This window comes from Lissotriton helveticus, chromosome 3_1 (assembly GCF_964261635.1).
Source record: "Lissotriton helveticus chromosome 3_1, aLisHel1.1, whole genome shotgun sequence".
Classification (NCBI taxonomy): domain Eukaryota; kingdom Metazoa; phylum Chordata; class Amphibia; order Caudata; family Salamandridae; genus Lissotriton; species Lissotriton helveticus.
Genome location: NC_136061.1, coordinates 1,228,747,616 through 1,228,819,704, shown reverse-complemented (window position 1 = coordinate 1,228,819,704; position 72,089 = coordinate 1,228,747,616).

Below are 72,089 nucleotides of genomic sequence, written 5' to 3'. Positions count from 1 at the left end.
GAGACAGAGGGAGGGAGACAGACGAGAGGGATACAGACGAGAGGGAGGGAGACGAGAGGGAGGGAGACGAGAGGGAGACAGACAAGAGGGAGGGAGACAAGAGGGAGGGAGACGAGAGGGAGGTAGACAGAGAGAGGGAGATGGAGAGAGAGGGAGACAGAGAGAGAGAGGGAGTGACAGAGAGGGAGGGAGACAGAGAGAGTGAGTGAGACAGAGAGAGGGAGGGAGAGAGAGGGAGGGAGATAGAGAGAGAGGGAGATAGAGAGAGACTGAGATAGAGAGGGAGGGAGGCAGCGAGAGAGGGAGGGAGACAGCAAGAGAGGAAGGGAGACAGAGACAGACAGAGAGAGACAGACAGGGACAGACAGAAAGAGACAGGGACAGGCAGAGAGAGACAGACAGAGACAGGACAGATCAAGACAAATAGAGGCAGAGACAGGGACAGGGGCCGACAGAGACAGACAGAGACGGAGAAGGAGACAGGGGGAGAAAGACAGAGACAGACAGTGAGAGACAGAGACAAATAGAGGCAGAGACAGGGACAGGGGCAGACAGGCAGAGGCAAAGACAGATAGAGACGGAGAAGGAGACAGAGGGAGGGAGACAGGAACAGACAGAGACAGGGACAGACAGACAGAGGCAGAGACAGAGACAGGCAGAGACTGAGATGACAAAGAGGGAGAGGGAGACAGAGGGAGAGAGAGAGAGAGAGAGAGACAGACAGGGTAACAGAGGGAGGGAGAGGGAGGGAGACAGAGGGAGGGAGGCAGAGGGAGACAGGCAGAGGGAGACAGTCAGGGAGAGACGGTCAGGGGGAGACAGAAGGAAGGAGAGGGAGACAGACAGGGAGAGGGAGACAGACAGGGAGAGGGAGACAGACAGGGGGAGGGAGACAGAGGGAGGGAGACAGAGGGAGGGAGGGAGAGGGAGGGAGACAGACAGAGGAACAGAGACAGAGGGAGGGAGACAGAGGGACGTAAACAGAGAGCGGGAGACAGAGAGCGGGAGACAGAGGGAGGGAGACAGAGGGAGGGAGACAGACTGAGGGAGACAGGCAGAGGGAGGAGGGCGACAGAGGGAGGTAGACAGAGGGAGGGAGACAGAGGAAGGGAGACAGAGGGAGGGAGACAGAGGGAGGTAGACAGACAGGGAGAAAGAGGGAGACAGACGGAGGGAGACAGTTAGAGAGAGAGAAAGGGAGACAAACAGAATGATTGAGAACCCCCCGAACTCCTCTTAGGTGTTTCGGGCTCGCTACGCTACACTCACTCACTACACTGCCTTACTGTGTCCCAAAATTATGCATCTCCAAAAAGTGTGTCCCCAACATGAAAAGTTTGAAAAGTTTGGAAAGCTGTGGTATAGTGGGTTTGAGAATTTCACAGACAAAGATATGGGACATTTTGTGTATCAATTTGCATATGGATTGAAACCTGAGATTAGTGCAATGATACAGCAGCATATGCTCTGTTGGCAGAGCAACACAATAGGTGAAATCTTGAGGTATGCAAAATATTGTAGTGATGACATTGTTTTAAGGGCCTAAAAAGTTAAAGGAGAAAATAATGTGGGCTCAAGTAAAGATGGCAGAACAGCAACAAGAAAACAGTAGTGTGCAACAAGGTCAGATTTGGTTGGGTCAGGTAAACAATGTTATGTTAATTTCGATTTATATAGCGCCAAATCACCGACAGGTCTCTTAGTGCTTGCTTTGGGAACCCGTCCTGGCTTTCCCTGCGAGATTACCCCTACTGGGCATCCCCAAGGTGAAGACCAGGCATCCCGCCGCGGGGGGGGCCGTAGTAGAGATTAAGCAAGCTATTGCCCAGAGCTGCAGAGTGTGAACCCATGATTCGAGTAGGCACCGAGGCGAGAATTATCGAGTCCGTGGACATTTGGGCTCAAGACCCTGCCGCGTCGGGAAATGAACCCTGGTCCCGGGTCTGACCTCTGCATCAGGGTCAGCCTCCTCTAACCAGTGAGCCACACTTCTCCACAATGGAGGAAAGGGATAATTTAAATTGAGTAAGGAAGAGGCTAAAAAAAAGTTTCCTTGTCATGTGTGCGGAAAGTTTGGACATTGGGAGAATGAATGTAGATCTGGTAAATGAAAATTTAAATCCACAGATGCAGAATGAGAAGGTGGGAAATCAACAATAGCAGCAGCAGGTAATTACTCCACAGTTACAGGTGCCACAGCCTCCTATACCTTGTACTTTGAATGCTCATATGCAGATGTACAGTGCAAGTTCTGGATTCCACAAAGCAGAGCAGTTTTGTAAGAATCCACTAGTTTCCCAATATTTGGTGCTGTGCAGTGAGAATGATTCGGATTCATCTCAATGACGGTGCCTGAGGGGGAGGAAGAGTGCATACTTGGTGCATCTTTAGAGGTAGGTCAGTCAGGTCCATTTATTGATGGAAAGGTAGACGGTAAAGATGTCACCTTCTTGTTGGACACTGGTGCCACCCGTTCTCCCGTGGGAGCAGCAGTAATCCCAAACCTACCCCTCTCAGGAGAAACCATCCAAATTGTAGGTGTAGCTAATAAACATATTAGAACTCCTGTCACAGCCCTGATAGAAGTTCATATTGGGAATTTCAAAGATATGTATCAGTTTGTAGTATGTGATTCCAGTCCTGTAAATCTCATGAGCAGAGATTTGCTGTGCAAAATGAATTGCACTATTTATTGTACACCAGATGGTGTTGCATTTATAACTCCTGATGAGGATGTTGAGTACAAAATGATAATGACCCAACGAGAGAGCGAAGTGAGTGAATTATATTCACTAGGGACTGAGGAGGATTTGCCTGAAGAACTAAAAGGTACAGTGAGATCGGAAGTGTGAGATTTCTCAGGAAAAGAAAGTGGATTTATGCAAAATGTAGCGCCTATTCAGATTACAGTTAAAGATGGTGCTGTCTATCCAAACACCCCACAGAACAAAATGAGTCCAGATGTGGTTGATGGAGTCACACAAGTGATCGACCAAATGATTGAACAAGGAATTCTAAAAGACATAATGGGCAGTCCCTGTAACTTACCCATTATTGGAATTAGAAAGCCCAACGGAAAGTACAGGGTAGTGCAGGAGTTGAGAAAGATGAATAAAATTGTAGTGCCATGTTATCCAGTAGTGCCAAATCCAGCAGTAATCCTTTACCAAATTTATTGTTATGCAGAATGGTACAGTTATTGATTTGTGTCAGGCATTTTTCTCTATTCCTTTGCACCCAGAAAGTCAATATTTGTTTGCTTTCCGGTTCGGAAACCGAGTTTTGGCTTGGCGCCGAGGTCCTCAAGGGTACACTAAGAGTCCTTTGATCTTTAATCAGATCTTGGAAAAATGTTTGGAAACTTTGTTTATGCCTAAAAATTCAGTTTTGGGTCAGTACATTGATGACCTACTGGTGGCATCAAAGACCAGAGAAGCAAGTATGGCAGACACAATTGCCATTTGGGAGAGGGAAGACCATCTAAATTGCAGTACTGTAGACAGGAAGTTCAGTACTTTGGTCACAGAATTGAGAAAGGGGTCAGAAAGGTGACTCCTGAAAGAATCAGAATCATCAAGAGAATGAATCCACCTAGAAATCCAAAAGAGGTGCAAATGGTTTTGGGTATGGTTGGATACTGTAGACAGTGGATTTGTGATTTTTTATTGATTGCAAAACCTCTACATAGGTTGACTCGAAAGGATGCGAAGGATCCTATTGTTCTGAATGAACAGAGTATGGAATGTTTTTCAGAATTGTGGAACAATCTTTGTCAAGCATCTGTTTAAGGAATACAAGATTATTCTAAAGATTTTGCATTGCACTGTTATGAGAGAGACGGATGTGCACTTGCAGTTTTAACTCAGAAACATGGAATGGCACGACGTTCAATGGCATACTTTTCTGGTACTTTGGACTCAGTGGCTGCAGCATTGCCAGGCTGCTTAAAAGCAGTAGCCTCCACTTGGTAAACAGCAATGACTACGCAGTCAAAGCCATGCAGGGCCATTACCACGAATCATTTACAACGAACGTTCCTTTACTACGCATGTCCATTGGAACGAATCCTTTACCACAAATATACCTTTACTACGCATGCCTTTACAACGAAATTGGCATACTTAGTAAAGGCATGTTTGTGGTAAAGGATTTGTGGTAATGGCCATGGCGGATTCGTGATTGAGATGGCGGAATGAATACCTGGGGTTTTTGGTGTTCCTCTCTTCTGGTACTGGAGTGGGAGAGGTGCACGAGCACTATATACTCAGCATCAGTCTGGCGAACACGGCGAGCTGACCGCATTCCTAGTTTCAGCGGCCCCTGTCAGTGCTCAGCGAGGCGGCAGGGACGTGACGTGTCGCTGCCCGGGAAGACTACTCGCTGAGACGCTGGTTCCTGGAACCGGATCTACCAGTCTAGCTTTGGTGGTGAGTGCGCAGCACTACACTTGGGGAAACTGCGGTCCATTGACAAGGAGGTATGAGTTTGGGTACATTATTCTCCTCCTTGCGCAGCTGCTAGAATCCCCCCTCGAGGACTGGCTCACGCTTAAGGAGGGCGCAGAATCGGACTGTTTGACCCGTACAGCCCAAGGGAGTGTATAGTTTAAAAGTGACTGAAAGTCCCTGTCAGAATCGGCAACAGTGGCATGGGTGGCGCAAGTGTTGAGCCCGCCGCACCTGATCTGGAGGTGGGGAGGGGGTTGGGGTACCCATGTCCATGTCTCGCATGTCTTGTGTCTTTACAGCCACATTTTCGCTGTAAAAGCTTACATGGAAAAGCCATTTGCGGAAACCGTTAACACGCATATAGATTTATCCAGCATGCTTTTACAACGAATTTAAGTTTAAAGGCATGCATGGTAAACGTACATATGTTATAAAAATATGCGTGGTAAAGGTTTGCGCTGTCATGGCATTAGCGTTGTAACGCATGCGTTGTAAAGGCATGCGTTACAATGAAATGTGATCTAACGTCATACATCCCTGCCACTTGTGTAAGTTTGGAACAAAGTGAATCAATTGTGATGGGATATCCAGTAAAGGTGTACGTGCCACATTCTGTTGAGATTCTTTTAACTCACACTCGGATTCAACATATGACTTCTAGTCGGCTGACTAAATATGAAAGAGTGATTCTTGATGCTGAAAATGTGACCATACTGAGGTGTACTACTGTAAACCCTGCTACTTTATTGCCAAATTCATATAATGAGGAAGTGAGAGAGGAAGCAGAACATGATTATTTGGATGTGACAGAACTTTGTACTCAGCCTCGACCTGATATTGAGGATGAGTCTTTGGATGAACCAGACTGTGAATTGTTCGTGGATAGATCATGCTTGAGGAATGACAAGGGTGAATTGTGTGCTGTTTATGCTGTCTTTACCCTATCTGGAGCATTAGAAGCATCCTGCTTGAAAGGAGTAAACTCCGCTCAGGTTGCAGAATTAATTGCTCTGTCAAGAGAATGCAAATTGGCAAAAGGTCTCAAAGTAACAATTTATACTGATAGTACGGTTTCGGTGTCGTACATGACTTCAGTCCGTTATGGATGCAGAGAGGATTTTTTACTTCCTCTTGGTTCACCAATTCAGAATGCAAAAACTGTAAAGGAGTTATTGGAAGCTTTACAGTTACCCGAAAGAATTGCAGTTGCAAAATGTGCTGTACATCAATCAGGAGACGACAATGTGACAAAAGGCAAAAGGTACGCGGATCAATTATTGCGTTACTGTGCACAGAATACATTGGCTATAAAAAGATAAATCAAAAAATTAAATACCGAATCCCACCTTATGTTCACAATCTCATTTGAGACTTGGGATGAGGTAAGACAGATGCAGGAAGAGGTCAGTGATAAAGAAAAAGGAGAGTGGAGGAGAATGGGTTGTTTGAAGAATGCCGGGGAAGAAGTATAGGTTTACCTTGCTTTAAGACCTGTATTACCAGATTCTTTACTTTCCCACATGGCCAGGATGTACCATGGAATGACCCATATTGGAAGGGATACTATGATTAGACTTCCGTCAAACATGGTATAATCCGAAATTTAGGGTCATCGCAGAGAGTTTATGTCAAAGATGTGCCATATGCCAAACACAGAATCCAGGAAGAAAGACAGTTGTAAGTTGGGTGTAATTGGGAAAGTAGGTGGTCCTTTCACCTGTCTTCAAGTTGATTTCATCGAACTTCCGCCATGTAATGGGATGAAATATGTTCTTGCTATTGTTTGTTTGTTTTCTTACTGGGTAGATGCCTATCCAATGAGAAGGTACGACGGTCTCACTGTGGCAAAACTGTTGTTGCGAGAATTGATCCCTAGATTTGGTTTTCCAGTCACTTTGGAATCAGATAGAGGACTTAATTTTACCAACGAAATAAGTCAAATGATTTGTGCAGCCTTACAAATTGAGCAGAAGCTGCATTGTGCCTACCGACCAGAAGCATCTGGTATTTTTGAGCAGATAAACAGCACAATAAAATCAAGACTAGGGAAGGTATGTGCATCCACAACACTGAAATAGTCTGATGCTTTACCCCTTGAGATGAGTTTCAGAAGTATTCCTGACAAAAAAGACTGGATTAAGTCCCCATGAGGTGATAATGGGAAAAGCCATGAGACAAGCATACATACCTGTGAACAAACTGATGAATATGTCTGATGATTGTGTGCTAGACTATTGTAAAGAACTGGCTGACCTGGTGCGTTCTTTGTCCCACCAGGTTGGTGGAGATGCCACAACGACACAGCGGGATCAAGCACATGATCTGAATCCTGGTGAGTAGGTCCTGTTCAAGAAGCACGTAAGAAAAATGTGTCTGGAACCACGTTGGAGCGACCCATACCGGATTATATTGGTGATGACCACAGCAGTGAAGTATTTTGGCTTGCCGAACTGGATACATGCCAGCCATACATGCAGAGTCCCAAGTCCAATTGAAAGACATGAAGAACAGACACTGGTAAATCAATCAAATCATCAATCAAAGTGAGCTTTATTCGATTTTGAAAAGTTAAATCATAAAAGCATACACACATTCCGATAATACATTCTCATTCAATGGATACAAATACACAGGTATAAGCAACAATCATGTTAAAAAAGTCAAACTTAAAAGTCAAAGTTATTTCATTTTTCCATGTGGGTTATAAATCTGAGCATATATCCCATCATTCAGTAATTGATAGCTTTTCTGGTCCACATAACATTCTTTAGGAATCCCACCATAGACCCAATGCAGTAATAGAGTCACCTTCTAGTTGGACACTGGTGCCACCGTTCTCCCGTGGGAGCAGCAGTAATCCCAAACCTACCCCTCTCAGGAGAAACCATCCAAATTGTAGGTGTAGCTAATAAACATATTAGAACTCCTGTCACAGCCCTGATAGAAGTTCATATTGGGAATTTCAAAGATATGTATCAGTTTGTAGTATGTGATTCCAGTCCTGTAAATCTCATGAGCAGAGATTTGCTGTGCAAAATGAATTGCACTATTTATTGTACACCAGATGGTGTTGCATTTATAACTCCTGATGAGGATGTTGAGTACAAAATGATAATGACCCAACGAGAGAGCGAAGTGAGTGAATTATATTCACTAGGGACTGAGGAGGATTTGCCTGAAGAACTAAAAGGTACAGTGAGATCGGAAGTGTGAGATTTCTCAGGAAAAGAAAGTGGATTTATGCAAAATGTAGCGCCTATTCAGATTATAGTTAAAGATGGTGCTGTCTATCCAAACACCCCACAGAACAAAATGAGTCCAGATGTGGTTGATGGAGTCACACAAGTGATCGACCAAATGATTGAACAAGGAATTCTAAAAGAAATAATGGGCAGTCCCTGTAACTTACCCATTATTGGAATTAGAAAGCCCAACGGAAAGTACAGGGTAGTGCAGGAGTTGAGAAAGATGAATAAAATTGTAGTGCCATGTTATCCAGTAGTGCCAAATCCAGCAGTAATCCTTTACCAAATTTATTGTTATGCAGAATGGTACACTGTTATTGATTTGTGTCAGGCATTTTTCTCTATTCCTTTGCACCCAGAAAGTCAATATTTGTTTGCTTTCCGGTTCGGAAACCGAGTTTTGGCTTGGCGCCGAGGTCCTCAAGGGTACACTAAGAGTCCTTTGATCTTTAATCGGATCTTGGAAAAATGTTTGAAAACTTTGTTTATGCCTGAAAATTCAGTTTTGGGTCAGTACATTGATGACCTACTGGTGGCATCAAAGACCAGAGAAGCAAGTGTGGCAGACACAATTGCCATTTGGGAGAGGGAAGACCATCTAAATTGCAGTACTGTAGACAGGAAGTTCAGTACTTTGGTCACAGAATTGAGAAAGGGGTCAGAAAGGTGACTCCTGAAAGAATCAGAATCATCAAGAGAATGAATCCACCTAGAAATCCAAAAGAGGTGCAAATGGTTTTGGGTATGGTTGGATACTGTAGACAGTGGATTTGTGATTTTTTTATTGATTGCAAAACCTCTACATAGGTTGACTCGAAAGGATGTGAAGGATCCTATTGTTCTGAATGAACAGAGTATGGAATGTTTTTCAGAATTGTGGAACAATCTTTGTCAAGCATCTGTTTTAGGAATACAAGATTATTCTAAAGATTTTGCATTGCACTGTTGTGAGAGAGACGGATGTGCAGTTTTAACTCAGAAACATGGAATGGCACGACGTACAATGGCATACTTTTCTGGTACTTTGGACTCAGTGGCTGCAGCATTGCCAGGCTGCTTAAAAGCAGTAGCCGCCACTTGGTAAACAGCAATGACTACGCAGTCAAAGCCATGCAGGGCCATTACCACGAATCATTTATAACGAACGCTCCTTTACTACGCATGTCCATTGGAACGAATCCTTTACCACAAATATACCTTTACTACGCATGCCTTTACAACGAAATTGGCATACTTAGTAAAGGCATGTTTGTGGTAAAGGATTTGTGGTAATGGCCATGGCGGATTCGTGATTGAGATGGCGGAATGAATACCTGGGGTTTTTGGTGTTCCTCTCTTCTGGTACTGGAGTGGGAGAGGTGCACGAGCACTATATACTCAGCTTCAGTCTGGCGGACACGGCGAGCTGACCGCATTCCTAGTTTCAGCGGCCCCTGTCGGTGCTCAGCGAGGCGGCAGGGACGTGACATGTGGCTGCCCGGGAAGACTACTCGCTGAGACGCTGGTTCCTGGAACCGGATCTACCAGTCTAGCTTTGGTGGTGAGTGCGCAGCACTACACTTGGGGAAACTGCGGTCCATTGACAAGGAGGTATGAGTTTGGGTACATTATTCTCCTCCTTGCGCAGCTGCTAGAATCCCCCCTCGAGGACTGGCTCACGCTTAAGGAGGGCGCAGAATCGGACTGTTTGACCCGTACAGCCCAAGGGAGTGTATAGTTTAAAGGTTACTGAAAGTCCCTGTCAGAATCGGCAACAGTGGCATGGGTGGCGCAAGTGTTGAGCCTGCCGCACCTGATCTGGAGGTGGGGAGGGGGTTGGGGTACCCATGTCCATGTCTCGCATGTCTTGTGTCTTTACAGCCAAATTTTCGCTGTAAAAGCTTACATGGAAAAGCCATTTGCGGAAACCGTTAACACGCATATAGATTTATCCAGCATGCTTTTACAACGAATTTAAGTTTAAAGGCATGCATGGTAAACGTACATATGTTATAAAAATATGCGTGGTAAAGGTTTGCGCTGTCATGGCATTAGCGTTGTAACGCATGCGTTGTAAAGGCATGCGTTACAATGAAATGTGATCTAACGTCATACATCCCTGCCACTTGTGTAAGTTTGGAACAAAGTGAATCAATTGTGATGGGATATCCAGTAAAGGTGTACGTGCCACATTCTGTTGAGATTCTTTTAACTCACACTCGGATTCAACATATGACTTCTAGTCGGCTGACTAAATATGAAAGAGTGATTCTTGATGCTGAAAATGTGACCATACTGAGGTGTACTACTGTAAACCCTGCTACTTTATTGCCGAATTCATGTAATGAGGAAGTGAGAGAGGAAGCAGAACATGATTATTTGGATGTGACAGAACTTTGTACTCAGCCTCGACCTGATATTGAGGATGAGCCTTTGGATGAACCAGACTGTGAATTGTTCGTGGATAGATCATGCTTGAGGAATGACAAGGGTGAATTGTGTGCTGTTTATGCTGTCTTTACCCTATCTGGAGCATTAGAAGCATCCTGCTTGAAAGGAGTAAACTCCGCTCAGGTTGCAGAATTAATTGCTCTGTCAAGAGAATGCAAATTGGCAAAAGGTCTAAAAGTAACAATTTATACTGATAGTACGGTTTCGGTGTCGTACATGACTTCAGTCCGTTATGGATGCAGAGAGGATTTTTGACTTCCTCTTGGTTCACCAATTCAGAATGCAAAAACTGTAAAGGAGTTATTAGAAGCTTTACAGTTACCCAAAAGAATTGCAGTTGCCAAATGTGCTGTACATCAATCAGGAGACGACAATGTGACAAAAGGCAAAAGGTACGCGGATCAATTATTGCGTTACTGTGCACAGAATACATTGGCTATAAAAAGATAAATCAAAACATTAAATACCGAATCCCACCTTATGTTCACAATCTCATTTGAGACTTGGGATTGGGTAAGACAGATGCAGGAAGAGGTCAGTGATAAAGAAAAAGGAGAGTGGAGGAGAATGGGTTGTTTGAAGAATGCCGGGGAAGAAGTATAGGTTTACCTTGCTTGAAGACCTGTATTACCAGATTCTTTACTTTCCCAAATGGCCAGGATGTACCATGGAATGACCCATATTGGAAGGGATACTATGATTAGACTTCCGTCAGACATGGTATAATCCGAAATTTAGGGTCATCGCAGAGAGTTTATGTCAAAGATGTGCCATATGCCAAACACAGAATCCAGGAAGAAAGACAGTTGTAAGTTGGGTATAATTGGGAAAGTAGGTGGTCCTTTCACCTGTCTTCAAGTTGATTTCATCGAACTTCCGCCATGTAATGGGATGAAATATGTTCTTGCCATTGTTTGTTTGTTTTCTTACTGGGTAGAGGCCTATCCAATGAGAAGGTACGACGGTCTCACTGTGGCAAAACTGTTGTTGCAAGAATTGATCCCTAGATTTGGTTTTCCAGTCACTTTGGAATCAGATAGAGGACTTCATTTTACCAACGAAATAAGTCAAATGATTTGTGCAGCCTTACAAATTGAGCAGAAGCTGCATTGTGCCTACCGACCAGAAGCATCTGGTATTTTTGAGCAGATAAACAGCACAATAAAATCAAGACTAGGGAAGGTATGTGCATCCACAACACTGAAATAGCCTGATGCTTTACCCCTTGAGATGAGTTTCAGAAGTATTCCTGACAAAAAAGACTGGATTAAGTCCACGGGGCATATTACCAAGCAATAGCGATAATTATCGCTATTGCTTGGTTAGAGAGAAAATTTTACCGCAGAGCTGCGGCGATTTTTATCGCAGATAAACCTTGGTATTACCAAGGTTTATCGCAAATGCGATAAAAAACGGCCGCAATGCATGAATATCGCTGAAAAGTCAGCGATATTCATGCATTACCAAGCTAATGCTCTTAGCCATGTTATCCACCTCCCATTGGATAACATGGCTAAGAACTGCTCAGGGCAGGTGTTAGCTTTTGGAGATATCTCCAAAAGTTGGTAATAGGAGATAGCGATGTTAGCGACTGTTTCCAGTCGCTAACATCTTGGCACGCCCACTTTGCATGTCATTAGTGATAAATATCACTGACATGCAAAGTGGGGCCCAAGATGGTCGCTATCTCCTACTAGCTGTCGCTAACTGGTGTTAGCGACAGCTAGGTAATAGGGAGATAATTTTATCTCCGCTTTCTTGGCTTTTAAAGCCAAAAAAGCGGAGATAAACCCCCTTGATAATATGCCCCCCCATGAGGTGATAATGGGAAAAGCCATGAGACAAGCATACATACCTGTGAACAAACTGATGAATATGTCTGATGATTGTGTGCTAGACTATTGTAAAGAACTGGCTGACCTGGTGCGTTCTTTGTCCCACCAGATTGGTGGAGATGCCACAACGACACAGCGGGATCAAGCACATGATCTGAATCCTGGTGAGTGGGTCCTGTTCAAGAAGCACGTAAGAAAAATGTGTCTGGAACCACGTTGGAGCGACCCATACCGGATTATATTGGTGATGACCACAGCAGTGAAGTATTTTGGCTTGCCGAACTGGATACATGCCAGCCATACATGCAGAGTCCCAAGTCCAATTGAAAGACATGAAGAACAGACACTGGTAAATCAATCAAATCATCAATCAAAGTGAGCTTTATTCGATTTTGAAAAGTTAAATCATAAAAGCATACACACATTCCGATAATACATTCTCATTCAATGGATAAAAATACACAGGTATAAGCAACAATCATGTTAAAAAAGTCAAACTTAAAAGTCAAAGTTATTTCATTTTTCCATTTGGGTTATAAATCTGAGCATATATCCCATCATTCAGTAATTGATAGCTTTTCTGGTCCACATAACATTCTTTAGGAATCCCACCATAGCCCCAATGCAGTAATAGTTTTCAATCTGTAAATAAATAAAAGCAGGGCGACATTGTCTCCATCCGCCCTGCTTTAATAAGGGTATTAACCATCTTCTCCTCTCTTTGTTGTATAGTTTACAGAATAAAACTACGTGCATTGTGCTTTGACTCGATGCATTGTTGCATGGGCATTTACATAGGACTCTTGACCAATCATTTACAGTTGGTTATGAGGTTAAGTGGTGGATCAAAATCAAACACCAGCAGCTGAAGTGTGCGAAGCTGAAGAATCTGGAGTGATAGATTCTGACGAACGTTTTGATGATGAACATCCAAGCACAAGTCATGTAGAGTGGGCACCAGATACTGGGACTGAAGAGATTGCTGTAGAATCAGGAGAAGGTGATGTCACCAATAAGCAAGAGGGAAGTGAAACAGCTGTCGAGACAGAAAAAGGAGAAACAGCTAATGAGATTGAAGTAGACTCAGAAGAAAAATAAAAGAAATTGCAGATGAACCAGAAGAAGGTGAACCAACTGGTGAATCAGAAACTAGTGTTGAGTCATCAGAAACAGAAATCCAGAAGAATGATGCAGATCAAATAAGACAAAATAAGAGGAACAGTGATCAAGACACAGAGGTGAAAAGGTAGTACAGAAAAAGAGACTTAGAATGGAAGACAATTGGTAAAGTGGAGCAAGAAGACAAAAGAATAAAATTGTGCGAAGATTGAGGACAAGACCAGAGCAAAGTAGCGAAGTTTCAAGTCAAACAGAACCAGTAAAAACACGAAGAAAGGCAACAAGGAAATCAAGAAGAACAAGAATTCCATGCGGAAAGTACAAGACTCCTGAATGGACCTATGATATCTTGGAGGAATTTGAAAATCTTGATCTAAGTGAAAAAAACAACATTAGTAACTCTGATAAAGAAGATGAGCACAAACTTAGACCACCTTAAATGGAACTGTAAAGAAATTGAGGTGTTATTTGTCCATTGAAGTTGAATATTAGACTCAAGAAAGACCCAAAGATTGAAAACAAAAGAAAGGTGTTAAAGAAGAAAGCCTGGAAGTGAAGGATTACACATACTTTTTTTAGATACATTTGTAATTTTGTATAGAATAGAGTGCATACAGATTTAAACTCTTAAATTACAGACTAGATCATTTGCAGACTTTTGAATTTTGTGGTACATCTAAAATGGTAGACGCAGGAGTGACTTAACAACCAAAACCTAGTTTAGAATGTAGATGTATTAAAGCTTGCTTATGTAGTATTTTCATGTTAACTCTTATATGGATATTGTTCATTGATGTTGTACCAATCCTTAATGTAAGTAAACATGAAAATAATACTAATACTAATTGAAAGTATGAAAGATGTTTCTAAAACAAATACATATATTCACTTAGAACAGTTGGATGGAAGTATTCTCCATCATGAAAAATCTATTCGTGATTTTTCATTAAATGTATTTTCAAAGTTATTGTATGAGTACACTAACACAATGAATGTGAGTGATTGATGCAATTACCTTCGTCTGTCTCTGAAGATGTGACCTATCACCACCTTTCATTCACTTATGGTGTGTCATGTAGTGTGCTTAGCAGCCTATTTTACATGACTAGTAAGTTGGAGTATCAATACACCAACATAGATCTAGTTTTTTCAGAAGTTCCAATTGTAAGGGAACTAAATAAAGTAGTAAGTGGTAAAGATGCACGCTATATGGGAGAATTCTTCCATATTACTAATCCTTAGATGTAGAATATGCGTACAAAAATAACTTAACTTGTAGCTTACATGTTGAAGAGAAATTGTTCTTGGAAATGTTGGAAAATGGAAGAGCACATTTCCAAGAGAAAGCTGATAAACATAAATCACAGACACCACCATGGGCTTTTAGAGAAGGAAATTGTGAGAAGGGTGAGATATATGCTGCGATGTCCCTGAATTGGTCACAGAAAGGGAAATTGTTTTTATATAGATCAAAAACTAACTATAACAATTATTTAATTGGCGCTAGTATATGTGAGCATTCCTTCCAAATTACTGGACGATGGGGATTAAATGGTGGAACTGATCCTGTTTTCCCGGGTGTATATTATGTGTGTGGTAAAAAAGCCTATTATAGGTTGCCTGCACATTGGTATGGAAGCTGTTACTTTGGGGTTGTCTTTTAAACAAATGTTATTGGCATTTGTTACTCAGCAGTGCACATACATATTATTGCCTAGTCTTGTGACTCTCTCCTGGCTCTTCAGAATGTCCTGCCCTTCCGGGCATCCGGTTCCTCCTTCATGTCTCTTCTTACTCTGTGGCTGCCTGCTGCATTATGCATGCTAACTGCAAATGATTCCATCCATAATAACACTTAAACAGTCCCCCTACAACAATACAGCCTGCCACCCCCCTCCCTTGCTGCTGTCGACGAATCTGCCAAGACGCCCCACTGTATACATGTTCTGGGTCTCACTTGCTTCCGTATTACCCACCATATTCGTGGATGTTAGGATGTTATGGTCCGCTCATGCCTCAAATTCAGCCCCTCAGTGAACCAGGTCACGGGGCCGGCCGGTTGGGATCCAGCCTGTGGTGTGCCAGGTGCGGACTCCTGGTCCTCATTCTTCAGGTCGTCCACCAACACCCCCCAGGCCTGCTCCCTCTCCAGTCTTCCTATGCCTCTCTTCGCATTCCGAAGCAGTATTCTATGCTCGTAGTTTGCCCATTTCACTAGTTCCCGTTTCCAATGGTCTATCCCCGGACCTGCCGGGGCCTTCCACTTGCTGGTGAGTTCACGTTTTGCTAGTATATATGCTAGGTCTTGAAACCTGGCCGTGACCTTAGTGTTAGCGGAGTGGGGAATAGGTTGAGCAGCAAATGACTGGGGGTGCATGGGATCTCCTTCTCAGTGACGCGCACTGCCTCCCTAACCACTTCTTGCCAATACCCCTCTATCTGCGAGCAGCTCCACATCATATGAATGTAACTAGCCCATATCTCCTGGCAGCGGGGGCAGCTTGCATCCTCCCGGTGAAAATAGCGATTAATTCTGTCAGGTGTAATATAAGCCCTATGCAGAGTATAAAAACTAATTAATTGGAATCGTGCGTTGCGGGATACCTTGGTGGTTCGGAGCAGCTCATTTTCCCAATCCTTATCCGTTATAAGACTCTCAATGTCTGCTTCCCATTTATCTTTCAGGCTCTCCAGTGGCCCCATGGAGTCACGCCGAATGGCTCGATAGAGGCATGAGACTGCCTTAATGACCCCTCTTGCTAGACTTATGTATTCGCATGTAAAGTGAGTAGGTGGTTCAAGCGTCCCCTGACCCCAGTGCCTGCGCATAGCTCCGGTGACCGCCCCATATAATAGAAAGTGTACCTGTGGAATATCCCAATTGGCTTGGAAGGCCGCGAACGTGCACAGCTCCCCTTCTACGTATAAATCTCCTATCTTAGTGACTCCCGCTTGCGCCCAGTCCTCCAGCCCCCTCCAATGACCCATGTACGGAAGCGCCTCCAATAACGCCACGGACATCTCTGGGGAGTAGTGACGTTTGGTTTTGGTCTTCTGAAGACACCGTACCCAGCAATTTCTTATTACCCTATGCTCCGAAGAGTTAATGGTGCGCTGCTTAATGGTGCCCATGAGTGTACTCATGACAGCCGCTCTATTCGGGGTAAAAGGGGGCGTCTGCCTGTCCGGGTCCAGACTTTCCACCACCCACTGTGTAAAGCGTTGGAGCTGTCCCGCCAGATAGTAGTTCTCCATATCCGGCACCGCTAGGCCCCCGTCTGCTTGCGCTCTTCGCAGTGTAGCCAATGCCACTCTGTACCTGCTGGGCCCCCAAATAAAAGTGGCCAGAAACGAGTCAAGAGAACGGAACCATGCCCTAGGGATCCACACTGGGAGTGTGGTAAAAAAATATAGCAACCGGGGTAACGCCACCATTTTCAGCAGTGATATGCGCCCCGCCACTGACAGGGGCAACGTTCCCCAGAACGTCATACTACCTTTTAGTGATTTGAGACCCCCCTCCTATATTGCCCTCCTGAACGTCAGAGAGATCATGATATATTCTAACTCCTAGGTATCCGAAACACAGTGGTTCCCATTGTAGGTCCCCCAAGTCTGCAGGCGGCAGAGCCTCCTTTGTTATTGGGAAAAGTCGTGACTTCTGCCAGTTAACGTAGAGTCCAGAAAGTGTTCCGAACTCATCCATCATGCACCGGGCTCCCCCCAAGGCTGCCACTGCGTCCTTCAGGAAAAGCAGGAGATCATCCGCATATAATACAATGTGGTGTGTCTGCTCTGCCAGTCTAATACCCTCATATAGCGTCCCCTATCGTGCCACACACACCAGTAGCTGTATCGCCAACGCGAATAACAGGAGGGAGAGGGGACACCCCTTCCGTGTGCCCCTCTCCACATTGTATTGCATGGAAATGGTGTGTTCCATGCGTACCCACGCCACCGGGTCTTTATAAGAGTAACTAGCGGCCCGCCCCGACGTTGTCCGGGGCAGAAGGGGGCTGGGGGCAGCACCGCTGCAGGAGATGCGCAGCGGAGCGGCCAGCAGCAGGAGCGGCCAGCAGCGGGAGCAGCAGAGCGTACTCACCAGCACCACGTGCTCAGGGTGTTGTTTCCTTGCCCCCGTTTCCTTGCTCCTGGCCGCTTCTGCCCACGCTCGTTTCGTTGCTCCTGGCCGATTCTGCCCACGCTCCTGTCCTGACTCCGGAGGCTGTCGGCTTGGCGCTCCTGCCCGCTTCTGCCCACGCTCCTGTCCGCTTTTGGCATGTCGGACTCCGTAGTCTGTCGGTTCGGCGCTCCTGTCCTGCCCGCTTCTGGCCACGCTCCTGTCCGCTCTCCGAGCACTTTACTACTTTACTAACATGACGGACCCGTGATTGTGATGTCAGCACGCATTAAATGCACACGCCCACCTCAGACATGGCGCTACTTCCAAGGGACTACTTTCTGAAAGAACGTACTTTTCCCTTCTAAGGTATATTTTTTATGGTATATCGCCTATGTCCATCTGCTTACCCTGACGTTTCCTATGATGTATTGGGTGTTTTGATTGGCGCTCTGGTTCCCGAGTTTACCTGGCTCAAAGGTGTGTGTTCTCTCTTTATAATAGTAGTATAGAGTTAACCCATTGGATGAATCCCTGCCCCAGCCCCATCTGCGAGAGCACTGCATATAAAAATTCCCACTCAAGGCTATCGAATGCTTTCACGATATCAATAGTGAAGATCGCCCCCTCCTGCACCTCTGCCGCACAGTGCTGTAGCACTGCGAACAGTCGCCTAATGTGCAGGGTTGTGTTTCGGCTAGGGATGAATCCCGCTTGATCAGAGTGCACCCAGGAGGTCATATGCGATAGTAGCCTGGTGGCCAATATTTTACTGAATATTTTAAAATCGTGATTTAGCATCGATAGGTGTCGGTATGCTGAGCACTCTGTTGGGGTCTTGTCAGGTTTGAGCAGGGGGATCATTACCGCCTCCCTCATTGTGTGTGGTAACATCCCACTCTCCCACGCTTCCACATATAGTTCCACTAATCTGGGTGCCAGCTCCACCATGTATGTGGCATTGAATTCCTGAGGCAGTCCGTCTGTGCCTGGAGTTTTCCCTCGTGCCATATCTTTGACTGCCCCCCTAATCTCCCCTTCAGTGATTGCAGCACCTATCAATTCTGCCTCCTCCGCCTCAAGGGTATGGAGCGGGAGGGGTTCCAAGTATTCCTCAATTCTAACTATGACACGATTGCCAGTGCTTTTGTAAAGGCGGGCATAGTACTCCCGGAATCGGTTACTAATCTCCTCTTGCTTATGTAAAGGGCGCCCCCCTGGTCATGAATCGTAAGTTTGGCACTGCCCGCTTAATCCCGCTCAGCATGCGTCCTATCCATATATTTCTGGTAATCAAAGCAGCGTAGATGCTCTTCCTGCACTGCCACCTCCTCCTTGGCCTCCAGGAGCTCTTGCCTCAATTCCGGGTGTTCTGGACGTCTCCGCTCCAAATTCCTGAGTACCCCATCTGCTCTGTCTATGTCTGCTGTAAGTGTCCTACGGACCCCAATTGATGTAGCCATGCACCTCCCCCTGATTACTTATTTGAAAGCCTCCCATTCCGTAATTCTAGAATCAGTGGTGCCCGCATTATCAGCAAGATATTGTATGATGGAGTCCCTAGTCTCCTGTTGAAAGACCTGGTCTTCCAGAGCTTCCGGCCTGAGGCGCCATGTCGGGATGGGCTGCGATAATTTCCCCCCCTTGTACATAAGCATGAGTGGGTTATGGTCCGAGACCGTTCTGGTCAGGTATTCTGTCCCCCACAGCTGAGTGTGGAGGTCTGGTGTGCTTAAAAAGGTGTCTAGTCTGATGTGCAATTCGTGTGTGTGGGATAAGTGCGAGTAGTCCCTATCAGCCGGGTGTGCGCTACGCCAGGCATCTACAAGTCCCCAGCGAGCTTGCCAATCCCTGAAAGCCCGGGCCACAGCGTGTACTGGAGAGTCTCGAAGAGGCGGGTGTGATCGGTCCAGTTCGGGAATTGCAATACAATTAAAATCTCCCCCTATTAAGACCGCCCCAGTCATGTATGGTGCCAAAATTCCCGACAGCTGCTCCAGAAACCTAACGTGATCTACATTCGGGCCATATACATTGACCAGTGTGATATCCTGCCCGCCCAGTCTTCCGGAGACAACCACGTACCGCCCTTCCGGATCAATTTTGTGCTCAATGGGCTGGAAGGGGACTCCCGCCCGCACCCAGATCAGGACGCCCCGGGCAAATGCTGAGTATGACGTGTAAAACGCCTGCCCCCTCTATCACCTACGCAGCACCTCACCTTCCTTGTCTAGTGTGTGAGTCTCTTGAAGCATCGCTATCTGCACCCCTCTCCTATTTAGTAGTGAGAATATTTTATACCTTTTACTCATGGAATGCATGCCCCTAACATTCCACGACATTATGTTATAAGTGGCCTGTGTCTGCTGCATGAGCGCTCAGGTTTACTCCCTTGCTTATCCCGAGACCCAGATCTTCTTTGCGTAACACTCAAGCATCTCCTACTAAATGGCATATCTTGGCCTTCCCCCCATCGACAGCAGCACCCTCCCTGATAACCATAAAACCAGACCCTTCCTAAAACTAAAAGAACCATCCTAACTCCCCCTCCCCAGGACAAGTGAGAGCAACTCCCCCATCCAAACGAGGCACTAGCATGCTCAAACAGTCAGAGTTCAGAGGTGGTAGATAGGCCAATGTCCGCCTGGAGGACTACCGTCCTCTCCGCTCCTCCGGATCCCCGCTCCCCGGCATACATATCTCAGGTAAGCATCTGGGGACCCCCCAACTGAGGTGTAGGGCTATATTACCGACAACTCCCCTCTGCCCCCCAAAACTCAGTCCTGGGTATACTTGCTCATGCGGGCCACCTCACATCAGGTCATCCGCTGATCTGGGAGTTACATGCAGCAGGGTCTGGGTAGCATCTCTCATAGAGCTCCTGCTGGTTTCTGAGTCCAAATCCCTCTGCTCCTCCCCGGAGTGCGATAGCGGTTCCCGGGTATCAGCCGCACTCAGCAAGGCCACCGCTGCGATCGCATTGGCCTGAGCTCGGTTCGCCTCCTCCGTCGTCGGGTGGGTCTTTGAAGCTGTCCCTCCACCTGGGGAACGTGTCAAGACCTTTTCAGCAGAGCTGTTTCCTTCTCGTTGCCATCCTCGGGTATCCTGCTCCTCAATCCAGCCCCACACGTCCTGGGGGGTGGTGAAGAATAGAGTGCCTCCATTCTGCACTATGCGTAGTTTGGCTGGGAAGACCATAGAGTAAGACGCCCCAATCTGCCGCACTTTCCGTTTGACCGCAGTGAAGGATGCTCTTTGTTGCTGCACCTCCCGCGAAAAGTCTGGGAAGATCCATACCACACTATTTTCAATCTTAAGTTGCCCTTTAAGGCACGCCTGTCCCAGCACATGATCTCTATCTTTGTAGAACAGGAGGCGGGCCACCACCGGCCTCGGCGGCCTGCCAGACTCCAGGGCTCACGCTGGAACTCTGTGCGCCCGTTCCAGGGCAAAGAACGTGGACAACACCTCCTCTGCTACTTCTGTGCGCAGCCAGTGCTCAAGGTACGCCGCCATGTTGTTCCCTTCAACTTTCTCGGGAAGGCCCGTAATCCTTATGTTATTCCGGCGGGCCCTATTTTCGGCATCCTCTGCCCGTTGCTCCAATACCAACACTCTTTTTTCTATGTCCGTGATTTTGCTTGACGTCTCCGTGACTGGTGGTGGCAAACATTCTATCTCCGCTTCCGCGGCTGTGACACGATCCGCCAGCTTTCCATGGTCCGCTCGGAGGAGGCCTAAGTCTTCCTTGAGAGTGTCAATCTTAGTTTCCACCGCCATCTGCGAGCGTTCCATGGCCTGTAGAATATCATGAAGTGAGCGGTTTTTTTGGGGCATCCCCCGTCTTTCTTGGCCCCCGGACATGAGTCAGTGTCTCCACATTCTGCGCTCGGCCCCTCTTGTTGCTCGGTATCCCGCCGTTTGGTGTTCCGTCCCATGACTCTTTCGAGGCCAGTAGCTCCTACCCCCAGCCTGGGCTTTGACAGGACAGAGCCGGTGGCGGTCCCACGTGATTTCTCTGTAGGGGTAGTGAGTGTTATGTCACAGTCCTGTCGTTATGCGGTATTCAAGTTGTAGTTCCGCCTTCAGAGGACTCCAGTACTTTTGCGGTGGAAGAGGTCGTGCTCCTCCACCACCCCCGCACCCCCTGCTTATGGGCCTGTCACCTCCAAATCAGCTCTTGCTGCATCCCCGACGGACACGAAGCTCCAGCCACCTCTGCGGAGGAATCGATGGGTCAGTTGGTCTACAAACAGCGGCCCCGTGGTCCAGCTCTCCCACTCATACTGTCCCAGCCCTGACTTGAGCCTCCCTACTATTGTCAGCAATTCCGGCCGCTATACCATCTACTGCGACAGGTGGGGCTGCTGTCCATCACTGTGGGGTCATTGCCCACATCCCCGGCTCCGTGGTATAAAGGACAAGGGGTTATGCCGTCAGCACCCCCGTGCCGGCCCCTGCACCCCCCGCAGTCACCAAACAGCATTTTCAGCAGATAAGGCCGTGGTCAGGGCACCTCTTCCACTCAGCGCGCCCCACCGCTCCGCCTATCAGGCGCCACTTTGCTCCGTCCCTAAGCAACCAGGGTCTCCCCGGGTCGCCAGGCCTTCCTCGCCGTGCCCCGCTGGAAGTCGTCCTCTGGCCTCCCCAATGGCTTGCTCAAGTGTCCCACGAAGTGCTGCTCCTACGCTGTGCCCCGGCGCAGTCTGTTGAGGGGGGTCTCACAACTCAGCTCCCAGTCTGTTTCACTGCTCCTCCTATAGCGCTAGCATCCAGGAGTCGCTGCAGCCATTTCAGGCAGGGGACAGGCCGCGGCGAGCTCCAGAGACCCCTCACAGACACCAGTCACTCGTGCCTCAAGCTCCACTGTTTCCCGCTGTGGGGGCCCTACATCTCCCTCTCCGCATCTCTGTCTTCTCTTCTCCTGTGCCCCACAGCTATCAGCCTTCCTCTCCACTCCTCCACCATGGGAGAGGGGGCACTGGCCAAAACGCGTCTCAGATCGCGCCCGCCGTACCGGGGATCCAAGTCCCTGTCCCGGCCTCAGTCTTCTAGGCCCCTCTCCCACGTGTGGGTATGTTCCAGGTCCTGGGGACACCGCAGCTCCTCCCCGCACCTCCTCATTACCAGTTGGGCACCCGGCTCTCGCCTCTGCCGGTGCCACTCGTCCCACGCCTGAAGCAGCAGCGCGGGGTAATCGTCCGGCAGGTCCCTCGCTTCTCCTTCCATCCGGAGCCGTTAGTGCCGCGTGGCCGCCATTTTGCCCAGCCCACAGCCTCCAATCTCTGAGTCCCCCAAAACTCCGTCACCTGCCTCCTCCTCGCCAGCTGCGGTCTCGGTCCCCGCCTCCACCCGGGTCACCGCTCCAGCATCCAAGGCGACAGAGCAGGGCGATCCCGAATTAGGCGTCCAGCTCCTCAGTGCCCCAGAAGCCGCTAATGTCAGGCAGCCGCCATCTTGCATGGTTCTCGGCCACACCAGCTCTTCAGCCCTATGCCTCCGGGGGAGGGCTGACGACCCCCCGCAGCAAGTGCCCCTGACGCCCCTATGACCCCGACACCTCCAGGGCCGATCTCCTCGCTCGGGCTCCCCTTTAGCGGGCAGGATGGTGCCAAAGAGGAGATCACCGACGGGAGCACCGATTCAGGCTCCCGACTCCATCGGCGTCAGGCCACGCCCCCCACTTTGGGTTTTGTCTTTCCGAAGGTATATCATATATCCTGAAAGATTCATAGTATCAATGAAATAAAACAAGGACTAATACGTAGTAAAAGAGCAAGCTTTTCAGAAATAGTAGGTGATATTTTTGGTGCACTGATACCCTCATTTGGCGTTGTTTTGAATGCGCACAATATTCGAACATTATCCACAGTGGTTGACCGTTTATTAACAAATATTGCTGGTGTTTTCTTGATGATTGATACCGAAATGATGGCAATCAGAACAATGGTTTTACTAAATAGACTTGGCCTTGACATTCTTTCAGCAAAAGAGGGTGGAGTGTGTGGCATGTTGAAAATTCAACACTGCTGTACTTATATCCCGGATAAAAGTAAAGGGATAGAAGGATATATATAAGAAACATTGCAAAATTGTGTAATGATTTAACCCAACTGGAGGTTGACGGTGTATGGGAGAGACTTGGTAAGAGTTTCTCTGCGGTAGGTAAATAGTTTTCTACATTTGGAGGTAGTCTATTAGGAAGGATCATAATGCCAATAATCTCGATAGCAATATTAGTTTTAGTAATGACAGCAATGTATTAGTGTTGTAAATGCTTAAGAGCAAGAAAAGGTGAAAAGGTGTCTAAACGAATAACATGCACAAATTACATTACACGTGGGAAGCTTGCATTGCAAATATGCACAGACCAATCAGAATTAATGTGTAAATAACTGTAAATGTAAAAAACTTGTGTTTAGAATAGATTAAAGGGTTTTGCATGGCAAGGCCACATATGTAACTCGTAAAATGCATAGGTGTGTGGTGCTCAAAACGCACCAATAACTCTGTTTTCTACTTATGCTATGCAAGGCATAGTGAATTAATGCACCTTAGGTGGTAAACAGTGAAAATTGTGTTATCGTTTCACTAATAAATATTTATTTCCTGTTCTTTTTAGTGGTAAAAGAGTCCTCCATGATCTTAACATGACAGGACTAGAGGGAGGGTGGATTTGTGTGTGAGCAAAAACCATGTGACCAGGTAACTGGAATGCTGTAATGAACTGCAAGAGCCTGACCTGGTGAAGAACAAGGACGTTGACTGCCAGCCAAGCCAGTGTCCCCGTGGGAAACGGAACCAACAGTTGGTGAATTTAATAAACTGCCCCTGTCATGATTACAAGAGTCTTTGATCCTTTACTCTTAGTTCCAGGGTCTCTCACTGCTGCCAAGACCTGGGTAGTGGTTTTCCCCTATATCGATTTATTGGGTTGTTATCTATCTTTGCACAAATATTAATTGTCTCAGTATTATTTTCTTATGTGCTTTTATCTCTTCCTCAATCCTTCCGAAAATGATAGTAAATGTCAATATTTTATTTGCATTTATTGTCTCTTCATCTATCCAGTATGTTTGCGATGTTATTTCTGTTATTGCTGTGATTAGTTTGTTACTATCTCATGAGGTTTACAGTGTTTGAGTTTATAACGGTTGCTTTGAGAATTTAAAGTATTAGATAAAATTACTGAAATTTACCAAAGAGTCTGTGGTTCTTTTAATCAATTTATTGATTGTTAATGTCCTTAGAATTATCATTACCATCAACTCTTCAGCTAGTTGGTTCTTCGACCAAGTAGGTGAAAAGTTGATAACATATTTTAGAATATGAAATACAGGATGTTTAATATAATTTCTTACAGTAAGGAAAGGTTAGAGAAAAGTATATAACTTGACCCTAGCGCATCAGGGATTTGGGTGAATGTGTATAGGCCAAAGTAGTACAAAGTCATTGAGTATTTATCCCTGATCAATCTATTGGGTACACAATGGATCACTCTAATGCAGAATCACTTTTCCAAGGCATACAGGAACAAGGTCAAAGAGAATTGTGTGAAAAATGCTAAAATGCTTGTTGCTGCTACAATAACTATATATATATTGTGTGATTTGCATCAGTTACTTTTCTCCACTAATGATGATAGTCGCTTTGCAAATGCTTCTCATGCTTTACAAATTTACTAAGTACATTTTTGAGTGCAGTGCATATTTTAACTTATTTTTCAAGGCAGTGTCAAAACAAACAAGAGACGTCACGTCTTAGCTAAGTGCACCAAGTACTTTGTTGAAGGACCTTTGTACTCAGTGATTCAAAGCATCTCAAAAGAAAGGGAAGATTATATTGACATCACAAATAGCAGCAGTATATGTTTATGCTGGTATTTGTAAAAGTAAAGAAAATGTTTTAAATTGTGAGTATTGTAAGTCTGACACTGAATATACTATATATCTGGTCTTAGTGATACGTTAATTTTGCTTTAATTCTTCCAAACTTCCAACTAAGGTACAAAAAAAGTAAGGGGCAGATTTACAAGCCCCTTGCAACACTTTTGCGGTACCGCTGTACCACTTTTGTGAAAGGCGACTCAGTAGGTCAACCGTCAGCTCCGGTATGACCAGAATCGCCCCCAACATTCCACATAACCAGTAGAACACTACACACCTTTCCCCTTAATAAAAAAACCCACAAAAAAACAAACGACAAAAATACATAAGAGTGAAAACATGGAAAATAATTATATACAAAACAATAGATACTATAATACATAAGGAGCCTAACATCAACATAAAATATGTCAATAATGAACAAAATTCATGGGCACATTCTTAGCACGTGAACTTCTCCTCACTTCCACCACATGCTTCTCACCCATAGGTTGTGTAATACCTTGTGCCACTTGATGATCCAAATCATTAGTTGGAACAGAGCCCTGCCCAACATGAATCTTGCTCACGCTGGCAACAGACTCACTCAAACCCACATTATTCGGACAGTCATACATACCATCAGAACCAGCGATCCATTCACAATCCTCATCAAACCTGCTGTGAGGAAATTTCTTTCTCAGACTTACCCTGTCCTTAGAAACTTCAGTTCAATCATCACTTGAATGCAGCTTCTCCCCAACATGAATTTTGCACACTGAAATACATCTAAAATTCCATATTTTCCCACCTTCTACTCTTACAGCTTTACTAAAAACTTCAATCACTTTCACGGGATCGGACCATTTGGACAACTTCTTGTTTAATAGTCCCCCCAATTTGACCCAGACCATATCCCTCACTTTCAACTTCGACTCTTTAGACTGGTTCTTGGAAGTGTCACCCTTCAACTTTTCTTGGCACTTTTTAACAAGCTCCCTGACTTTAGCAAAATCCAAAACTGTATCATATGAAATTCTCTCTTTTAGCCACCAAGACAAACGTTTAGAAACAGGTTTCCTGCCTCACAACATTTCAAAAGGAGATAATCCTGTGAAAGAATTAGGTGACGTACGATAAGGCAGTGATGTTGCTCGTAAAGCTTTTCTCCACTGAATACCACTTTTAAAAGCTAGCTGAATAGACTCTTTAATAACTCTGTTGAAGCATTCTACTTGACCATTGGCCTGGGGATGATAGACACACTCTTATGTAGAACACCACATCTTTTAAAAAACAATTCTAGTTCTTTACTTACAAATTGTGGATCATCAGAAATAAGTTCCTCTGGTAACCCTTCACGATAAATAATGTCATCAAGAAACTCAATGACCTGCACTGATGTTATCTTTTCCACAATGTTCAATTCCGGCCACTTCAAAAATTGTCCACAAGTACTAAAGCATACATATCCTTACCAAGATGTGTTCCAAATGGACCTAAAATGTCAACCCCCAATTTTCTCCTATGCCCCTGAGCATATTCGATGAGCGTAACATCAACGGTTAATGGTTTAACAGATTTGTCACTCTGAGCACAAGAAGAACAATCCCTGACCCCTTTATCAACCGTGCCATCAATACCAGGCCACCAGTAGAACTCTCTTATTCTTTTCTTGGTAGTGGACATTCCCATATGAACCTCATGGGCCAAAGCACAAATCAGCTCCCTAAGTTTCTGTGGCGGAACAATCTTGTCCCCCTCATGACAATTCAAGGTAAAACATAAGCTCCTCACGAATTTTGAAAAACAAAAGCAGTTCCCCACTCAACTACCTCTCTTCAGGCCAACCTTTGAGCAAAAACCTCTGAACTTCACTCAGAAAAAAATCTTCTTTCATAGGTTCATTCCATTTCTCCTCAGAAATGACTTTAGCTGAGTGCTCCTCCACCAGGTTGCTATTGACATCATCTATAGTATAAGCCACATCACATTCCTCTTCATCCTTGATCTCGGTAGCATCCACCAAAGGTAAACATGACATACAATCAGCATGAATGTTCACCCGACCTGGAACATATTCAACCACACACCAGTATTCCTTCAACTTGGCAGCCAATCCTGCTAAGCGAGCTGTCAATGTCCTACCTCCACTACCTGCGAGCATATTAATCAATGGCTTAATGTCAGCTCTTAACCCAAATTTAATTCCCCATAAAAACTGACGAAAGTTTTGGGCCACCCAAGTACAAGCTAGCAACTCCTTCTCAATAGTAGAGTAATTGCACTCTGAGTTGCGAAGCATTCTTGAAGCATATGACACCAAATAATCACCTGATCTATCCTTTTGCATGAGCACAACACCCAAACCCACACTACTTGCATCCACAGATACAAAACATTCTTTGTCAATCACATAAGATTTTAAAAGGAGGCAAGATGGCACCCACGCGAGTGGACGCGTAAGTCGACCTCTCCAGCCGTCCAGCCGTCCTGCAGGGATACATAGAGAAAACACCGCGAAAAGATCCGTGATTAAGATACTCTTGCGCCCTCTTACCTGGAAACGAGCGATGGAGTGAAAAGTTCAGAAATATCACATCTTTCATTGTGTGTTTGGCGGCTCGGCGACGAGGCATTTGAGTAGCCGATGCTCGGTGCTTTTGGAGCGGTTCACTGGCTTCCGGCACGTTATCGCTGTGTGTGGTCGTTGGCAGTTAGCACAGCTGTCGGCGGTCTAAGGAAACTGAGGAGCCTGAGGTGTTTGCTGAGCGGGGCTCACGTAGCAACCAGCGAGTATTGGGATTGGAGGATGGCTCCCAAAGGATTACGTGGAAAACGGGCTCAGGAGACGCCCGGGCCTACTACCAGAGCTGGTGCCGGTGGTGAGAGTGCGGTGGAGGAAGGCCCCAAATCGGGTAAAACAACAGACGCCGCGGTGGTCGAGAAGAAAACTGAGGCTGGTAAGAATAAGAATAAGACTGTTACAATACCAGCGATAGTCAATGCGACGGAGGAGAAACGTATGGGAAAACTAGATGCCGCTTCAGTTAGTACTCAACCTCAGACACAATTACACCTGAGCGTGGCTAATGCCGCTAATGACGATATTTTGGAAATGGGTGAAAACGGGCAAAATGTGGAAAACGCTGTAGCTATTGTAAATGCGGCGACTGAGGCTGCAGATAAATCAGGCTCAGCGGGGAGCGCGGCTAATGACAACATAGATGCAATGCTGAATAAAGATACAGACACAGTTACAGTTTCAGCGGCGACTTCTAATATGAGTAAAACTCAAGATGTGGTACAACCCCAGTTAACACAAATAATACCATCTTCACAAGCTTTGATAGAGTATCCCGTTGCAACAGATGGTGAATCAGGGTATTTTTACTCTTTATCCGAAGGCTCGATTTCATCGTGTGATGATTTAACTGCGCAATATTCCAGGCAAATGAGCATGGTAGATGATAGCGAGTGTGAATTAGAGGACTCCGCTGATTTAGGGGAGGACAGCCTTGCGACCATACGGGAAAGAGGTCAATCAGTGAATGAGAGAGCGACAGATAATAGTCCATTATCAGAAGCACACATTGGGAAAATAGCAGTGGCGGCAGAGGAAGATATCACCTTACATACTATCTATCAAACTATCCTTTCACATATGGATAAGACGGGGCAGGACAGTATAAGGATACAAAATTATTGTCGTAGACTCCAGAATTCAATAAGAAGGCTGACGAAATCCCAAACTGACTTTGGGGAGAGGATTGGTGAAGTTGAAACTCGGATTTCCAATATCGAGGATGAATTATTACAACAGAAGACTACCACTGAGTTACTGAGTGTGAAAAAAGATGATGTCCAATGGAAATTGGCGGATTTTGAAAACCGCGCTCGGTGCAATAACTTGAGAATCATGCAAATTCCAGAAGGAAAAGAGGGACAAGACACACGGCAATTTATTGTACAATTATTTCAACAGGCTTTCCCTGAGATTACCAAGTGGGACTGGGACAGAGAAATAGAACGGGCACAGAGGTTCCCATTTAATATACGTTTACAACCCGAAGTATCTAACACCAGACCTAGGCCCATTTTGGTAGCTTTTAATAGCTTTTTAGCTAGGGAGGATGTGTACTTGAATACACGTCCAAACAAGAAAAGAAAGGGGGAAGGCTTTGAGTTTTTTACAACGCCTGATTTTTCCAAATATACTGTGGATATTAGATGGCAGCTACGACAGATGGTTACACAGTTCCAGAGCAAGGAAGCGCAAGCTTATATAATGAATCCCGCTAAACTCAAAGTGATTTACAAAGAAAACTCTCGCTATTTCACTAATGTGGAGGCTGCTAAGGAGTATTTGCATGCTATAAAGGGAAAAGAGGGGCCATAGCGCTCCAGTGGGTAAACCAGGATTATAATTTAATTGGGGTGGAGTCTGCAAAGGAGTATTTGCATGCTATAAAGGGTATAGAGGGGCCACAGTGCTCCAGTGGGTAAACCAGGATTATAATTTAATTGTGGTGGTTTTCTCTTATTGGTCAGGGATGAGTATATTGTTTGGAAAATGGTACGCCTGTGGGGGGCAGGCTGGAGGTTTGGGAAGCTCCACATCCAAGGACCATACGTCCTAAAGTCTCGGTAAGAGGGTGGGGGAGGGGGGACAAGGGGAGGGGCAGTGGGGGGGGAGGGATGCACAGGGAGGTGGGAAATTGAAGGGGTTGGTAGCACGGTGGGGGTAAAAAGGGATAAAAACCCCAATGGGGACAAAAAACTGCACAGGAAGGAAAAGATGTTTGATTTAAGAATCATGTATGTTAGGAGCTTTTGCGCGTAAGAAAGATTTGCATTACAGGTTGGAATGTTAACAATAACCTCAATGGCTCGTAATATTAAAATATGCTCTTTAAATGTGTCTGGCCTTAACAATGTGAAAAAAAGGAATAGGGTTGCTTCTGGGCTTCGTTATATTCAACCAGATATTGTTTGTCTCCAGGAGACACACTTAGCGAGGGCGTAATCGCTCTTTAGTATGTGATTTGGGTTACTCTTTAATTTGTGCATCACAACAGACCACTATAACTCGAGGGGTTATGATTTTAGCAAAACCACGACTCTGTACAACAAATCATACCCTAACTGATAAATGGGGAAGATGGGCTATTGCTGAGATAAAATTTAAATCATCTCATATAAATTTGTGCTCAGTCTATGGGTAAAATTTAGATGACCCTGAGGTGTTAGTTAATCTGAATATGGAATTAGCAAACTGGGCAACTCCGCTGATAATATGTGGAGACATGAATATTCATTTGAAAAATATGGAGCTTGCAGGGGGTCCTGACAATTATGTCGGACGTAAACCACGGGTTTTTAAGGCTTTATATAATTTGGTAATGGATCATGGCCTGGTAATACTTGGAGTAATCTGAATTCAACATCGCCCGGTTATACTTATTATTCGTATCCACATAAAAAATTGGTTCGACTAGATTACTTTTTTTCTCCTTTAGCGATACTAGCGGAAGTTCATGTGGAATTATTCCCCAAAGTAACATCTGATCATGCACCTCTGGTGTTAAGTATACCGGATTCTTCAACGGATTTTGGTACAAGAGTTTTTTCTTTTGATAGGAAACTATGTTTAGACGCTGAGTTCAAGACTACTATGGCAAAATGGATTAGGGAATTCATTAATTTTAATGTAAATACTGCCAGTTTCGATATAGTGTGGGAAACACTGAAAGCATGTTTAGAGGGGAGGTTATGAGCTATGGTAACTTTCGCCAGAAGAAATTAAGGGGGGAAATGCAAGATCTATATATGTTGTTAAGAAGTTCTGAGGAGAATTTACTTAGAGAAATTAAAAAAAACAGCTCTCAACAGATTATAGCAGATGTGGAGGACAAGGTTGCTAGATGTCGAGCTAAGATAACGGGGGTGTGGAGCAATGAAAATGCGAGAAAATACCTGGTACACAAACGACATGTACATGAATATGAGGAGGGAATTGGGAGGTCATTAGCCCTACGGTTAAAGATGCAATCAACTTCCAGGTCTATAACTAGTATGCAGGATCAACATGGTAACTTACAACAGGACCCAGATAAAATTCTTGATATACTTCAGCAGTATTATGTGGAATTGTATACACAACAAAAAGTTGATAGAACAAGCGCAGGATATCATTTAGGGGGTTTCGTGCAACTGAATGATAATGAGAGGGAATGGCTGGATAGTACATTTACTATGGAAGAGTTGGATCTAGCGGTAGCAAGCTTGGCGAATGGTAAAGCAGCCAGACCAGATTTCATTCCGGGGGAGGTTTATAAATTATTTTTTGAACAATTAAAATATATTATGTTGGACACTTTTAGAGCTGCTCAGAAGGGTAAATTCCCAAAATCATGGAATGATGCCTTGATTGTTGTGTTTAGCAAAAAGGGCAAGCCTCCAGAATTTCCAGGATCATATCGCCCTATTTCTCTCCTTAATTGCGATAGTAAATTATATTAAAAAATACTAGCTAATCGAATTTCAAAAGTTATAACTCCGTTGGTTTCTTTGGATCAACACGGATTCATTCCTAAGTGAGGTACCGTGACACATATAAATAAAGTTATTACTCTGATGGATATTGCTCAGGCTGAGAAGCGCGCATTAGCTTTAATATTACTAGACGCTGAGAAAGCGTTTGACCGTGTCGAATGGCATTATTTATGGGAGGTCATGAGAAAATCAGGTTTTGGTGATAATTATAACAGCAATCCAGGTGGTATACTCTGCTCCAAATGCGAGAATTGCTGAAATGGGGAGGAAATCTGACGTGATTAGTATTACAAGAGGTACAAGGCAGGGTGCCCCTGCTCCCCATTATTATTTGCATTATTTATTAATCCTTTATTAAACAGATTATCTAATAGTCCTTTAATTAAGCCATTCATAGTGCAAAAAATTGCACACACGGTATTCGCATATGCGGATGACGTCGCAGTTATGACGGTCAATCCTTGTGAAACATTAATAGCGATTGAACGGTTGGCCTCAGAATTCGGTACAATATCAGGCTATAAACTAAACTCCGGGAAGACTCAAGTATTATGTACGGAGGAAATGCGATTTAGTGATCCCAGAGTTGTATCCGAGGTAACATATCTTGGTATAATAATCAAGACCTCAATGAATGGCATTGTCGAAGCCAACTGGACTAGCACATTTCAACACATTAAGCAGTCGCTAGAAAGATGGGGATGACTCCAATTAACAATTATAGGAAGAGGCAATATTATTAAGATGAGTATTTTGTCAAAAGTTTTGTATATGTTTAGAGCAATACCATTAGAGATTCCAGCTCAATATATACAACAGCTACAATCTACTTGCGCAAGATTCCTATGGTCTCCTGGGAAACCCCGGAGGGCAATGAGACTGATGACTCTCCCGATTGAGAGAGGGGGTCGTGCTATTCCTGATTTTTTGCTATATTTTTATGTTTGTTTTTACAACGAATGCGATTGTTATTAACAGGTGAATCGGTTGAGAATAAGGCAGAATCACCCTCTATATACTATTTATTGCTGGGAATTCATGCAAAATGTAGTTTATTTAAAGAGCTAGAGGGGAATTACTATAAGAGAACACGCTATAAGGTATTGGATTCAGCTTTTACAGTATGGCGAAAGATGGCTAGAATGATCAAAATTGGGAAAGTGTCATATTATACACCATTCAATGCAGAGAAAATATTACCTTTTGTTTTTAAGGACAGGGCAGCGTTAGAGTGGACACACCGGGGGATAATGCAAATTGGGGATATGTTTGAATTAAATGGGCTTTTGGCTACTTACGAGAGACTGACTGTAAAATATCAATTGCCCAAATCGTCTTTTTTTAAATATCTCCAATTAAGAGATTATATTAACAGAAGACACATTAATGTTGTGTTAAGCCGGGTAGTAGAGGCGATTCGCAAAGGCGAGAAAATTGGACCTTTGTACAATTTGTTAATGGAATATAGACTTGATGATTTGCAGAAGTTTAATCTGTATTGGCAGAATCAGCTGGGGGAACCTTCTTTATCAATAGAAGATGCAATAATCATGTCTAAGGAGGCTTTCCTATCTGCCAATTTGAAGGCGCAATTTTTTAAGACTGTTTTTTGTTTATACTATAATCCAGAGCGTATGATGAAGTGGAGTTCACATTATGATGGGAAATGTTTCCGATGTAAATCTGATAATGCGGATAGTATTCATATTTTTTTTAGCTGTTGTAAATTGCTTCAATTTTTGATTCACATTGAATTTTTTTTATCTATCATTACACAATCTACTGTGAAGATCTCTCCAGCATTGATGCTTTTAGGTATAGGAGAAAATGTGAAGCAGGGTACCCCTTTATTTAAATTTAGATATTTGTTATTTGTGGCTATGACTGCCGCTCGCCTTTGTATCGCTTCTGATTGGTTACAAGAAGAATCCCCTGCATTTGAATTTTGGCGCTCGAAATTGTATAATCTCAATGAATTGGAATGGAGTTTGTATGCCCTGAAGGGGGCTAGGCAACGGCAATTGGGAATGTTAATTTGGGGGACTATCCATGAACATTTGAAGATGTGAAAAGCTAATTAGTATGAGATATGTATATATTGTTTTCCCTGTGCAGATGATTTGTCCATACGGGGGAGTAATAAAAAAATGTATATATATTTAAATGGAGCACAAACAATTTCTTTCTTTAGTACATCGAATGACATTTGTTGTCCTTTCCCTCATATAAATTTTACGTTTTTCTTCAATAATAGTCTTAACAGATTCACGGTGGTAGAGTCGTCTTGTACACATTTAACATACAATTTTGTTTAACCCAAAAACGACAACAATTGCTCTTTGGTTACCGGTGCAGGTGCACTAGAAATACTTTGTACATGGATGAGTTTGGGCCGGATACCCTCACTGGAAATTTCATGACCCAAATTCTAGGCTTTGTTCTGCTTGAATTTGCATTTAGAAAATTTCAAAGTCAACCCTTTATTATTTTGCACTCGGCTCAATACATCTTTCAAATTTTTGTCATGTTCTTCACTAGTTCTTCCAACAATTAAAATGTCATCCTGGGAAGCAACCGCTCCCTTATTGCCTTCCAAAATCCCCTTAGCTAAACATTGAAAGACAGAAGCAGCACTTGCCAAACCGAATAGCATACGCAAAAATTGAAACATACCTTTTGGAGTTACAAAAGCTGTTAACCGTTTGGATTCCTCATACAACTCTACTTGGTGGTAGGCACTTGCTAAGTCAATTGTGGAGAAAACAGAAGCATCAGATAGCGTAGATATTAACTCATGTATATTAGGGAGAGGATGTTTGTCCACCCAGATCTCCTTATTTAAACTGCGTAGATCTACACACAAACGGAGATCACCTGTACCCTTAAGAGATATAACAATGGGAGACACCCAAGGTGAGGATTCTATGGGCTCAATTATACTCTTCTGCACCAAATCATTTAACATTAACTTAAGTTTGCCATAATATGCTAAAGGTACATTTCTCACCTTGTGCCAGACAGATATTGCCTCATCCTTAAGAATAATCCTATGTCTAAAATTGGTATATTTCCCCAGAGATCCATCAAAAAGTTTTGGAAATGTTTGTCTGATTCCACTCACAAATTATTAATTGTGCAACAGAAACAACAGAAACTGGAGAAATGGCATTGGGATCTAATCTTGTGCCCATTTCTTGCTGATGAGGTCATCCCAAGATAGCCACTCCCTTAGCAGCCACATACACCTTCCCTCTAGTCCTTCTTCCCTCAAATTCAAGATCTGCCCAAATAAAACCTTCCAAAGCGATTTTGTAACCTGAGTACCCACCAGGTTGAATATCAGGTGAAAATAATTGTTTGTGACCCTAAAGTTCTATAAACAACTTATTCCCGATAATACTATACCAAGCACATGAATCAACCCTCATAGATACAGGTTTACCATCAATTACTACTGTACATCTGGGAAATCCTTTGCAAATAATGTCACCAACGAATAATAATGAGTTTAAATCAGAAACTGCTTCTTTCTCATCATATATGATGTGATTGGCTCTTTGAGATGATCTAAACACTTTAACCGAGTGGCCCTTTTTCTTACATTTGACACAGACTTTGTCCCAGGTGGGACAACCTTTGAAACTTCCTACATGGTTCAAGCTGCCACACCTATTGCAAATTATGGTAATTCTCCTTCCATAAAATTTATTGTCAGATGTTTTTTCCTCAGCATTCTTCTTGGAGGAAATAGTCAAATTCTTCTTTGGTCCTGTTTGGTTCCTTACTACTGAGACCTCAAGTTCAGTATTTTGAACTTTGATATTTTGATTTTTAATTTCAGTAACACATTTCTCAGACTGTTCAATGCCTTTTGCTATATTAGCCACAGCACTAACAGCCTGATTCATCAAGAAAAGAAACAGCGACTCTCAAATAGCGATTCACAGCGAATCGCAAATGGAAAGGCGCAGATCGGAATTCATCATAGATAGCGAGTAATCAAAGCGATTCGCACACGGGCGCTAAAATCGATAGCGAGAAAATGAAATCGCCGAAAAAGTCGCAAAAACCCAGATATTCCGTCTCTATTTAGCGCCACGCAAATCCACATTAGCGACATCTCGCCAGTAGCGAGAACTCACCAACGGGAAGTCGCTTTACGAGCGCCGTGATGACGTCGCAACCAGGAAGCAGGCAGTTGCCACACCCATTGTGAACTGCGAGGCTGACCGCGAGTCTGCAGCGAAACAGAGAGCTCCTACCGGGATACCTCCAAAGTAGCGCTAGTCACCCTTCAGCGACAGTAGCAATGACAGAGGAGACTGCACCAGGGCCCAGTGACACCGGGCGCAAGAGAAAGCTCAAGTTTACCGAGCCGGAGTTGGAGCACCTCATCGAGGGAGTGGTTGAAAACCACGCAAAACTCTTCGGAAAGGACTCCCGGAGGGTGCCAGAGATGGAGAGACGTCGCATCTGGCTAGGAATTTCTGCCAAAGTGAACGCTGTGGGCGTGACACACAGGTCACTGGACGAATTAAAGAAGAGGTGGTACGACCTCCGAGGTCGTGCCAAGGAAAGGGTGGCAGAGAGGCTGGGCGAGACATCTGGTACTGGGGGCGGAGACCCTACTGTCCCTCCCAATACCCCCATGGAGGACCGCGTGGAGGACACCCTCGAGACAGAGGCATGCATAGGTGTCACCAACCTGGACTCATCCCGACCCAGCCAAGACAGCCAAGGTAAGTGGCATGCGACTGCGACCCTGTCCCCTACCAATGGCCATGGCCCTATAGCCTCCCATATGCATTCCAAGTCATACAAACAATGCACATGAGATCATGGCCACAAGCAATGTCGGACATGTAGACTGCCCATAATGTAAAAGAACCCCAAAGCAGCCACACGTAACCCAAAATAAGCTATCGCTAAGCTGTACGTGTGACAGATACATGGCATTAATGTAAGTCCGATTCCCCTCACAGGTGGCGGCGACTACAGCAGCGACAGCGACATGCTGCACATCGATGAGTCAGAAGAGGATGCGGAGGAGGTGCCAACACCAACACCTCCTGCACCATCAGGCGTAGCCCCACACACCGCAGCCAGGCCAACACCAACAGCTCCAGCACCATCATTGGCAGCACCAATCCCTGCAGCCAGGGCCAGACCAACAGCGCCAGCACCATCCGGCGCTGCACCTAACCCTGCAGCCAGGGCGAGACAAACAGCGCCAGCACCATCCGGCGCAGCACCTAACCCTGCAGGCAGGGCCAGACCAACAGCGCCAGCACCATCCGGCGCAGCACCCAACCCTGCAGGCAGGGCCAGACCAACAGCGCCAGCACCATCCGGCGCAGCACCCAACCCTGCAGGCAGGGCCAGACCAACAGCTTCAGCACCATCAGGTGCTGCACCTTTGCCAAGCACAACTCCACCACCCGTGGCACCATCTACTCCTGGTGCATCAACTGCGGTGACTGTGCACACACCCACTGTGGACAGCCAGCAGAGCAGCCATGTCAGGGCTTCCCACCATGACACATCACACAGCGGCAGGAGGGGGATGGCTGTGCGCATGCCAGGCATGAGCACTGAGCGCCGGATGCTACGCATTCACCAACAGCAGGCACGACGGCAAGGGGCCATCCAGCTGCAACTACATAAAATTGCCCGCAATGTGGCCAATGTGGGTGGTAGGATTGAGCGCATGGCGGCAGCCATGGAGGCCAACACTGCTGCAGTTATATCGCAGCGCAACTCCGCCCGCCGACGCCACCGGCAGCTCCTAACGCGCCTGACAGCCTACACCCGCTCGAACTACATAATGGGGAATGCCACCTCCCAGCTATCACGACGGTGCCTGGCGCAGCAGCAGCAGCTGATACAATGTGTCGAGGATGTTGGACGGGTGCTGGAGCAGGTCACCACTGCCGTACTGGCACTCCATCCTAATGGTGAAGGCAATGTGGGGAGGGACGACACCAGTGAGTGCGCCTCCAGTGTCAGCAGCTTGTCTGCCTCAATGGTTGGCGTGTTACGCCGCAGCACCAGGCCCACTGCAGGGACACGTGCCGTCCCAGAGGAAGAGCCAGAGCGTCGTTTGGGGGCTGCGCGGCGGAGGCGCAATTGAGTTACTTGCAAGTTGCCTAGATAATGCTGATGATACAAGCATGTCCAGTGGCTAGTTAGGAGCAGTATGGCGCAATACTGCTGCAATATTATGAATGTAGACTTTACGTTATTATTGTGGATCTAACAATAATATTTATTCATGCAACATACATGGGCCTCCTCTCATTTTTTACATTGCCATGCAGGAGTGAATGTTGGGTGAGTGGATTGTGGCCTTCAGAAACTGTTCATAGTGATGTGGTTGCGCCGTCTGTGTCCTTCAGCAGGGTTCTCCCCGCGTGCATGCCGCACATGTGCTGGTGGACGGTCGTCCCCTTCAGACTCACTGCCAGAGATCTCGACTGGTATCCGGCGCTTGGTTGCAATGTTGTGTAACATTGCGCAGACAGCCACAATGCGGCAGCACACATCAGGACTGTAGTACATGGCCCCACCTGTCTTGTGCAGTATGCGGAACCGGCTCTTGAGTAGGCCGAATGTCCGTTCTATACAATTCCTTGTCCGTATGTGAGAAACATTGTACCGCCGTTGCTGTGGTGTAGCCGGGTTGAGGTATGGGGTGAGGAGGTATTCCCGGAGGGCGTAGCCGCTGTCACCTGCATGTGAGGAGCAGAGGGTGAGTGCCTGTGCTGCGCAGCTACATCATTGCAATGTGTAATTGTTGACAATGTGTACTTACCAAGTAGGTGTCCTTCCCCAAATTCTCCCCTGGCCAGTCGTGTGTGGAGGCCGCTGTGCCGGAATATAAAAGAGTCATGGGTACTCCCTGGGTACTGGGCCACGATGTCAGTTATGATAGTCTTGGCATTGCAGACCATCTGTATGTTGAGGGAGTGGTATGACTTCCGATTCCGGTACATGTACTCCGTCGCAGCTGGGGGGCAGATGGCAATGTGGGTGCAGTCTATGCATCCTATCACAGATGGGAAATGGGCCACATTGTAGAAGTTTAACTTTGTCAAGTCCAGTTCCTGTTGGCTGGTGGGGAATCTGATGTGTCGGTGTAGCTGGGTGAGCATTGCGTCAACAAAACTCCGGAGGCAGCGTGACATGGTGGGCTGGGATATCCCCCCTGCTGCGGCTACTATCCCCTGGAAGCTACCAGAGGCCAGGAGGTGCAGGCTACACAATACCTGTACATGTGTAGGCACTGCATTGGTCCGCCTTGTTGGGTGCTGCATCAGGGGGTCAAGGTCGTGTATGAGTTGGATTATCATGGCCCCATTCAACCGGTACTTCGCATAGATCTGCTCCCTGGTTTGTCCCAGCAGGGTGATCCGCTGGCGGAATATCCTCTCCTGTATTCTGCGTCTCCTCCATGCTGCTCGCTGTAGCCTTCGCCGCCTGACCACCATGTACATTCCTGGCATTGTGAGACACCAACTGCTGCTGCTGTGTCTCCTTATGTGTGTTTGGTCAGCCCTGTCCCTGTTCCTGATTGGCCAACTGTTTTTCAAAATTTTCGCTAATCACTTTTATGGTTACCACCTGCTTTGGGTTGTCCTTAATTTGCGCGGCGCTAATGGAGATTTTGAGGTTTTTCGCTATTAGAGAATTTTCATGAATTCCGATTGCGCTAGTATTGCGAATTCGCTAAATTTTTTCTCTAATTCCGTGCTTTGGCGCTAACCTACTGGGAATCTGAGAATTTATTAGCGAATTCGCAATCTTTGTTTTGCGCTTTGGTTATTTTCTTCATGAATGCCGATTTGGGTAATTGCGGGCGCAATGGCATTTTCGCAGCTATTGCGCCCGCAATTTAGCTTCATGAATCAGGCTGTAAGAGAAGATTCAGTACCCAGCCATAGTCTTTCTTAAATCTTTTTACTCTCAGTCTTCATCATTATTTGATCTCTCAATACTTTTTTGTAGGTAATAGTTTAAAAAGCACACAACCCTGCCAAAGCACGTAATGGGGTTTCATAGTCTTCTATTGATGCCTCTTCCTTTTATGCGCATGAATAAAATGTGAACCTTTCCATTACTACATACTTAATCCTCATTCCAAAACGGACTTTCATCTGTCTAATTGCCTGTTCAAAAACATCCATGTCCCCCGCATCCTCTATGGGAGGAAGGTTACTAAATTTCTTCAAACCTGCACCTCCCAAACATTGCTTAAGTCATGCTATTTCCTTTTAGCAGGACAATCCTCTTTCACAATGACTTCTAAATTCCATAGTTTCCACTCCATTTTGGGCTCTCCTGCTACCTGTAAAAAATGGGGCGGTGCCACAATGTTGGCCATAGTGAAAATGACACCAAACAATGACACAGTTGACCACACAGAATATATATGATACAGAATAATTCTTACTATTACTTAAGGGGTGCCTGTCATCGACAGAACAGGCTGAAATGTTCACATGTTATGAATGATGTGCCTGTCACCGAAGATGTAGTCTAGAGAACCTTCTATTCCCAACGGTGTGCCTGTCACCGAAAGTGCAATCCAGTATGTGTAAAAACCGTGAGTGAAAGTTCTAGGTACAGTAACTTCCCTTCAAAGTGAAGCATTGTACTCACGAAAATTGCAGGCAAAATACATTATTGTCAATATGAAGGGAATATGGGCCCGTGTAATAGCTCAATCAAAAATGGCCACCAAAACATGACCACAACGTGCCCACGTCACCAGCAGAATGCGATGTGAGTGCAGAGTCACACTAAACAGAGCGCGCTCCGGTGCACGCGCAGAATCACTTGATTAGCATGCGCTGTGCTGCTGCCAACTACCACTATAAACTTCACCGTAATTGAAAGAAATTTTACTTTGTGGACTCACGACATTCCTGAAGATGTGGAGACTGGGATGCGGCACTGCGGTGGAACGAGCTGCCACTCTTCAGTTGCTAGACACACAGTTGCTGCTACTCTCCACTGCACCACCGCTCCTACACGCTTGAACAGGTGAGTACTGCCTTCATTACCGGTCGTCGCAAATTCATATAATAAATTGAAGACACGCTTTGTGGTAGAAGTTAGGTAGTTTAATTCTGTACGAAAACAGCTTGTATAACCGCCAAAGAAAGGTGACTCAGCAGGTCAACCGTCCGCTCCGGAATTACCAGATTTGCCCCCAACGTTTCACACAACCAGTAGAACACTACAACCTGCTTGTGCTTATGTGCTGCCCCCTTCTGAAATTATTACAGAGACCCTTCCAGCTGATTTGTGCAGCCCTGTGGTTTATAGAACAGATACAGATGGGTAGTTATAAAAAGTGCATAGGCGCAGTGGCACTAGGGCCCATGGGCCTTATTTATGAAGGCCTTGCGCCGCCGGTGCGTCACTTTTAACATGGGAAAAAGTGACGCACCGGTGGCGCAAGGCCTTCATAAATAAGGCACCATGAGTGCAAGGGGTCCACTGCATCCCATTTAGTGGTTATGCTTTGCTACTAAAGTGGATGGGTGCTCAAGTTCCTTGCTTGCATTATGACCCAAAGTGTCCTAGCCACATGACTACAGTAACCGTTGTGGCCCTCTCGTAACCTCTCCCTTGAACATCACTCTGCTCATTATTACGGCCATTTTGCCTGTACTACATGTGGATGATGATGACGTCATATGACAGCATTTGAGCCACGTTACAGCAGCTTTTATTGGAGGCTATGCTTTCACTGGTTATCCTGAAAATCTAACTCTAGTCTCAGAATCCTCAGGCACGGTCTGGATGCAGCTACTGGAAAATAGCGGTTTCTATTCCAATGAGATTTGTGTAGAATTCGGAATTTCTTACAGTGTTCCCAAAGCAGTTCAAAAGTTACTTTCCACAAACGTCAACAAAGGAGGGAAATACCTTCTGATCCTATGTGCAATGAAGAAACTTATTTGCTCCCTCATCCTCAAATGGAAGTCAGACCCTTCAGCACCTGTGCATGAGGAGTCTTCAAGAGGACCTTGATAGTGACAGCCCAGAAAAGAGGAGGCGAGAAGGTAGTAAACTCAAAAGTGTTTTGTAAATCGTTAGAATGCATTACATTCTGCCTTCTACTTTCACTTTGAAAACACATACCTTGATATATTTTCTTCATGAAAAACGTATGGAGCCAGATAACTTCAGCGGGACAGATGCTGAAGAAATAGTACACCCCCTTCATGAGGCCCTTCTGGTACAACAGCTTCTCGCCCTTTTTAGGTCGAGCCGGGGCAGTGCCTGTGCTGCTTTGCCAGGCATGCTCTTTTCAGGTATGGACTTGAAGCTCTGCCCATATTTTTCATTGGTTCGTGTCATTGTCCTTTGGAAACTGTGGCTTTCCATTTGCCAATAGGCGTAGTAATCCCTCCTTAGTACTGCCTTGTCACATTTTCTAACCTCCCATGGCGACACCCCCTGTTACATGTGTAGTTCCTCAGTAGGCTTTAATTACAGCCTCCGAGCACTATTTCATCAAATGGCAGGACACATTCTCTCACAATGCTTTATTCTTTTTTTCCCATAGCAAGTGGCAGCTGTGCCTTTGGTTTATTTGTGGCGCCTAACGGAGCTGCATGTTTATTTTTTCAACATTTATTTGTTTTTTAAAACTGCCCTATGCTGCACTTTCTCTTTAATGGTGGCCACGCCCACTTCCTTAGACACTGCTCGTCTAAGGAAAGGGGCGGTCGACATTAAAGTGGAAGTGCGGCATGGGAAGCTTTTACAAACAAGCATATGTTGGAAATGGGGGTTGCCCAAGTCTCAAAGGGGGTAGCATGGCATCAAGCGGGCAGGCCAAACTTCGAGGACATGTGAAGCATTCACGCAGTACACACAGACGACACACCAATCACACTACAAAAGAATCACGACACCACCTTTGGTTGGAAAAAGAATAAATTTAGTGATATCTCCAACCTGCAAGGTAAAAAGGAAAAATACACTGGTATTCACAACAAGGCGCCAACTGGCGCCAGAGCCAAGTACATCATGGGGAATTATTTACATGGGACAAAAAGGGTTGAGTCCAAAGTCCATGCTGTAAGGGAAAAAGGTTAGTTAAATGAACATTAGCCCTGGAGCCAATCTGGCGGGGCCAACTCAGACTCTCATCCTAAAGGGAAGGCTGTAATTGCAAAATTCTACATTAGCATAGAAATACATCATGCACATTAACACCAACCCACCCCTGTTAGGGAAAAACGTTAGGGCATCACGGCATAACCTGGACAGGAACACCTGTAATAAATCAGCCCGTCTGGCCCATCAATCTGGTACATAAACAAGGGCCTGGAATAACACATCAGGCCAACCCATTGACCAACATTATGCAGAACATACCTCACCCAGCATTAATATCAGATAGGGGCCCTCCTCCTAGATCAGGAACACCTGTCAGGACTCAACTGGGCTCCCTTTACCATCAACTAAGGGGTATCAGCATCAGGGTGTACACAGACAGCAGTCAACCCTCCTTACTTCTGGACTCCCTTAGACATTTCCTTCCTCAGGGTTCCTTAATAACTGGGGACCACAGGGCAACCCGTACAGCAGGGACCTATATTTCCACTAAGGGAGAATAAAACTCTCTACCCCAGAATATGCAATAAGGACAACGGGCTTGCTCCTGAGTTGTCTAGAAGGGCAGTTAGTTGCAGGAACGTCAGGGCAGTTCAATAAATCTGGAGCCCAAGTCGCAGGTGCCCCCTGTCATTTGGGCACCTGATAAGGCAACACAGTCCCCGGGGCGGGCACCGGCAATGTACCCCGTTGCCCTCTCTGTCCCCCACACCGTTAAGCGTAGGCCCCACTCACCGGGCTCTCCTTGATGGTTCCTGCGGGGCTCAATAGATCCTGCAGGCGTCCTTTGGGGTCTCCTCTGCAGGGGGGAACCAGGCACCGACAATGCACCTCGAGTCGCGGGACTCTCCGGTGATCTGCGTGGTCACTCGGGCCCACAAGGCCTCACTCAGGCCTCCACTCCTTTCTCTGGGACCCGGGGCTCTCCCCATCCGGACACAGGGCTTCTTTCCCGGGGAGGGGGCAGGCACCGGCAATGTGCCTCGATGCCCCTACTTCCCTGTGGCATCACTCGGGCCCACACTCTCTCCTCTCAGGGGCCTGGGGGGGGGTCACTGCACCCCTGGGCGGCCCAAGTGGGGCTCCCTTCTCTGTCCCTCTTAGGTCGGGAGGCGGGGCTGGCACCGACAGTGTGCCCCGGCCCCGCCTACCTCACCGGCCCCTCGCGTGGGACACAGACCGGCGGGGTGGCCTCCCGCTCTGGTCGATTCTCTCGGGGCTCCCTCCTTGACACGGGGGCCCCGCAACGGTGCTTCACCTGGGTTCCCCCTCCCTCACGGGGACCCAGGGCTTTGCGTCGCTCCTCGTCTCTGGCTTCTTCCTCGGCTGCCCGGCCGGCAGCCAATCCCTGCGCGGCCTTCCAGGGGCACGGCCGCGCAGGCCAATCCGTGCACGGCGTTGGCGGGGGCGGGCCGATGACGCGGCCGGGCCCCCGTCACGTGATGGGGGATGTCGGCGGCCTCAGGGCCTAACGCAGCCCTTCCTTCACTTCGGCGGCCCTCTCCTGGTACCGGGGGCCGCCGCGACGATAACCATCCCAGTGGGGGGGTCCCCACAACAGCGCCGGGCCGCGACGGTGATTTCCGGCAGCAACAAGGGGTAGGCTCCCTTTTTAATTAATTATTTATATCGGCCAAAGCGCGCCTCCACAACAGCGCTATTCACAGGCTGCCAGTCTCCGCAGAAAACAGCGAAAACTGCGCTATTCACAACGCACTGCTCCTCCCTCTGCCCACAACCTCAGCTCCTTCCTCAGACTACGCAGAGGGGGCAGGAATCTAGCACTTCCTCAGCGCTTCGCAGTTATAGCGCTTGTCAGATAGGCTTTACAGCACTAGGGGGCCACAACAGTCCCAGGGGCCCAGCGCTTCCACAGGGCCTCACACCACCTCAGCCAGCAACAATTCCTTTGGGGGCACAATCTTCCCCAGGGCCTCACACCACCTCAGCCAGCAACAATTCCTTTGGGGGCACAATCTTCCCCAGGGTGCTTCAGAGGGGCAGACAGTCCCACAGCAATTCCTCAGGGGCACACTCCTCACCTCCTGGGCGCTTCTTCACACAGCGCTGGCGTGGTACCCGGTCAAATAGCGTCAGTGACCTGGATAGGGGCCCTCCCTTGTCAGGGGCCCATGGGGACAGCAGAGGGGGGGGGGGTTTATAGGGGTGCAGGGCCCAGCTCACAGGCCCATGTGGCGGTAGCACCTCACAGCAGGTCCCCTCTCTTCTTTGTCCCAGCGCTGACTGACTCTCTGGTGACACTTCTCCCTATTTATACCCTCCTCCCTCACAGAGCCAGCACCTTCCGGAATGTTGGGGATAACTGGTTCACACTGGCTCAAGGGGAGGGGTTGAGCACCCTGGGTGCCAGGCTTTCCCTCCAAAACTAGGGGTAGCTGGGTAATATTATCTAGTCCGCTGACCTATGTCAGTCCAGTGGCAAAACTCAGGGCCATGGCATCCATTTTAAATACAATACATTTCAGTCAGGTACATTTTTTAAATGGGGGATTTTACAAGTGCTCACATTACTTCATGTAATTACATTTTCCACCAGGGGTCTCACACCACTCATGGCCTATACAGGTTTAATCCCATGGGGGAGACAATCTAGATAAGGGGGTCAAAAGCGAAAAATTTTGGGGGAAAAAGGCCAAGTCCAACACGACTCCCCCCCAGCCAAAAGCCAGGGTAGACATATCAATGCCTTGATGGGCTTCCCTGCTTGGGGCGGAAAAAGGTGGACGCAGGCCTGCAACTACAGGAGCACCTGCAGTCTCTCCTCCACTCTGGAACCCAATGGTTCTCTCTCGCAACCCTCCCTTCACCAACAAAACCACCCCACTGGTGTTCCTTAGTGGGATGTTTCTCCTTCCTAGAGTGGGAGGCTCTAGCCTCAGGCTTGTAATTCTCTTGGACCACTCTTCTCTCTCCAAATTGCCACTGGTCCACCCACCTGGGGTCTACACCCTCAGACTGACCAGCCCTTAGGGGCGAGGCTCTCCTCCCCCTACTTCTCCTCCAAGTGTTCCTCCATCTCCTACGCCTGGGGACACCCTCACACAACTCTCTCCCCAACCTGGAGTCGAAACCCACAGGCTGAACTGGTGACAGGTGCGAGTCCTCCCTCTCCCTGCACCCCCTCCCAGAGTTCCGCACCCTCCTACCCGGAGAAGTACCCCTGGGAGTCACTTCCGGGGGGACTCTGGTTACAGAGGTCCCTCCCACCAGGGCAGGCAACCCCTGTCCCTGGCCACCCAACCCAGGATCTGCGCCCTGTGGCTGAGCTGGTGACAGAGAAGAGACCTTCCTCCCTCTGCACCCCCTCCCAGAGTTCCGCACCCTCCCACTGGGAGTAGTACCCCTGGGAGTCAAATTGGTAGGGACCTGAATTACAGGTACCCCACCCTCCAGGTCAGGCAACCCCTTAACCTGGAACCCCAGTCCAGGATCTAAACCCTGCGACTGGTCAGACCCCCGAACCACTGGAGCTCCGATTATTGATGCTCCGGGTCCTCCTGACATGAGGGGATCCCTTCCTCTGGATGACACATCGGGACAGCCTAGTCTCCCAACCTGGGGTTCTCTTAAAGAACACTCCAGGCCCGGTGATCATAGCTGGGGCATCTCGGGACACCTCCCCGTCTCACTCCCTTCAGGATCACTCCCCTCAGCCTTCCCAGACGCTCTGGCACTTACCCAGAGGTCTGCCTCCCGTGCAAGTTCCCTGGGGTCTGAGAACCCGCACTGCAACAGATGGTGACGCAGTCTTGGGAAACAACTCCTCAGCATGTGCTCCCGGATAACGGCATGGCACAGCCCTTCCCAATCCTCCACTGCTCTCCTCACCACCCAATCCTCCAGTACAGTCCAACACTCCTCCTCGAACTCTCCCCAGGACTGATGGAACAGCTTTCCCCTGCCCCTAAATACTAACCCGTCCTCCTCTTCCGGGGAATCAGGCACAGTCTCTTGGGTTTCGGGAGTGGGACTCCTTGCACTGGACCTACACTCGCTGCCACCACTGGATCCCACCCTCTTCGGTGAATCCAGACTCCTAAAACCACTCTCAGGGGACAACCTACCCACCTGAGCTGATCTCTCTCTGGCGAAGGCCCTCTCCGCCTCCGCCATCCTCTCCTGGGCTAGGACTTTTTCAGTCTCTAGTCGCTGCTCTTCTACCCTCAGCTGTGCTAAGCCCTCGGCATGCCTGAGCTTTGCCAGCGCCAGCTGATACTCCCTTACTTCTCTCCTATCTACCCATTCTTCTGGGGACAGGGAAAGGGATGGGGCAGTGCCCCCGGGACTGGACCCAGTGCGAGACTCCCTATCTTCGGTGTCCTCCACAGCTACTGGCGTCTCTGCCCTGCTAGACTCTTCCTCCTCCTCATCGGAGCAATTACCTCCCAGGGTTCTGGATGGGGAGCCCTCTCTCTGGTCTCTAACCCACTGACCCTTCAAAACTTCGGGGGGGTAGTCAGACAAGTCCCCACTAATCTCTAAGGGCTCTCCCCTCTTGAGGGCCTCATAGAGAAACAAATTCCTCCTAATGTTCCCTACTGGGGGTATCCCTCTCTCCAGGAGGAAGTCTATCACCTCCTGTTCGGTGTACTCCATCAGTTCCACTTCCTGGTAAATCAACCCCATCGTGGCGAGATACACCCGGGACACACCCACAGTAGACCAAGGGGACACAATTGTCAAACACTTTCAGGAGGAAGCAATTTAGCAAACAACAATAATCCCCACAACAAGGCTCGGATTACATCCAAAGCTCTATTTGCAGTGTAACCCGTGGCCGCTGTGGTACTGCGCAAACACAAGTCCTATCCCACCGCTTTGCCACCAAATGTTGGAAATGGGGGTTGCCCAAGTCTCAAAGGGGGTAGCATGGCATCAAGCGGGCAGGCCAAACTTCGAGGACATGTGAAGCATTCACGCAGTACACACAGACGACACACCAATCACACTACAAAAGAGTCACAACGCCACCTTTGGTTGGAAAAAGAATAAATTTAGTGATATCTCCAACCTGCAAGGTAAAAAGGAAAAATACACTGGTATTCACAACAAGGCGCCAACTGGCGCCAGAGCCAAGTACATCATGGGGAATTATTTACATGGGACAAAAAGGGTTGAGTCCAAAGTCCATGCTGTAAGGGAAAAAGGTTAGTTAAATGAACATTAGCCCTGGAGCCAATCTGGCGGGGCCAACTCAGACTCTCATCCTAAAGGGAAGGCTGTAATTGCAAAATTCTACATTAGCATAGAAATACATCATGCACATTAACACCAACCCACCCCTGTTAGGGAAAAACGTTAGGGCATCACGGCATAACCTGGACAGGAACACCTGTAATAAATCAGCCCGTCTGGCCCATCAATCTGGTACATAAACAAGGGCCTGGAATAACACATCAGGCCAACCCATTGACCAACATTATGCAGAACATACCTCACCCAGCATTAATATCAGATAGGGGCCCTCCTCCTAGATCAGGAACACCTGTCAGGACTCAACTGGGCTCCCTTTACCATCAACTAAGGGGTATCAACATCAGGGTGTACACAGCAGTCAACCCTCCTTACTTCTGGACTCCCTTAGACATTTCCTTCCTCAGGGTTCCTTAATAACTGGGGACCTCAGGGCAACCCGTACAGCAGGGACCTATATTTGCACTAAGGGAGAATAAAACTCTCTACCCCAGAATATGCAATAAGGACAACCGGCTTGCTCCTGAGTTGTCTAGAAGGGCAGTTAGTTGCAGGAACGTCAGGGCAGTTCAATAAATCTGGAGCCCAAGTCGCAGGTGCCCCCTGTCATTTGGGCACCTGATAAGGCAACACAGTCCCCGGGGCGGGCACCGGCAATGTACCCCGTTGCCCTCTCTGTCCCCCACACCGTTAAGCGTAGGCCCCACTCACCGGGCTCTCCTCGATGGTTCCTGCGGGGCTCAATAGATCCTGCAGGCGTCCTTTGGGGTCTCCTCTGCAGGGGGGAACCAGGCACCGACAATGCACCTCGAGTCGCGGGACTCTCCGGTGATCTGCGTGGTCACTCGGGCCCACAAGGCCTCACTCAGGCCTCCACTCCTTTCTCTGGGACCCGGGGCTGTCCCCATCCGGACACAGGGCTTCTTTCCCGGGGAGGGGGCAGGCACCGGCAATGTGCCTCGATGCCCCTCCTTCCCTGTGGCATCACTCGGGCCCACACTCTCTCCTCTCGGGGGCCTGGGGGGGGGGTCACTGCACCCCTGGGCGGCCCAAGTGGGGCTCCCTTCTCTGGCCCTCTTAGGTCGGGAGGCGGGGCTGGCACCGACAGTGTGCCCCGGCCCCGCCTACCTCACCGGCCCCTCGCGTGGGACACAGACCGGCGGGGTGGCCTCCCGCTCTGGTCGATTCTCTCGGGGCTCCCTCCTTGACACGGGGGCCCCGCAACGGTGCTTCACCTGGGTTCCCCCTCCCTCACGGGGACCCAGGGCTTTGCGTCGCTCCTCGTCTCTGGCTTCTTCCTCGGCTGCCCGGCCGGCAGCCAATCCCTGCGCGGCCTTCCAGGGGCACGGCCGCGCAGGCCAATCCGTGCACGGCGTTGGCGGGGGCGGGCCGATGACGCGGCCGGGCCCCCGTCACGTGATGGGGGATGTTGGCGGCCTCAGGGCCTAACGCAGCCCTTCCTTCACTTCGGCGGCCCTCTCCTGGTACCGGGGGCCGCCGCGACGATAACCATCCCAGTGGGGGGGTCCCCACAACAGCGCCGGGCAGCGACTGTGATTTCCGGCAGCAACAAGGGGAAGGCTCCCTTTTTAATTAATTATTTATATCGGCCAAAGCGCGCCTCCACAACAGCGCTATTCACAGGCTGCCAGTCTCCTCAGAAAACAGCGAAAACGGCGCTATTCACAACGCACTGCTCCTCCCTCTGCCCACAACCTCAGCTCCTTCCTCAGACTACGCAGAGGGGGCAGGAATCTAGCACTTCCTCAGCGCTTCGCAGTTATAGCGCTTGTCAGATAGGCTTTACAGCACTAGGGGGCCACAACAGTCCCAGGGGCCCAGCGCTTCCACAGGGCCTCACACCACCTCAGCCAGCAACAATTCCTTTGGGGGCACAATCTTCCCTCCCCAGGGCCTCACACCACCTCAGCCAGCAACAATTCCTTTGGGGGCACAATCTTCCCCAGGGTGCTTCAGAGGGGCAGACAGTCCCACAGCAATTCCTCAGGGGCACACTCCTCACCTCCTGGGCGCTTCTTCACACAGCGCTGGCGTGGTACCCGGTCAAATAGCGTCAGTGACCTGGATAGGGGCCCTCCCTTGTCAGGGGCCCATGGGGACAGCAGAGGGGGGGGGTTTATAGGGGTGCAGGGCCCAGCTCACAGGCCCATGTGGCGGTAGCACCTCACAGCAGGTCCCCTCTCTTCTTTGTCCCAGCGCTGACTGACTCTCTGGTGACACTTCTCCCTATTTATACCCTCCTCCCTCACAGAGCCAGCACCTTCCGGAATGTTGGGGATAACTGGTTCACACTGGCTCAAGGGGAGGGGTTGAGCACCCTGGGTGCCAGGCTTTCCCTCCAAAACTAGGGGTAGCTGGGTAATATTATCTAGTCCGCTGACCTATGTCAGTCCAGTGGCAAAACCCAGGGCCATGGCATCCATTTTAAATACAATACATTTCAGTCAGGTACATTTTTAAAATGGGGGATTTTACAAGTGCTCCCATTACTTCATGTAATTACATTTTCCACCAGGGGTCTCACACCACTCATGGCCTATACAGGTTTAATCCCATGGGGGAGACAATCTAGATAAGGGGGTCAAAAGCGAAAAATTTTGGGGGGAAAAGGCCAAGTCCAACAAATAGGTATTGCATTTATGTGAGTTTTGTGAATACAAGACCTATTTCATTGCAAATGCTTGCTAAGTGACATTGCCCCTCTTGTGCTCCTTTCACAGAGAACTGCCTGAAAATCCCAAAGTACCAACCAGCTGTGAGAACATGAGGGTGAAATACCTTTCATTATAGTTAGAAGACACTGTTCAATTTACAGGGCGGAAAAACGTAATAAAAAGGGTGTAATGTTGTACTAACTATATTGGAAGTCAGCCAGCCCTACATTTTCAGGGAAAATGCAGTTTTTCCTACCACTAATGAGTGTAAAATATTTAATTCACACTAACAATCACTCTGAGAAAATCCTTGTAATCAGGTTATAATTGAGGGCTTGCAGTAGCAGCTAATGTTTACAAGGTCCATTATGTTTTGGATAATGGACTTTTAGTTAATGCATTACGGCCATCATAAAGCTGTTTCTGGAATTAACCAGTTTATTTATTTACTTATGATGATAATTTTCATTTTTATATATTTCACGCAATTTCAGTGTTCAAAGGACTTCTTGGAATGGATTATTTATGGAGGGCTAGTTCTGTCTGCCAAGAACCTTCAGGTATGTTTATGTATGTCAGTATTTATTTATTTGCTTGTTTCTTTATTATTTATTTATTTATAATTATATAGCTGTCTCATGCCTTGTACTGCAGAATGCCTATCAACACTCTTCAAATAAAAACTATTTACATTTAATATATATATGGTATAAGATCATATATCTACCCATTTCCATAAGCAATTTCACAGTTTTTATAAATACACTCACTTCTGTCCTTGCTTACCAGGTATTCAGAACACATGCCTAAAGTAAGGGCCTTCTTGTTAGATAGCAGAGTGTCGACAATTCTAGTAGATTGTGAGAGCTGATAAATACCTTAAAAATCCTACGGCAGATTACAGGCTCACTCTTCTTGAGTTTCGCACTGTGGGACTATTGCGCCAACCAGTCAGGTGGTTTTAGTCAACGTTGTTGAAAGCGCCACCTTATGACAAGGAGAACCCAAATGGTGTGTCAGCCTATCTCTTTTGTATTCTAATTGTCTCCGTGATTTGAAGTGATTATGGACAGGGATTTTCCTCAGCTTTTTGGATGCTCTCCAATTCTGTACTCTCCTGACAGTATTTCATACACTTCAGAAAACAGCAAACCGCATCATGGTCCTCAATGCCCTGTGACTTGTGGCAAATGGGGGCAGTGACATGGCCTTGTTTTTGTAGTGGAAGTATGGAGACTGTTGGTTGACTTGAACAGGATTTAGTCTATGCTTTATGGTGACAGCCAATATTTGCTGCACATTGGTGCTCCACAGGGGTCATATCAATCAACCACCACTATACTGTTCAAAATATCATAGGAAGAAAGTTGTGTTGTAAAAGTACAGGACAGAAAACAATGATTTACTCCTCTGATAAAGATGCCATACCGCAGTCTCTCTTTGCTGGGAAGGAGCAAGTAAATGCAGCTTAAAATGGCAGCTCTATGTGGGAACGTAGTGATTCACAATAGCAATGCAGGTATGGTATGGACTTCCTATGACCGTGTTCGGAAGTCATTGAAAAGGCCACCAACACCCAGCTAGCACACTTCATAGAAACCAACAGCACCCTAGACGCCCCTCAATCCAGATTCTGCAGCCCCCACAGCACCAAGACCGCCCTCCTCACCTCCACTGATGACATCTGTGTCCTCCTCGACCAAGGCCACACAGCAACCCTCATCCTCCTGGACCTATCAGCAGCCTTCGACTTCGCACACAATACACCAGACTCCATGATGCTGGCATCCAAGTAAAAGCTTTAGAATGGATACGATCCTTCCTCTCAGGCAGAACACAGAGAATAAGACTCTTGCCCTTCTTGTCAGAACTGACAGAGATCAGATGCAGAGTTCTCCATGGATCCTCCCTCATCCCCACACTCTTCAATGTCTACATGGTTCCCTTGCAACCATCGTCAGAAACCACAGGCTCAGCATCGTCTCCTACGCCAATGACACCCTGCCCATCCTCTCCCTCACCAAGGAACCCAACATCACCAGGCCCATCTTCCAAGAAGGGGTGGAACCCGTCACTAACCTGGATGAGCAACAGCTGCCTGAAGCTCAACTCTGAGAAAACAGAAGTCCTCGTCCTCGGCTCCACCCCCTCTGCATGGATAACACCTGGTGGCCCCCCACCAATGGAACCCACCCACTCCAACAGACTACTCACACAACCTCTGCATCACACTCGACTCTTCACTCCCCATGAATCGCCAGATCAATGCTGAATCTTCCACATGCTTCAACACCCTCTGCGTACTTCGCAAGACATTCAAGTGGATCTCCCTGACTCCAGGAAAACTGTCACCCACACACTCATCACCAGCAGACTGGACAACGGTAATAGCCTCTATGCTGGAATCAGCAAAAAACTCCTCCGCAAACTCCACACCATCCAGAACGCCGCAGCCAGACTTATCCTCGATATACCACGACACCAACACATCACCTGTTAGAAATGGGATCCCTGGCTGGCCAGGGCTTTCGCCAAAGTCAGTCAGAGACCACCACTCCTAAGTCAGGGCAAGGGAGTTACACGCCAAGATAACCCCTGCTCACCCTCTAGGTAACGTGGCGCGAGCAGCAAGGCTAAACTCGGAGGCGATGTGAGTTAAGTATTTGCGCACGCACCCCAGCAAAAACACCCAAAGGCCCACCACAAAGGAAACTCCACACAAGGTTATATAAAAAATAGCCTTTGTATTACACCAAAACACATTAGATAAAAACACACACTTTACAATGTGCCAACAGGCACGGGCAGAATTTACAGGGGATATGTACAAGACAGGGCCACCTGGACCACTGTCAGGAATCAGCACTTTTAGAACTTAGAATACAATACTTGTAGGCCTAGAACTTAGAACATAACAGAAAATCACTGTAGCACAAAATAGCACACAACCAGTAACTACTGGTAATCAGGTAAGTACCACCTACGCAATCCTAACCACCTTAGGAACAGGTCACGCAGGAACCCAGGACCTCACTAGCACCACCTGTACTAGCAAGAACAACCACCTAAGTATCACAATACAAGTAGGGGAGGAAACACATGATGCAGAAACCTACATTCAGCGGTGTAAGGAACACATGACGCATCAACACACGTTCAGCGGTGTAAGGAACAAGGCACATGATGCATCAACAACACATTCAGAGGTGCAGGACACAGGGTGCGCAAAACATACAACACGCAGTACATTTCCTAACACCCAAAAGCAATAGGACATAGATCATAACAGCATCTAAACCACAGTTAGCGCAGGAATCATAATAGCACATGAATCACTTTATAGTCCAGGTTGCGCCACTGCGCCAACACCTAAACGTAGCAGCTGCCCACTACTTGCTGGGCAGCTGAGGGACAGAACAGGGCCTAAACGCTGCAGCTGGCACTAAGTGCTGCGCAGCTGGGGAAATGCCAGGGTAGGGATGAAGGAGTGCGTCTCACTCCTAAGTCCATAGAACACATGTCCTTAGGAAGGAAAACCCTAAACGGTGCAGCTGCCCACTAATTGCTGGGCAGCTAGAAAACAAATCTGCGACAGGGGCCCTCACTGGCCCCTCAGGTACAAAGACTGCGCCATAGATTGGAGCCATCTGGCTCTTGCAAGGCAATTTGTGCATTTTTTTGGAGCCCTCCAGGCTCTGGAAGCAAATATGTCCCCTCAAGAATGTGGAACGAACATGGCATATGTGAACCCTCGGGCTCTCGACATAACGGGAGGGGGGGGGGGGCGCCTCTGGAGCCATCCTGCTCCTCAAACCAACAAATACCCCCATCGTTGAGCAGCCCCACTGTCAAGCGGGGGCTGCTTAGGAACACAGGGACTCCAGCGCGTGGGGCCTTAAGTAGGTGCTCTCTCCTCCCCCGCCCTCCTCCCAGGCAGCTCAACTCACCGGCTGCTTCTCCGGGGCGGGGGGGGGTGCACCACGCTTCACCCGGTCCCCCATCTCAGGACCGGGACTTCGGGAGGCGGAGCCCTCGTGGCTCCGGGCGGACTCCTCGGCCGGGGCTCCCTCCATTCCATGGGAGCCCCGCAACACAGGCGCTACACTTTTCTGGCTGCCCCGGGGCTCTCTCCACATCATGGGAGCCCCGGGCGGCCGTTGCTCAGCCTCATTCTCTTTCCGGTTGGCAGGCAGCCAATCGTGGCGTGGTGGCGGGCAGGACTTCCCTCCAAAACCGGAAGTCCCGCCTCGCGTCAGGCACCGCAGTGCCTGGCTTCCTGTTTTGTGGCGCTCGGGCTGCGGCGGTGAAAACTGGGGGCATTTAAGAGGGGTGGGCACCCTCGAGATAAAAATAAAACATAGAAGTGAGGTGGGCACTCGTTAATGGATACATAAAAAGGGGTGGCACCCTTATATAAAAATAAAGCGCAACAAAGCACTCTGGGGCACAAAAAGGGCAGGAGCGCTTCCCTCAGAGGGAAAACGACAGCGCTCTGCCCAGGCAGGCAAATTAAAGCGCTCACGGGGCGCTAGGGGCAGCCACAGCCCTGGGGCAAGGACAAGGGCACAGCAGAAGGTCCTGGGCATCAGGAGGGGCATGCAGGGCCCAGGGGCCAGCGCACAGGGCAGGAGACAGCCCCCATGGCGGTCCCTCCTGGGCCCCACCAGCAGCAGCCCCCTCCTATCAGGATCCTGGAAGCGAACAAATTGTAAGGGGACACAGCCCCTTCTTATACAGGTAAATCCTGTGTCTCAGGGTGAAGGGTGGGGGAAACCAGTTGCAGCTGGTCTGTGAGCACTGTTGATGGGCTCAACCACCCTCGCTATTCACTGGCAGGGCTTGGGTCATCAGTCGCACCACAGGGGGGCGGAGCCAGCATTGTCTGGGGAAAACCCAACCTCATTCAGGACACATGTACACTCCTCCCCAGCCATCAGCATGCTAATCTCACACTCACCACCGGGCAGACCCATCCAGACTTCCTGGAGCCTGGCATGCCAGCCAGCTCCAGCCAATCACGCTCCAGCACCCTCACTGCACACACACAGCCATGTCTAGAAGTGGCACTTCCCCACTAGACACATACAAGCTGCACATACCATCGCGCAGCATTCACTCCCACGAGTTTACACATACCAAACTCGAGCCCGCACTCCCCACGCATCAGGAACTACCAGGGACACATACATTCCCCATGCATTCCTATGGGAGGGCAGGCCTATCTCACCACATGCACTCAGGGAGCGCACGCACTTTACACTGCTCCATAGTGTCAAAGTGCGCAAAGACCAGAAATCACTATAATTATTTATTAACACTAGGCAAAAAGTTCAGGGGTGAACCTGCCAGAAGGCCCAAGTCCAACACAACCCCCTTCCAGCCAAAACGCAGGGTAGGCCAATCACCACTGTGATGGACTTCCCTGCTTGGGGCGATAGAACACGGACGCGGGCCCGCACTGCAGGGACACCCTCCGGTTCTACGCCACATTGATCCATAAGACAAGCATATACTTAAAAAAAAACAGGCCCAACTAGGCTACCCCACTGGTACTCCTTAGTTGTCCACGGCTAGGACCAGGCCCTAGGCCAGCCAGATACCACTGGTCCATGCCCATCCACAGAGTGGGGGGTTGTAACCCCTGGCCTGCACTAGCCATTCTCCACTCCCTTTCTCAGTGTAGTTCCAAACTACCACTGATCCTTCAACCTATGGTCCGCACCCTCAGGTTGACCAGAGGTCACGGGCCAGAATGCCCCACCCTACCTCTACTTCTGGGGTTGCGCACTCTCCCAGGAGAAGCACCCTCCAGAACACAACTCTCCCACCAGTTCGGGACCTTTACTCCCTCAGCAGCAGTGACCACTGTCAGACCACCACAAGAACGGTGTAGCGAGGCGTTGCACGTTGCGGTGCCCTCCAGTTGCGGTGCAGCCTATGGCTTGTTGACGGCGTCGAGACGACGTCGGTGAGCGCAGAGGCGGCATTGCTCGAGGTGGACGTTGCTCAGTGCGGTGCCTACAGGACACCAGGGTGGTCATGACGGAGTCACAGCTCCCTTAACTGGTTAACCACCTGGGATTCACATTCACCGGATGCACAGGGGTCAGACTCCCTCTGACCCCCTTCCAGAGTTCTGCACCCTCCCACTGTAGAACAGGGTCCCTCCACTTAAGGTAGGCCCCACCTGCTCTCAGGGTAGTACCACAACACTCAGCCAAGAACCCTAAAAGTCCCTGCTAGGCCTGTACCACCCCTTCTGGGAAACACAGGGTCTCTTCACTTAAGATGAGCCCCACCTGTGTTCACAGGGGTACCCCTAGAAGACAAACCAGCCAGGACACTGGCTACAGTCGCCCTGCTGTCCAGGACAGGCAACCACCTGAACCTGGCTCCCTAACCTAGGGACGCTACCCTTTGGTTAGATGCCTGGCGCACCAGGACTTCTACAAGTTGGAAACAAAAATCTAAGACTTTCTCTCCTCCTTCAGCAGCAAGGCAACCACTGCAGGGCAATCCCCCATACAGCTTACCTGGTTCCTTCTCTTCAGGCAGGAGTCCCTTCTTGTAACTTCAGGACACTACATACAGTTCCCCTTACGTCCAGATCCGGAAACACCGGCTACTGGCTCACCAACCGAGGGACGTACCCCTTTGGTCAGATGCCTGGCGCACCAGGACTTCCTTGAGGGTGACACAACTAATGTGTCGTGTACAAGTCTGTCTGACACTCAGGACAGAAGTGGCATCACCATGGTCACTCCCTGGCGACACAACCCTTCTGGCTGGTCCCTGACCCACTGGCTCTTCCACTGAGGAACCTATCCCCCTTGCACCCCTCCATCTGGACTTCTGCACCCTCCCAACTGGAGCGGTACTGCCAGACACCAGAACTACTGGAACCCTGGTTACAGAGGTTCCACGTTCTCCAGACACTCTGGAAGATCCTCCTCAAATGACCTATTGGTACAGCCTAGGCCCCCGACCTGATGTTCCCTTCAGAAACATTCCAGACCCTGACACTGGGTTTCGGGCACCTGGAGACATGCAGTCCCACCCACTCCTTCTCCTCTTGAGACAGGACGTGAGCCCCTACACCGAGACCTAGCTGGGCTACACTGAACCTCTTCCACCACGCTGGGCTGGAAGACACCTCAGACACTCCTTTTGGAATCACTCCATCCCCTATGTCTCCCTCCTCCCAGAACATTACCAACTCCACAATTCTGTCTCTAAACAGACCACAGAAATCAAAAAGCAGGCTCCACTGTCTGCAGACGTTCTTGGGAAAAGTTTAACACAAGGAACTTAGGTATCTGAGCAAAACAACAAGAGTACACAAGTATTCAACAAGCTCCCCATCCAGAGAACTCACACCATTCATCCACACACGCCCCCCCAGACTGGTAAGGCAGTTTCTACCACCCCTGATTTCTCAACCTGACCACACATGACACAGGTACCATTACTCCAGGACAGGGACGGGGGACACATTTTTGCTGCCACCACTGGATGCCACCCTTCTGGTGAATCCAGACAACACACTGCACTTAGGGGGATGATCTACCCTCCCGAGCTAGGGACACCTAACTCACAGTGCACAAGAAACATTTCCACAGAAATGACATTTTCAGCAACTTAAAACAATAATCCACAAAATGTGGTTATCTAAAATGCAGAGTTTTGTAGTGCGGCCAGTTGCTACTGTGGTACAACGCAAACACAAATCCTTATCCTCACCGCTGAGTCCAATGTTAGAAATGGGATCCCTGACTGGCCAGGGCTTTCGCCAAAGTCAGTCAGAGACCACCACTCCTAAGTCAGGGCAAAGGAGTTACACGCCAAGATAACCCCTGCTCACCCTCTAGGTAACGTGGCGCGAGCAGCAAGGCTAAACTTGGAGGCGATATGAGTTAAGTATTTGTGCACGCACCCCAGCAACAACACCCAAAGGCCCACCACAAAGGAAACTCCACACAAGGTTATATAAAAAATAGCCTTTGTATTACACCAAAACACATTAGATAAAAACACACACTTTACAATGTGCCAACAGGCACGGGCAGAATTTACAGGGGATATGTACAAGACAGGGCCACCTGGACCACTGTCAGGAATCAGCACTTTTAGAATTTAGAATACAATACTTGTAGGCCTAGAACTTAGAACATAACAGAAAATCACTGTAGCACAAAATAGCACACAACCAGTAACTACTGGTAATCAGGTAAATACCACCTACGCAATCCTAATCACCTTAGGAACAGGTCACGCAGGGAACCAGGACCTCTCTAGCACCACCTGTACTAGCAAGAACAACCACCTAAGTATCACAATACAAGTAGGGGAGGAAACACATGATGCAGAAACCTACATTCAGCGGTGTAAGGAACACATGATGCATCAACACACGTTCAGCGGTGTAAGTAACAAGGCACATGATGCATCAACAACACATTCAGAGGTGCAGGACACAGGGTGCGCAAAACATACAACACGCAGTACATTTCCTAACACCCAAAAGCAATAGGACATAGATCATAACAGCATCTAAACCACAGTTAGCGCAGGAATCGTAATAGCACATAAATCACTTTATAGTCCAGGTTGCGCCACTGGGCCAACACCTAAACGTAGCAGCTGCCCACTACTTGCTGGGCAGCTGAGGGACAGAACAGGGCCTAAACGCTGAAGCTGGCACTAAGTGCTGCGCAGCTGGGGAAGGCCAGGGTAGGGATGAAGTTCAAGTTCAAGTTCAAGTTCCAACATTTGTATAGCGCACTACTCACCCAGAGGGTCTCAAGGCGCTTGAGGGAGGGAGGTGTTTTACATATCGAATAACCACGTTTTTAGTTGCTTTCTGAAAGAGAGGTGGTTCTGTGTAAGGCGGAGGTGAGTGGGGAGAGAGTTCCAGGTTTTGGCCGCCAAGTAGGAGAAGGATCTCCCTCCCATGGTGGATCTGTGAATTCGCGGAATTGCGGCGAGGGCTTGATTGGACGATCGTAGCTGGCGGGAGGGGGTGTAGAAGGATAGTCGCGTGTTGAGGCATTCGGGGCCTAGGTCGTAGAGGGCTTTGTGTGCGTGGGTGAGGAGACGGAACGTTATTCTCTTGTTGACAGGGAGCCAATGGAGATCTTTCAGGTGGCCGGAAATGTGATCTTGTCGAGGGATGTCCAGTATGAGTCTGGCTGAGGCGTTTTGGATGCGTTGGAGTTTTTTCTGTAGTTTGGTTGTGGTTCCGGCGTAAAGGGTATTTCCGTAATCCAGACGGCTTGTGACCAGTGCATGGGTGACCGTCTTTCTTGTTTCGGTGGGGATCCATCGGAAGATTTTTTTGAGCATGCATAGGATGTTGAAGCATGATGATGAGACGGCGTTGACTTGTCTGGTCATCGAGAGGGAGGAGTCCAGGATGAAGCCCAGGTTACGTGCGTGGTCCGTAGGTATGGGTGCGGTCCCTAGGGCCGGAGGCCACCATGAGTCGTCCCATGCAGAGGGGGATGATCCTAAGATGAGGACTTCCGTTTTGTCCGAGTTAAGTTTTAAACGGCTCTTCTTCATCCATTCGGCTACTTCTTTCAATCCTTCGTGAAGGTTGGTTTTGGCGGTATTTGGGTCATTGGTGAGGGAGAGGATCAGCTGGGTGTCGTCTGCATATTAGATGATGTTGAGGTTGTGTTGGCGTGCGATGGATGCGAGGGGGCTCATGTATACATTGAAGAGGGTGGGACTGAGTGATGAGCCTTGTGGTACGCCGCAGATGACTTCGGTGGCCTTAGATTTGAAGGGGGGAAGGCGGACTCTCTGGGTTCTTCCTGCAAGGAACGAAATGATCCATTCCAATGCTTTTCCTTGTATACCGACGTTGCTGAGTCGTTGTATAAGGGTGCTATGACAGACTGTGTCGAAGGCTGCGGAGAGGTCAAGTAAAATGAGGGCAACTGTTTCTCCGTTGTCTAGTAGTGTTCGGATGTCGTCTGTAGCTGCGATGAGGGCGGTTTCGGTGCTGTGTTTGGCTCGCAAGCCGGATTGTGAAGGGTCGAGGGATTTGTTGGATTCAAGGAAGGCGGCGAGCTGACTGTTGACGGCTTTCTCAATGACTTTGGCGGGGAATGGGAGGAGCGAGATGGGACGGTAGTTCTTAAGTTCGGTGGGGTCTGCTGTGGGTTTCTTCAGAAGGGCGCTGAGTTCGGCGTGTTTCCAGATTTTCGGGAAGGTAGCGGAGTTGAAGGAATAGTTGATGACATCGCGGAGATGGGGTGCGATGATGGAGCCTGATTTGTTGAAAATGTGGTGGGGGCATGGGTCGGTTGGTGATCCTGAGTGGATGGAGTTCATCAGGTGGATGGTGTCTTCAGTGGTGATTGGGTTCCAGGCGCAAAGGTTGTTAGAGGGCTGTGTTGGTTCGGAAATGGGTGGAGTGGACATGTCTTCGAGCTGGTTTTCAAAGCTGTTGTGTATTTCGGCGATTTTGTTGTGGAAGAATGAGGATAGAGAGTCGCAGAGGTTTTGGGAGGGGGATATGTCGTTGCTGCTGGCGGTGGGGTTAGTAAATTCTTTGACGATGTTGAATAGTTCCTTGCTGTTTTGGGCATTGTTGTCAAGTCGGTCCTTGAATGCTGATTTCTTGGTGAATCGGATTAGTTGGTGGTGTTTGCGAATGGCGTTCTTGAAGGTGGCTAAGTTTTCAGTGGTTGGGTATTTTTTCCAGGTTTTCTCAAGAGTACGACAGAACTTCTTGGATTTCTTAAGGTCATCGTTAAACCAGGGGGCTTTTTTGCTACCTTGCTTGATTAGATGTTTTTTTTTCAAGGGTGCAAGTTCGTCGGCACTATGGGTGATCCATTGTGTGAGGTTAGTGGCTGCTTGGTTTGGGTCCGATGGTTTGGTGGGGGGGTTTTGGTGAAGCGATGTGAAGAGTTGTTCGTGGTGATTTTGTTCCAATTTCTTTGGGGAATAGGTTGTGGCGGGTTGTGGGTCGTGGACTTTCTGTAGTTGAAGTGAACGCAGCTGTGGTCCGTCCAATGGAGAGCTGTGGTGTGATCGAAGGAGATGTGTTTGCTGGAGGTGAAGATAGGGTCGAGCATGTGTCCGGCGTAGTGGGTGGGGGGGTTTACAAGTTGTTTGAGTCCTAGATTGGCCAGGTTGTCCAGAAGGGTGTTGGTGTTATTGTCGTTTTTCTTTTCCAGGTGGAAATTGAGGTCTCCCAGTAGGATGTAGTTCTCGGATGAGAGGGCGTGTGGGCTGATGAAGTCGGTGATATCTTTGCTGAATTGTGTGCGGGGTCCTGGTGGTCTGTAGATGAGGGTGCCTCTGAGAGTGGTTTTGTGGTCGGGGTGAATCTGGAAGTGAAGGTGTTCGGCGGAGGCGAGGTTACCATCGGAACTGGTCGTGATGCGGATGGTGTTCTTATGGATGATGGAGATGCCTCCTCCAATTTGGTTGGTGCGATCTTTTCGGATGATCTTGTAGGATTCTGGGATGGCTATGGCGATGTCGGGCGCTGATGAGGCGTTCATCCATGTTTCTGTGAGGAAGGCAACGTCCGGCCATGTAGTGTCGAGCAGGTTCCAAATTTCGATGGCGTGTCTGTGGACCGAGCAGGTGTTGAGTAGGATGCACTTCAGGTGGTTAGTGTCGGAGCTCTGTTTGGAGTCTTTGGGTTTGGTGTGGGTCCTGATGCAGTCGAACTTGCAGGAGTGGCAGGTGAAAGATCCATGGGTGTGTCCTGGGGCGGCTTGGTAGCAGTTTCGGTGTTGACCGGGGTTAAGTGCTGAGAGGGTTGCGGCGTCGTACGTTATGCGAGTGGAGTGGGTTTTGCGGGGGCCAGGGGTTCTGGCGCTGGGCGCGGACGGGCGTAGACGGGCTTACCTTTGGCGCACCTTCGGCGCGCATGGGGCGCGACCGCTGTGCGTGAACGCTGTGCGCGAAAGCATCTGTCATATGTGGAATGTGGAGAGGGGAGGGGCGAGGGGGGATCAGCTGGGAGGCGGGAGCGGGGCGGAGAGCCGGGCTGGGAGGCAAATCAACAACAACAAAATGGCAGCAAGCCAAAAGGCAACCAGGACGAGATTGGGGCACAGGTAAAGCTAATGGCAGTAAAAAGACCAGTGAAATCGGCACAATCAGGCACAAATCGGCAAGCAGACAAAGCCAGCAATGTACAATCAATAAATAAACAAACAATGCACAGTCTAGCGGCACAGCGGGACTATAAAATCGAATTAGGCAATAGCAGTGCGAGGACAATGCTTCCAGGTCACAAAGCAGCTTAATCCAATCGAGTACAGCAGTAACAGTGCGAGCAGAGCTACGATCCAAAGTCAGGTACTGGGCTGGGAGCAGCGTGGGGAGCGACCGCCTTCGAGGAGCTCAGGACGGTCACAGCGCTTAATGCGAAGGAACAGGACCTATGCTTTCAGTGGGAGGGGGGATCAGCTGGGAGGCAGGAACGGGGCGGAGAGCCGGGCTGGGAGGCAAAACAACAACAACAAAATGGCAGCAAGCCAAAAGGCAACCAGGACGAGATTGGGGCACAGGTAAAGCTAATGGCAGTAAAAAGACCAGTGAAATCGGCACAATCAGGCACAAATCGGCAAGCAGACAAAGCCAGCAATGTACAATAAATAAATAAACAAACAATGCGCAGTCTAGCGGCACAGCGGGACTATAAAATCGAATTAGGCAATAGCAGTGCGAGGACAATGCTTCCAGGTCACAGAGCAGCTTAATCCAATCGAGTACAGCAGTAACAGTGCGAGCAGAGCTACGATACCAAGTCAGGTACTGGGCTGGGAGCAGCGTGGGGAGCGACCGCCTTCGAGGAGCTCAGGACGGTCATAGCGCTTAATGCGAAGGAACAGGACCTATGCTTTCAGTGGGAGGGGGATCAGCTGGGAGGCGGGAGCGGGGCGGAGAGCCGGGCTGGGAGGCGAAACAACAACAACAAAATGGCAGCAAGCCAAAAGGCAACCAGGACGAGATTGGGGCACAGGTAAAGCTAATGGCAGTAAAAAGACCAGTGAAATCGGCACAATCAGGCACAAATCGGCAAGCAGACAAAGCCAGCAATGTACAATAAATAAATAAACAAACAATGCGCAGTCTAGCGGCACAGCGGGACTATAAAATCGAATTAGGCAATAGCAGTGCGAGGACAATGCTTCCAGGTCACAGAGCAGCTTAATCCAATCGAGTACAGCAGTAACAGTGCGAGCAGAGCTACGATACCAAGTCAGGTACTGGGCTGGGAGCAGCGTGGGGAGCGACCGCCTTCGAGGAGCTCAGGAAGGTCACAGCGCTTAATGCGAAGGAACAGGACCTATGCTTTCAGTGGGAGGGGGGATCAGCTGGGAGGCAGGAGTGGGGCGGAGAGCCGGGCTGGGAGGCAAAACAACAACAACAAAATGGCAGCAAGCCAAAAGGCAACCAGGACGAGATTGGGGCACAGGTAAAGCTAATGGCAGTAAAAAGACTAGTGAAATCGGCACAATCAGGCACAAATCGGCAAGCAGACAAAGCCAGCAATGTACAATAAATACATAAACAAACAATGCGCAGTCTAGCGGCACAGCGGGACTATAAAATCGAATTAGGCAATAGCAGTGCGAGAACAATGCTTCCAGGTCACAGAGCAGCTTAATCCAATCGAGTACAGCAGTAACAGTGCAAGCAGAGCTATGATACCAAGTCAGGTACTGGGCTGGGAGCAGCGTGGGGAGCGACCGCCTTCGAGGAGCTCAGGACAAAGGAGTGCGTCTCACTCCTAAGTCAATAGAACACATGTCCCTAGGAAGGAAAACCCTAAACGGTGCAGCTGCCCACTAATTGCTGGGCAGCTAGAAAACAAATCTGCGACAGGGGCCCTCACTGGCCCCTCAGGTACAAAGACTGCGCCATAGATTGGAGCCATCTGGCTCTTGCAAGGCATTTTGTGCATTTTGTGGAGCGCTCTGGAAGCAAATATGTCCCGTCAAGAATGTGGAACGAACATGGCATGTGTGAACCCTCGGGCTCTCGACATAACGGGAGGGGGGGCGCCTCTGGAGCCATCCTGCTCCTCAAACCAACAAATACCCCCATCGTTGAGCAGCCCCACTGTCAAGCGGGGGCTGCTTAGGAACACAGGGACTCCAGCGCGTGGGGCCTTAAGTAGGTGCTCTCTCCTCCCCCGCCCTCCTCCCAGGCAGCTCAACTCACCGGCTGCTTCTCCGGGGCAGGGGGGGGGTGTGCACCACGCTTCACCCGGTCCCCCATCTCAGGACCGGGACTTCGGGAGGCGGAGCCCTCGTGGCTCCGGATGGACTCCTCGGCCGGGGCTCCCTCCATTCCATGGGAGCCCCGCAACACAGGTGCTACACTTTTCTGGCTGCCCCGGGGCTCTCTCCACATCATGGGAGCCCCGGGCGGCCGTTGCTCAGCCTCATTCTCTTTCCGGTCGGCAGGCAGCCAATCGTGGCGTGGTGGCGGGCCGGACTTCCCTCCAAAACCAGAAGTCCCGCCCCGCGCCAGGCACCGCAGTGTCTGGCTTCCTGTTTTGCGGTGCTCGGGCCGCGACGGTGAAAACTGGGGGCATTTAAGAGGGGTGGGCACCCTCGAGATAAAAATAAAACATAGAAGCGAGGTGGGCACTCGCTAATGGACACATAAAAAGGGGTGGCACCCTTATATAAAAATAAAGCGCAACGAAGCACTCTGGGGCACAAAAAGGGCAGGAGCGCTTCCCTCAGAGGGAAAACGACAGTGCTCTGCCCAGGCAGGCAAATTAAAGCGCTCCCGGGGTGCTAGGGGCAGTCACAGCCCTGGGGCAAGGACAAGGGCACAGCAGAAGGTCCTGGGCATCAGGAGGGGCATGCAGGGCCCAGGGGCCAGCTCACAGGGCAGGAGACAGCCCCCATGGCGGTCCCTCCTGGGCCCCACCAGCAGCAGCCGCCTCCTATCAGGATCCTGGAAGAGAACAAATTGTAAGGGGACACAGCCCCTTCTCATACAGGTAAATCCTTTGTCTCAGGGTGCAGGGTGGGGGGAAACCAGTTGCAGCTGGTCTGTGAGCACTGTTGATGGGCTCAACCACCCTCTCTATTCACTGGCAGGGCTTGGGTCATCACTCGCACCACAGGGGGGCGGAGCCAGCATTGTCTGGGATAAACCCAGCCTCATTCAGGACACAGGTACACTCCTCCCCAGCCATCAGCATGCTAATCTCACACTCACCACCGGGCAGACCCATCCAGACTTCCTGGAGCCTGGCATGCCAGCCAGCTCCAGCCAATCACGCTCCAGCACCCTCACTGCACACACACAGCCATGTCTAGAAGTGGCACTTCCCCACTAGACACATACAAGCTGCACATACCATCGCGCAGCATTCACTCCCACGAGTTCACACATACCAAACTCGAGCCCGCACTCCCCACGCATCAGGAACTACCAGGGACACATACATTCCCCATGCATTCCTATGGGAGGGCAGGCCTATCTCACCACATGCACTCAGGGAGCGCACGCACTTTACACTGCGCCACTGTGTCAAAGTGCGCAAAGACCAGAAATCACTATAATTATTTATTAACACTAGGCAAAAAGTTCAGGGGTGAACCTGCCAGAAGGCCCAAGTCCAACATCACCCAACACCTTAGCGGCCTCCACTGGCTCCCTATTGAAAAAAAGGATTACGTTCAAGCTGCTCACACATGTCTACAAGGCCCTCCACTACAACATCAGACCCCAATACCTCAACAACCGAATCTCCTTCCGCGCCCCCAAAGAGAATCCTCCTCTAAGCTGATCTCTCCCTAGCCCCTGTCCCGCGCTATTACAGGACCAGAGCTGGCAGACAATCATTCTCCTACCAAGAAGCCAAGTCCTGGAACAAACTCCCCCTTCACCCCCAAATTAGCCCTACACTGCACCAGTTCAGGGAGGACATCAAGACCTGGCTCTTCGACTGACCCCAACTGAGCTGTGCACCCATCCCCCAGTGCCTTGAGACCCTCACGGGTGAGTAGTACGCTTCACATACCCTGATTGATTGGTTCATGGAGAAGCGTGGCTCAGTGGTTAGAGGCGGCAGACCCGGAAGCTGAGATTGACCGTGGACCAGGGTTCGATTCCCCGCCTCGGCGGGTCTTGGGCTCAAAAATTCCACAGACTCGATAATTCTCGCTCGGGTGCCTACTCGACTCACGGGGTCACACTCTGCGACTCTGGGCAATAGCTTGCTTAATATCCACTACGGCCCCTCGCGGTGGGATGCCTGGCTTTCACCTTGTGGACACCCTGCCAGGGTTTCTCACAGGGGAATACCAGGACGGGTTCCCTAAGCAAGCGCTTAGATACCGTGTCGGTGATTTGCGCTATATAAATACATGTACATGTACATGAGAGAGGAGGGCCACCATCAGGGAACAGTGAAGGATACCATGCACATCTTTGTACATTGATAGGAATGATGTCGCCACTATTGATGTGAAGTGCTTTTGCAGAAAGCCGGCTTACACGGATGAAATGAGGGTGAGTTTTGTTAAGTCTGCGAGCCCATCCACAAATTCCCACTATTCCCACCAAGGGTGCTGAGACAAGGTTTGCACAATTTAAGTGAGTCGGGTTTAACCTTGAGTCAAGAGAAATGTACTTTTTTGGTGGAACAGATAGAGTATTTGGGGTATACCATTTTAGTGGAGGGTATACAACCTAAATGTAGCCTTTTGGATGCCATTAAAGCTTGCACTATCACCAACAGATACAGTTACAAATGTTTATGGGAGTTATTGAATACTATGCTAAGTTTGTGAACGTTTTTACCGATAAGACAAGGGAGCAAGTTTTTCTTGGAATGGGAACAACCAAAGTTCTTTGAAGTGATAAAAGATGAAAAATGTTATGCTGGCATTTTAGTGCCATTTGATACTAAACTCAAGCCCATTCTCACAATGAATGCTAGTGCTACTGGAATTGCGAAATTGCTGTCTAATTAAATAAAAAAAGGAAAAACAGTAGCATTTGCAATTCATTCCCTCACTCTGCCTGAGAGAAGTTGGGGACATGAAATGGATTCTGACTGTGTCTTGAAATAAGTCATGAACATGATCCAAACTGGTTCTGTATGGGAAAGTGTAACTTCATTGTCAGTGAGACCTTTTTCCAAGGTATTCAATGAGTTGTCTATTTGTTCAAAGAATGTGGTCTTGCAGTGTGAGAGTTTTATACGTCCTGTTGATCTGAGTTTCAAATTTCTGAATATAGCTCATGAGGGCCATTTAGGACAGTCCCTGATGAAAAAGAGACTGAAACAGGAATTTTGGTGGCCTGGTTTGGATGACCGGGTTAGCTTGTGTGTTGAACAGTGTACTGTCTGTGAAGAGAGTCAGAAGAGATTGAAAGCTAGCAATAAAGAGGTAGCAGGTGATAATGTGGATCCAGGGTTGTTGTCACACAGTTTTTTGGATTTAATCTGCCATTCGAACAGCTTGAGCGATGAGATGAAGTTTGACTTGGTGATGATTGATGAATGAGATAATGACCAGGAGTCGCATATGTGCTTTGGTGGCTGTGTTTGCTGAGGAGGGAATGCCTTCCATTCTTTTTATGGATAACGACACCCAACACTTCAAGTGAGATGTCAAAATATTTGAAATGTGTGGGGTTAGGCATAATGGTGCCTCACTGTACAATCCCGGAAGAATGGTTTAGCTGAGCAAGCTAACAGATTAGCCAAAGGGACAATTCAGATGGCATTGGCCAATGATTGTGATGTACCAGGGACTAAATTAATTCCTGCTTGGTTCAAGGGTTGGGTTTCTTCTGAAGGGAGGCATTCTGATTCCTTGGAGGGAAGAACATTTAGTAGATTCAGTGTAGGAGATTGGGTCAAAATCAAGTCAGACGTACATGTGATGTTGTCAAAATTGTATTCCCTGTTAGGATCAGACATTTTGGGAAGTTCTCTGTTCTTGAAAAGGAAGATAGGAGGATTTTCAGGAATGTGGCTCTATGCCAGAGAGGGTGTGTGTGTGTGAAAGAGAGAGTGAGGGGTGTTCTGGAGTGATGTGGATGTGAGATGACCCCTTTTGTACCGCTTTGGCCGCCATAAGTGCGGCAGGGTATGCTCAGACGTGAGTCCCTTGCTCACTTTGCCACTGGATTCAAGCAAGCCGGGCTGAAGAAGGCTGTAATGCCAGAAACAGGTCCTCAGAAGCTTGTTTCCGATCCAGGGAAGGCATGGCTTGGCAGTTCGGGCTGGACTGTTCCCATGAGGCACAGGGTCAGACTGATTTGCATATAGCCATGTCTGAACTGAGGTGGCAGAGTGGGCTAAAGAACGGTGATGGATCAAACCCAGATCTTTTGACTGCGTGTGAGTGTTTGATTGGTTCAGATGCTCCGTCCATCACCACCCCCTTTTGTACCGCAAATCATAAACATGACACAAATCGTGATTCATCTAGGTGTGTATGGAGTGATGTGAGAAGGGAAGTTATTGATGATACGAGTATTGTGAGAGAACATAGAGAACGGAGACTTCCATCTTATCTTCATGATTATGTGAGATGATTATTTTGTTTTGATATTTTAGGGAACATTGATCCTCCAGTTTAAAGGGAGTCTAAGTTGGGAGGTACCTTATCTCTATCAATCTTTCATCATTTGAGTACTGTGTTTTTGTCATTTGTGTTTTTCCATTTGTTTAAACTAAGGAATAGGTGAGGAGAAAGGGATGTGTTACATTGTCATATGTTGTTATGGTGAAGTTTATCATTCCATATAGAGAACAATTGGATCCGAGCCTTCCAGGCTTGTCAGTTGAATCCTGGCCATCTTGGGATGATCAGACTCGGGTTCTGTACTACAATAAAAATGTTACTGTATGAACACTGTTGTGTTGGACCCACTCCTTTACAACAGCGGTCCATAAAGGGGTATTGCTTATGAGAGTCTTAAAAATGTAAACTAAATTTCTACATTTCTGTAGTGTGCCACCTGACTGGTATTTTAGCTCCTGTCCAAGATTTCTGTTATCGCATTCAGATATATAACACAACACCTAACATACACCTAAAACCAGCCACGATCACTGGCTTTGTCAATGTTTGTTAGCATTTTAAAAAAGTAGCAACAACAATTTTTCTGTAAATAATATTGAAAATGTTTCAATTCTAAAACTGAGACTTTGAATTAAACTTTATTGAGGCTTGGACCAAGGGTAGCACTCTTCGAAGTGTCTCAATCACTCCTGTTATGTTCACTTAATGTTAAATATGTATGCTTCTTTCTTTCCCCATCTGAACATATTACACCTCATTTCTTTCCTCTTCAGCACCCTCTTGTCTCTCTCTACTGAATACACTTCTTAGGATCTCTCACTTCACCAGCCCCAAACAGACAACACACTCACTCACTCTAAGCACTGAATTTTCTTTTTCTTTTGCATTGTCAATATTTTGATAATTGTGTACCTCCTTCACACAGATTTTGCATAGAATCACAATTGCAACTGAAATAGGTGACCATTGCTCTGTGTGCTCTGCAGAGGCCAAGGATTGTCTGTTCCTATATTCGGAATACCTTTCTGGACCACAGACAGCCACTGTGAGAAACGTGCACTACCTTCAGCCTCAACTTCAGAGCTTTCAGTCGTGGCCATTCTAAACACCTGGAGGTGACTCAGCTCAAATAATGCCCTATCCAGGCGTAATATGCTGCATGGAAAAAATACATCAACACAATATCCTGGAAATCGATTACTTAATCTTGCATTCCCCAAGAGTATGAAATATGTGAAACATAAACAGGAACTAAATCATTGAGATGGATTACCTAAACATTTTTATATTTATTGTTCAGAAATCAAACAGTGTTTTTGCCTGTAAAGTTAAGGACTTGAATATAGAGCCAGATAGTGACCTGTTTCAAAGTCCATTTTATTTACTACCAGTTCTGAGACCCGAAGGGACCCGGTCCCCTTAAAGCCTTGGTGTTAGTGCTTTACATCAAGAAGAAGAAGGGTTGACATATTGATAACTAGATTTTAGATCTCAATAAATATCTAAAATTTAAAAAAAAGAAGGGTGGAATTACTTCATTTTGCGGTGATGCTTGCCATCTTTGAACTGTACTATGCACTAATAAGGAAATATAGGTAGTGAGAGCAAAGTCTAATTGATTCCTACAGCCAATGGGAAGACAGTGAGGTCCGCCCCAAGTACGGTGCAGCCTACGAAAGTCATGAAACTCTTCCATTTAAGAAGGAACTGAGAAGGACGTGGTACACACACTTACTTGACACATCTCACTTTCCTACATGCAAGTGGAATACTAGAGGAAAAGGTAAGTGATGGAGAGCTTGGGGTAACAGGTTACACCCCAGAAGAAATCTTGAATAAAATAATGCATTTTACAACACATTTCTCATGATATATTGTTGCTAGTTCACAAGACAGCAAAGGTTTCTCCAGAAGAAAAGACATGGCATTCAACCCAGGATTTAGGATGACAGGTACGTTTATTTTTATGGTTGAATTTGTTAGCATATACTTTTTTTTTGATTGAGAGAGTGTGTATTTTAATGTCTGACCCACGGAGGCAATACTTCAGTTAGATGTGGTTAGCGTTTATTAATAGTCCTCGGGCTCAACTGGGCAAAAGTCAACTTTAATACTTTGCAATGGTTTGAATTATTTCCCAAGTAAGCCTTCAATCAATTTCAAAGAGCAAACTCCCCATTTGCAGGAATAATTACATAAAATAACTAGGTTCACTATTTTTTTTTGTCTGTGAAAAAAGTAAAAAAACAAAAAGTGTTTAATTATTTTATTTTTTTAAACTTGCCAAACGAAATTTAGCTTTTTTGCATAAAGCTAATTTTCTATAGCAACTCTGCAAACTTTATAATGTTTCATGAAGATGCGGAGATCACGGGACCCACGTCTGGGCATAGCCATCCCACTCGGGGTGATAAATTCGAAAAGGAACAATTGATGGACAGAATGCAGAACAATGTCATACATTCAACCCAGTACAGAGGTCTGGGCCTAAATCCATCGTTATATTGCTCCCCATGCCATTCCATTTTGAACCCAACCATATGCAAATCAATCTTGACCCTGCGCCCAATGGGAACAGGCCAGCCCGAACTGCCAGGCCAGTTCCTCCCTGGACTGGAAACAAGCATCCTAGGACTGGTTTCGGAAGATTCGGAACTGCACTAAGAAAAGCTGGAAGCAAAGGATTGTAGCCAGAATGCTATGGGCCCAATGTAATCATGGACAATGCACCGCTTAGACCTTTGTGGCGCAGTAAAAACAGCAATAATCCGCACAGTCAATGGGAATAGAGATACACATTTTAAGTTCGTAGAGTTCCTCTATGGAATAAGCTCCGTTCAGAGGTGTTACTAAGAAGCGGTGTTAATGTTTGTAAGTCTAGGCTGGATCAGGGGCGGCCTTAGGCATG